Here is a 72089-nt window from a genome sequence, read left to right as displayed (position 1 = left end):
AAATAATAGTGAAGTTCATGCACGGGACTCTACAGAAAATATACTCAGTTTTCCCTATTTCATATCCCATTTAATATCCTTGGTTATTCGGTCTCCAGAGTCCACAGCAAACCAGATGATGAGAGCAGCTGAGAAGGAGAGACGGCTGTCGTTTTATGTCAGCAGCTGTGAAAAGTGGCAGGACACCCGTGTTCGATCCCTGGGTCAGGAAGATCCTCTGAAGAAGGAAATGGCACCCCACTCCAGGACTCTTGCCTGGAGAATCCCAGGGACAGAGGAGCTCAGTAGGCTACAGTCCATGGGGGTCGCAAAGAGCTGGACATGACTGAGCGACTATTACTCACACACTCACTCATAAGAAGTGGCAGCTGAACTGACAGGAAAAATGAAAAACGAAAAAGAGAAAACTTCTAAAAGCCAGGCAGATATAAGACCTCAAATCCCAGAGGTGCAGAACTTTGTTTCAGGACAAGCACCTCTAAGTGCCCTCTGTAGTCATCTGTTTCAACGACAGTGAGATAATTGACTTAATTATCCTCAAACCTTGGTGCTGGAAAGACTTCTTGGGACTTAGGCCAACTCTCCCAATTTACAGATGAAGAGATGAAGGCCTAGGGAAGCTCCAGGGGCCCAGGTCAGCAATTGTAGCTGGTTAGTAGTGGAGCTGTAGTTGGAACCAGTTTTATTCTGACTCCAATACACTTTTTTCTTGACAAAATGGTTGAAGCCTCATTGGTTAAAGATGAGGATCGACTGAGATAAAGTATAGAAAGTTCACACAAAAACAGAAAGAAATTGAAACCTTTTTTGTTAGCTATTATTATGAATTTTTAAATCTGATCTAAACAATGGTTGAGCATTTTTAATACAAATCTTTTAAATATTGTTTCTTCTTCTGAAAATTAATTTCCATGAAGCAACCCATTCTTGGGTGCTAAAATGTCACCTCTTCAGAAAGGTTCTCCCTTGATCACCCTGTTAAAAACAGTGCCTCTTTCTTTTACTTCTATCTCCTTACCTTGGTTTAATATGTCTTATAACCTATCACCGTATGAAGTTATGTATCAGTTCAGTTCAGCCGCTGAGCCGTGTCTGACTCTTTGCGACCCCATGGACTGCAGCACTCAGGCCTCCCTGTCCATCACCAACTTCCGGAGCTTGCTCAGACTCATGTCCATCGAGTCAGTGATGCCGTCCAACGATCTCATCCTCTGTCATCCCCTTCTCCTCCTGCCACCAGTGTTTTCCAGCTTCAGAGTCTTTTCCAATGAGTCAGTTCTTTGCATCAGGCAGCCAAAGTATTGGAGCTTCAGCTTCAGCATCAGTCCTTCCAATGAATATTCAGGACTGATCTCCTTTAAGATTGGTTGGATCTCCTTGCAGTCCAAGGGACTCTCAAGAGTCCTCTCCAACACCTCAGTTCAAAAGCATCGATTCTTTGGTGCTCAGCTTTTTTCCATGGCTTTGACTAGATGGACTTTTGTCGGCAAAGTGATGTCTCTGCTTTTTAATACGCTGTCTAGGTTGGTCATAGGTTTTCTTTCAAAGAGCAAGCATCTTTTAATTTCATGGCTGCAATCACCATCTATAGCAATTTGGGGAGCCCAAGAAAATAAAGTCTGTCACTGTTTCCATTGTTTCCCCATCTACTTGCCATGAAGTGATGGGACCAGATGCCATAATCTTCATTTCTTGAATATTGAGTTTCAAGCCAGCTTTTTCACTCTCCTCTTTCACTTTCATCAAGAGGCTCTTTACTTCTTTTTTGCTTTCTGCCATAGGGGTAGTATCATCTGCATATCTGACGTTATTGATATTTCTCCTGGCAATCTTGATTCCAGCTTGTGCTTCATCAAGCCCAGCGTTTTACATGATATACTCTGCATATAAGCTAAATAAGCAAAGTGACAATATACAGCCTTGATGTACTCCTTTCTCTCTCTCTCTCTCTCTCTCTCTATATATATATATATATATATACACCCATACACATATATGTGCATACACACACACACACACACATATATAAAGGCTTTCCTGGTGGCTCAGTGGTAAACAATCTGCCTACCAATGCAGGAAACACAGGTTCAGTCCCTAGGTTGGGAAGATCCCCTGGAGAAGGAAATGACAAACCACTCCAGTATTCTTGCTTGGGAAATCCCATGGACAGAGGAGACTGATGGGCTACAGTCCATGGGGCCACAAAGAGTCACACATGACTGAGCCACTGATCTGAACAACAAATTACACACACACATATAAATGTAACTTATTATAACAAGCCTAAATTATAACATATAACAAAATCCCTTTATAATGATGGTGTTTATATATAAGTACCAATATTCCCACCTCAAACTGAGTTCTATCAAGATTTTCTATCTGCAGTCAGGTTTTAAGAGGAAATATTTGGGCTGCGGTAGAGGTGAATTCATGTAATACAAGCATTCTTCTTTAAAAAAAAATTAATTTTTTTATTTTAATTGGAGGCTAATTAGTTTACAATATTGTGGTGGTTTTTGCCATACATTGACATGAATCAGCCATCAATGTACATGTGTCCCCCATCCTGAACCCCCCTCCCACTTTCCTCCCCATCCCATCCCTCAGGGTCAGCCCAGTGCACCGGCCCTGAGCTCCCTGTCTCATGCATCAAACCTGGACTGACGATCTATTTCACATATGGTAATATACATGTTTCAGTGCTATTCTCTCAAATCATCCCACCCTCGCCTTCTCCCACAGAGTACAAAAGTCTGTTCTTTACATCTGACACAAGCATTCTTATAATACAGTTTCAATGTCACTGTTACTGGACATGGCATATAGAAATTAGAACACTTTCCTGAATCTTCCCATTTACTTTCCTTTTAAAAAAATTTTTTTAATTTAAATTTATTTATTTTAATTGGAGGCTAATTACTTTACAATATTGTATTGGTTTTGCCATACATCAACATGAATCCGCCACAGGTGTACATGAGTTCCCCCTTCTAAATTCCCCTCCCACCTCCCTCCCAGCACCTTCCCTCTGGGTCATCCCAGTGCACCAGCCCCAAGCATCCTGTATCCTGCATCGAACCTCAACTGGCGATTCATTTCTTATATGATATTATACATGTTTCAGTGCCATTCTCCCAAATCATTCCACCCTCTCCCTCTCCCACAGAGTCCAAAAGACTGTTCTATATATCTGTGTCTCTTTTGCTGTCTCGGATACAGGGGTGGATAAAAGATCTAAGACCAGAAACTATGAAACTCCTAGAGGAGAACATAGGCAAAACACTCTCCGACATAAATCACAGCAGGATCCTCTATGACCCACCTCCCAGAATATTGGAAATAAAAGCAAAAATAAACAAATGGGACCTAATTAAATTAAAAGCTTCTGCACAACAAAGGAAACTATAAGCAAGGTGAAAAGTCAGCCTTCAGGATGGGAGAAAATAATGGCAAATGAAGCAACTGACAAACAACTAATTCCCATTTACTTTCTATGTTCTTTAAAAGGGCCTGGACTATTATCTCTGATGATCAAGCAAAAACTTAAGTGTAAACAAAATTTAGATAACAGCTTTACATCTTAGTTTTGATTTGATCTAACTTCCTTAAATGATCATTTTAATTCCATATTGTTAAAGCATGGTTTCTAAGTGAGGTTGAGAAGTAGATGAGATTGTAGGAAGGCTGATACTTGAAGATTTAGAGAAAATAGTATTTCCTCAGCACCACCACCACTACTACATCTCCTGAAACATGAAGAATTAAAATAGGGAGACTTCCCTCATGGTTCAGTGGTTAAGACTTCACCTTCCAATGCTGCAGGTGCACCAGTTTGATCCCCGGTCAGGGAACTGGATCCCACATGCCTCATGGGCCAAAAAACCCAAACAGAAAACAGTAAAAATATTGCAACAAAAGCAGTAATGACTTTAAAAATGGTCCACATCAAACAAAATCTTTTTTTTAAATCCCCTCAAATAAAATGCTGTGCAATTGACATTTAACATTTGTACCTACTTGTTCCTTTGACTACCTTTATTTTCACCCTTAGTGGATTCCTAGATGTTAAAACAGCCCTTACAAACAGATCAAAGGAAATTAGAATATGAGGGGACAGGTTCACTGTGCCAGTTCCCTCTTATGATGATATGTGTGTTATGTACAAATTAGAAACCTCCTGCCTGACCTCTAGTGTTAGGATGTCTCAAGGCTGAGTCCTTGGCCCCCTTCTCTCTTCCCCAGGCAACGTCACCCACTTCCACAGCTTTAAATGCCGTGAATATGATGGCTGAAGTTGGTATTTCCAGCTCTGCCCTCCTCCTTGATCGCCTGGCCTCTCTGTCCAACTACTTGCCGGACATTGTCACCCAGGTGCCTAGTGGCATCTCAAATTCACCACGAACAAAACCCAACTCTTATGTTCTTCTCTCCATACCTTACCCTTAAAAGATCTTCATCTAAATTCCATCACCGGTTCTCAGACCCCAAACCTAGGCATGCCTGATTCGTCCGTCTCATCTTCATCAGAGAAGGATCCACCATAACGCTTGTGAAGTTTCATCTGCCATGCCTTCCCCACGCACAAGACCCTTGCAAGGCACCCCATTTTGTGTTCGGGTTTTCATTTTTCTTACAGAGGGCCCTCAACTTGCATATATTTCAGGTCTGCCTCTGCACCCTACCTCCTGCCCTATTTCGTAAGAAAAGTATTGCAAGCCACCACCTTTTCTGACCTCGAGTACAACAATGACTTCCTGATGTTCCCAGCTTCCTCACTTCCCTCTACATAGCAGCCAGAATGATCTTTTGAAACTGTTTTCCAGTCGTACCCCTTACTTAACCCACTGGCTTCTCATTCCACTTAAAATAAGTCATACCACTGAACCATCACAATGCCTGTGGTCATCTAGTCCTTGCTTAGCTCCCAGTCCTTTCTCTGTACAGCTGACTCCCCTCTAGCTGTACCCTTCTTTCCTTTCTGGAATATACCACAGTCTTTTTTGCCTCAAGGCTTTTGTACTAGCCCTTTCCCTGGCTTAAGGGAATTTTCCCCATTTCTTCACTTGTTGCCTCATCATTCAAGTCTCCCTGGTGGCTCAGATGGTAAAGCGTCTGCCTGCAGTGTGGGAGACCTGGGTTCAATCCCTGGGTTGGGAAGAACCCCTGGAGAAGGAAATGGCAACCCACTCCAGTACTCTTGCCTGGAAAATTCCATGGACTGAGAGGTTCCTCAGAGCCTGGTAGGCTACAGTCCATGGGGTCGCAAAGAGTCGGACACGACTGAGCAACTTCACTTTCACTTTCACTTTTCATTCAAGTCTCAGCTCAAATGTCACCTCCCCTCAGAAGACTGTGTCCTTTGGGTGGAGATTCAGCTCCACCCCAGTCATTCTTGATCCCATTATCCCCTTCTTTTCACTTGTCACAATAAGAAACTATCTACTCAGTTTTCTTTATTGTCTGACTTCTTTCAAAAATTACGTACTCTGTGAAGGTTCATTTACTCACCACTGAATCCCCACAGCCTAGCAGTATCTACTGCAGAGAAGGTTCCCATAAAGTATTTGCTAAATAAATGCACAAGTGAAATGTGTGTTAAATAAATACTAATGTAGTAAAATATGCTACGAAGAGGTACTACACATAGAGTCAGTAGGATTGAGGAATACGAACTTTTTATAAAGTTTTTTTTCATGTCTTCCTTATTAACTGTGGACTGTTAAAAATCTACCTTTCCAGTGGATGCAAGTTTGAGATGTGAATTGATGTCACAATTAATATTGCACTCTGTATAGCATCATAATATGTGAACTAAAATATATATGTCATTGTGTCCAAACTGTAAGGTATTTGCCATAAGTAGCAAGTAAATGGAGAGGAAAGTATACAGACTAAATCTCATCTGAATCTCCCCATTCCTCTCGCCCCCAGACATTGGTTCAGGAGTGCTCAGGTTTGAGAGTTATGAATGCCATCCATATATTCTGAACAGAACTACATATATTGTGAAAAAAGTAGGAAAAAAAATCAGTATTTGAAATCTGCATCAATTTCCTTCATCTGTCTAAGGAAAAGCATTTTTAAAAAATATCCATTTTATCAGAGATATAATTCATATACCATAAAGTTCACTCTTTCAAAGTGCACAGTTGAGTGTTTAGTATATTTACAAGAGGTTCACATTCATCATCACAATCACATTCCAGAACATTTCACTCCCCCAAGAAACTCTAGACCTATTACTAGTCACTCCACATTCCCTCCCCTTCTCTCTTACTCAGCCCCCTCACCTCCCGGCTCCTGGCAACCACTAGTCCATGTTCAGTCTCTCTGAATTTGCTGATTCTGGAAATTTCATAACCACGTAACCAAAAAATATATGACTTTTAACATTAGGTTTCTTTCACTGATAATGTCTTAAAGGTTCATCCATGTTATACACTGTGTCAGTATTTCTTTTTTTTTTTTATTGCCAAATAATATCTCCATTGTGTAGACAAGCAACATTTTATCTATTCCTCAGTTGATGGACATTTGGATTGTTAATTCTTTTGGGCTATTACGGATAATGTTGCTATGACCATTCATGTACAAGTTTTGTGTAGATACACATTTCCGTTTCTCTCAAGGATATACTTCAGCAGAATTGCTGAGTCATATAGTAGTTCTGTTTAACTTCTAAAGAATTGTCAAACTGTTTTCCAAATTGACGGCTCCATTTTACATTCCCATCAGCAGTGTATGAGGGTTCCAATTTCTATACCAATCTTTCCACCAGAACTTGCTATTGTCTTTTTTATTATAGTCATCCTTGTGGGTATGAAATGGTACCTCATTATATATTTCCCTAATAATTAAGGATGTTGATCATCTTTTAATGTACTTAAAGCTATCTGTATTCATATATCTTCTTTGGTGGAGTGTCTGTTTAAATATTCTGCTCATTTATTAGTTTGGGGGGTTTTTTTGGCTATAGAGTTTTATAGTTCTTTATACATTCTGATGTAAGTCTCTTAACAGCTATATGATTTGCAAATATTTCTCCCATTCTATGGATTAATTTTCTTGATGGTTTCCTTGCAAGCACAAAAGTTGTATCTGTTTTTTTTTTCTTTGTCTTTTGTGATTTTGGTGTCACATCTAAGACACCAATGCTTAATTCAAGGCCATGAAGATTTGATCTCATGTTTTCTTCCAAGAAAGTTACAGTTTTAGCTCCCACATTTAGATCTGCGCTTCATTTTGAGGTCTACACGCTGTGCAAGCTGGCAGTCCTGCTTCATTCTTTTCCACGTGGATATCATGCAAAAGATAATATCAAGTTGTACCAGCAATCTTTGTTAAAAAAAGAGTGTTCTTTCACATTGAATGGTCTTGGTACCTGTATATATCAGCATTCTCCAGAGAACCATTAGCATACATGATAGAGAGATTTCTCTTAAGGAATTAGCTACCATGATTGTCAGGCCTGGCATGTCTGAAATCGTAGGGCAGGCCAACAAGTGGAAATTCAGATAAAAGTTGATTTTGTAATCTAGAGCCTGAACTTTGGAGAGCAAGCTAGCAAGCTTTCCTACGTTGCCATCTTGAAGCAGAATTGCTTCTTCTTCTGTGAACCTGTCTTTGCTATCAAGGCCTTCCACTGGTTGAATGAAACCCACTCACCTACCGAGGGTAATCTGCTTTACTTAGATCAACTATTGTAAATGTTACTCACATCCACAATACCTTCCCAGCAACATCTAGACTAGGGTTTGACCAAACAACCGGGCTTCGTAGCCTAGTCAAGTTGAAACATAAGATTAACCATCACAGCACCCTTGTCAAAAATCAACTGACCACAAATGTATCATTTATTTCTAGATTCTCCACTCAATTTCATTGATCTATATGTGCCTATTCCTTATGCCAGTACTGCTGTGTTTTGATTATTGTAGCTTTATAGTAAGCTTTACAATCAAGGTGTTTGTCCTCCAACTTTTGTTTTGTTCAAGATGTTTTGGCTATTTTGTAGTCTCTTGCAACTCATATGAATTTTAGGACCAGCTTGCCCATTTATGAAAAAAAAAAAAGAAGTTGAAATTTTAATAGTTACTGCCTTGAATCTAATTTGAGGAATACTGCCATCTTAATATTAAGTCTTCAATTCATGTACATGGAATATCTTTCCATTTATTTAGCTCTTTATAAATTTCTTTTAGCTATGTTTTAGAATGTTCAGTGTACAAGTCTTTTTTGTTAAATGTGTTCCTGAGTATATTATTTTTGATGTTGTTATAAATGGGATTTCCTTAATTTCATTGTTTTGATTGGTCATTGCTAGTTTATAGCAATGTAATTGATTTTTGTATATTGAGCTTGGTTCTGCAAGCTCGCTGAGTTCTAATAGCATTTTTGTGGATTCATCTGGATTTTTTTCCATACAAGATCATGTCATTTATGAATCTCCAGTACAATATAAAATAGAAATGATAAGAATGGACATTCTTATCTTATTCTTGATGTCAGGGAGAAAGCATTGATTTTTTCCATCCAGTAAGCATGATATTAGCTGTGGGTTTTTCATCAATGGCTATTATCAGTTTAATGATGTTTCTTTCTTTTCCTAGTTCGTTGAGTGTTTTTTATTATGAAAAGGTGTGGGATTCTGTCAATGCATCATTGAGATGACACTGTCATCTTTGTACTTTATTCTGTTACTATGATATATATTACATTGATTGATTTCCTTAAGTTATACCAACCTGGCATTCCTGGGTGAAACTCACTTGGTAATAGTATATAATCCTATTTATATGTTGCTGGATTCACTTTCACTTTTTTCGCATCAATATTTATATTGGTAAGTGGTTCTCCTGAGCTATCAGTCTTTAGTTTTGATATCAGGTTAACATTAGCCTCACAGAAAAAGTAAGTGTTCACTACACTCCTGTTTCTTGAGTTTAAGAAGGATTGGAGCTAAGTCTTCTTTGAATGGTAGAATTTACGGTGAGTCCTGGAATTCTGTGAAAAGTTTTTTTAATTATTAATTCAATCTCTTTTCTATTCCGATTTTCTATTTCTTCTTGAATTTACTTTCAAAGTTGAGATTTTCTAAGAATTTCCCCATTTGATTTAGGTTATTTAATTTGTTAGCATATGATTCCTCAGAGTTGCTGCTAAGTCACTTCAGTCGTGTCCAACTCTATGCAACCCCATAGACAGCAGCCCACCAGGTTCTGCCGTCCCTGGGATTTTCCAGGCAAGAGTACTGGAGTGGGTTGCCATTGCCTTCTCCAATGCATGAAAGTGGAAAGTGAAAGTGAAGTCACTCAGTCGTGTCCGACTCTTAGCGACCCCATGGACTGCAGCCTATCAGGCTCCTCCATCCATGGGATTTTCCAGGCAAGAGTACTGGAGTGGGTTGCCATTGCCTTCTCCGATTCCTCATAGTATTCCCTTATAATTCTTTTTATTTATGAAAGTTTAATAGTGATTCCCTCTTGTCTTATTTTATTTTGGGGGGCTATGCCACAGGGCTTGAGGGATCTTAGTTCCTTGACCAGGGGCTGAACCTGGGCCACTGCAGTGAAAGCACCAAGTCCTAACCACTGTACCACAAGGGAATTCCCTCCTCTTTTATTTCTAATTTTAGTAATTTGAATCTTCTTTTCTTGGTCAACCAAGCCCAAAGTTTGTCAGTTTTTTGACTTTTCAAAGAATAAAAATTTTTTTTCTATATTGTTTTTCTATTTCATTTATTTCCTTTCTTTTTATTTTTCTTCTTACTTTGGGTTTAGTTTGCCCTTTTCCTATTTTCAGGAAAATGAGATTATTGATTTGAGATCTCTCTTCTGTTTTAATAAAGATCCTTACAACTCTGAATTTTCCTATGAAAATTGTTTTCCCAGTATCCCCTAGGTTTTGGTTTCTTATGTTTTCATTTTCCTCCATCTCAGCACTTTCTAATTTCTCTTGTGACCTCGTCTTCAAGCCACTTGTTATTTAGGAGTGGGATGATTAATTTGTACTTATTTGTGAATTTCCTTTGTTCTTGATCTCTAATATCATTTTACCGTGGATGGAGAACATACTTCAAAGGACTCCGATCCTTTTACACCCACTGTAGCTTGTTTTATGGTCTAACATATGATCAATCCTGGAGAATGCTCCCCACGCACTTGAGAAGAATGTATATTCTGCTGTCATTGGATGGAGTGCTACAGATAGATGTCTGTTAGGTCTTCTATTTATTGTTGCTTTTCTGCCTAGTGGTCCTATTCGTTATTCAAAGTTGAAACTGAAGTCTCCAACTATTTTATTGAATTTCCCTCTTCAGTTCATTAAAGCTTTACTTCATGTATTTTGGCGCTCTATGGATAGGCACATATGTTTATAATTGTTAAGTCTTCTGGACTGATTGACACTTTTATCATAAAATGTCCTTCTTTGCCTCTGATAACAATTTCATTTTAAAATCTATTTTCTCTAACATTAATATAGCCATTTCAACCCTCTTTTGGATACTGTTTGCATGTATATCTTTTTCTATTCTTTTACTTTTAACCTATTTGTGTCCTAAGGAACAATATTAAACCAAGGAACAACAGTAAACTTAAAAACTAAACTGTTGTGCTAACTATATTTTGTCTCAGGTATTGAGACATTGCAGCAAATGATGGCTTTAAAATCCATTTAGCACATTTAAATGAAAATAATATCCAAATAATAAAAGATAGTCTTCCATTTCCCCCATCTCTTAACCAGTCCTTGATTTAACCCATAACGGTTTATTCCACAGGATTAAATCTGGAGTCTTACTTACCTTCTAAAGGTTCACCAATCCATTTATTGTCAAACCAGCAGGGAAAGGAAATTCCTAAGCAAGGAACACTGCTCAGAAAGTACTGTACCATGTCTCCCAATCCCTGAGAATCAAGTCTGGAAAGCTGGAAGCAACGGAGAGCACTATAAGGTAACTGATTTTCATTTGAGTTATGTATATGACTGAGCAACTGAATCTGCATTGGTAATGATTTGTAACATTTATTAAGCATTTGCTCTGTGCCAGGCACTATGACAAGTATTTTAAAACATGGTGAAAGCTGCTTCTGTTATCTCCATTTTATGGAAGAGGAAACTGGGGCTAAGAAAAGTTAATTAACTTGGGCAAGATCAAGCAACATGTAAGTTGTGAAGTCTCTTTCTGGCTGGCTCTGGAGCCTGTAAGCCTAGCCTCCAAATTCTACTGCCTCCCTAAAATGAATCAACCACCTGCAGACATACAGTGAATTTCATATATAAAGCTATGAGAGTCCAAAGTTCCCCTGCATGTATTCAATTCAGCAATTTGCTGAGGGCGTATTGTGTTCAGTGCCCTTGGGAATCAGGTTTCACTCACCCCTGGCTGGCATGCTCTGACTGAAACCGACTGCTTCAGAGAGGGGCTTGAACATTTTGATAAAAAGTAGCAGAAGAAATGTGAACTGTTCAGCATTTTTTATTTTGAGTAAATAGCTCTTCAACAGCTCTCAACTTTTTCTGCTCAGTCTCATCTAGGCAATTGATAATATCAGTAATGGAAAAGAGTTAGAAATCTTCTTTATCAGCCAAGTGTCTACTAACTATTCTTTAATTCATCCACGTACTATTTTAATTTGTATAACTGAAAGACTAATAGAAACTACACAGATATATTTTATATACACAGAAATGTGATTATACATTTATATCATATGTAGCTTTAAAAGTAATTGTTTAAGGCCTGTTTATTATTCAATACCCAAATCCATCTAACTACTAATAGCTGCAACTGCCAAGTAAATATGATGCAGATGCCACACTATGTACATTTACAAAAGTTATCCTAGCTTTTACAACACTCCTATGAAGAAGTATTATTCCCAGTTGACAGGTGAGGAAGCATAGCCAACATTTTTTTTCAGTATGTTATGTTAGCTATTAATAAAATAAACATCTATAAATAATATCATCACCTTAAACCTGTGTACAGTTACAGATGATTATACTTCCATTTAGATCATCCAAACTGACTCTCATAATGAGTCGTGATACAGAATGCCCACGTGCTTACAACTACCAGGATAAGTAACTGAGGTTCTTTTGGAGTCCTGCAGCAGCTTTAAAAAAATTACAAATTGTTCATTTGAGAGAATCTTATTTTATTTACATTCAGCACCTAATGAACCAGAAATGACAGACAAGACCAAATTCTACCACAGCTGACAGGAGCTTTCACAGAGGTTTTATAAGCCTCATTTCTCCAGCCTCCTCCCATTTCTAGGACAGGCCCATCCACGTGGAAGCCCAGAAAACCAAGGGCAGCAACCAGAGAGGATTCTGAGACTCTCTTTTGCTCCTGTAGCTTTATAAACAGACTGATGGCCAGTCAGCACGATGCCTTCTCACAAACTTCAAATTTCCTAAACTACCTAGATGTCAAGTCCCAGGTGACAGAAACTTACAGCTTTCCATTTTTCCCACCTCACCGTCTTTTACAGGGAGTTGTAAATGCCCTAAGCAACTATGCCTCCAGAATTTAATAGAGGTCTGGAGAATTCCAGACTGTACAGTCCATGGGGCTGCAAAGAGTCAGACACGACTGAGCGACTTTCACTTTCACTTTCAATAAGCTAAGACAAAGGCATCAAGAGTTGGCTGTTTTCCCAGTTAATCAGCCCAAAGCCAATGCCAACCAATTGGGAGTAAGACTCAAAAAGTTTTCTGCTCCTCCATTTCATTCCCAATTATAATTTAATGTCAGAACTTTGTGATTAGTAATATCATACCTTATCAACAATTATTATTTCTTTTTATAGATGAGACATTGAGCTTTAAAGACATTAAGTGCTCATTGAACTTCACACGACTAGTAACAGCCTAAAGACCCAAACCCGTTCAACTCAAGTTCAAGGTGCTTTACCTTAAGCCATCTAATCTCCTTGGGAAATAAACCTCTATTCTTGTGGACTGCCTTTATACAATATCTGAGTTATTTTCTTATGGGGAGATAATACGCAAAAAACAAACTGCATTATCTCCATGGGAAACTGGTTTCCAGTGCAGTAAATTCCTAGAAAGCCGAGCATTACAAACTCTTCTAAGGTGGCAAGCAGTCCTGCTGCTAAGAGGACAGTAGGCCCTGCAATCTATCCACCTAGTAGGTTTAACGCCAAAACTGGTCTCAACTGTTAGGATGTCGGCTACCTACCCTAAGGTTATAGGCATTTCTCCCATTTGGGAATCTCCTTATCCATTGCCCTTAAAAATCTCCTCCTTCTCTTTTGATTAGATATTTACAATGCTAAAAGAAAGATGGGCTGTCAGTCCATATTCTAGCTGTTGATGTCACCAATACTAACTTGTGTTGTTTCTAGCCTGAAATAATTTTACGCTTTTTTGCCTCACCAAGCTTCCTCTTTTGACAAATCTGTAGACTTAGGTTGTGGTTTAGTTGCTCAGTCATGTCCAACTCTTTGCAACCCCATGGACTGTAGCCCACCAGGCTCCTCTGTCCATGGGATTCTCCAGGCAAGAATACTGGAGTGGGTTGCCATTTCCTTCTCCAGGGGATCTTCCCGACCCAGGGATCGAACCCACGTCTCCTGCATCTCCTGCACGGGCAGGTGGATTCTTTATCGCTGAGCCACTAAGGGAGCCCTAGGCTTAGGTTGGAATTTCTATTATTTGAGAGTTAATAAATATATGTACTCTACAGAGTCATTGCCTATAAACACACATGCTACAGCAGGTGTTAGACCAGGCCATACTCTGAGCAAGCCTGTAGGCAATTCACTTACTTCATAGGTAAGCTAGTCATTAAAAGTGATTGTTGTAGGGTTGTTCCCCAAACCCTAATAAACCTTGGGTGAGGTTATTAAGCTTCCTCAGAATCCAGACATGTCCACTGCAAAAAATAAAAATCAAAACCTACCCCAAATTAATGTACACAATGGTTTGTCTTTGAAGAAATGAGGTGTTATAAGAATGACAAACTGTCACATCTAAGAAACATCAATTCTACAAAGCTAGGTTGGCAATCTTCTTATAGACAACAACATCACAGTCAGAGATAAAACTTTCTAAGGGAGTTTTCTCCATGAATCAATCAGAATTCTTTAAAAATATTTTGGCTAGCAATCATAGTTTCATGTGGATCCTTGGCAGCTCAGCTGATAAAAGAATCTGACTGCAAAGTGAGACACCTGGGTTGGGAAGATCCCCTGGAAGAGGGCATGGCAACCCCTCCAGTATTCTTGTCTGGAAGGCTACAGTCCATGAGGTTACAAAGAGTCAGGCACAACTGAGCACCTAAGCACAGCACCCAAGCCTTGGCCCACAGATTCTGGACACAGTGGTCCTGACTCTAAATGTACAGCTGAGGTTTATCATTCACTCAAAAGCAAATGTTTCAAGACTTTCAAAGACTAGAACCTAAACAGAATAGTCAACAGGACATTAAATCCCCTAAATAAAAACTAGGAGCAGCCAGAAGTGTAGTCATCTCTATGTACTCGATGTGGAACCTTCTCTCTCCAAATGTGTCTTCTTGAGGCAGAAATGAATTGTTATTTTCTTCACTGTCACCTTTAGCCCAATGCATTGGACATAGTAGGAGCTCAACAGAAGTGCCCTTTGATTGGAACACTCCTACTCCCTCAGCCTTTGGCAGGTCCAGTGAAGGCAGGTTGGGGGTATTATCCATTCATTGAGTGAAATGAAAGTGTTAGTTGCTCAGTCCTGTCCCACTCTTTGCGGCCCCATGGACTATAATCCACCAGACTCCTCTGTCCATGTAATTCTCCAGGCAAGAATACTGGAGTGGGTTGCCATTTCCTTCTCCAGGGGATCTTCCCAACCCAGGGATCAAACCCGGGTCTCCCTCACTGCAGTCAGATACTTTACGGTCTGAGCCACCAGGGAAGCCTTCAAGGAGAGAGGGTAGCCATTCCCTTCTCCAGGGGATCTTCCTGACCCAGGAATAGAACCTGCATCTCCTGCATCGCAGGCGGATTCTGAGTCACCTAGGAAGCCCAGTATCTATGGATTAGTGAACTTCAAACTGAAACCAGGTCTCTGAGCTCTTAAGGACTGGTGTGACCCAAACACTTATTGAAAGATCACTACAAGCCAGTCTTTCTTTAGGAAAGGGGATGTGGTCTTAATTTACCCCAGCCACTGAAAGAATGACATCACCGACTCAATGGACAAGAGTTTAAGCTCCGGGAGTTGGTGATGGACAGGGAAACCTGGTGTGCTGCAGTCCATGCGGTCGCAAAGAGTAGGACACGACTCAGCGACTGACCTGAACTGATTGAAAGAAATGTGACCCCCAAACAAGGAGGGGGGGAGAAAAGGGGAGGAAAGAGTGCTACGTGGCAATCTCAGGACAACGGGCTAGGGGAGGAGGGTAGGCCTGGCGGCAGGGCCCGGGGCTGAGTAACCCCTCTTCCGGACAAGCCCAGGGCATGCGTCACCGGTGAGCGTGGCGGGAGGAAGGGGCGGCCTGAGTCACAGCCCCGGGGAAGACCAGAAGGTCTGACTGACAGAGGGATCTGTGGAGCTAGGGGTGGAATGGAAGTAGGAGGTGGATTTTGAAACTCATTCCCTCCCTCTGGGGGCGCGGGGGGCGCCGGACGGAGTGGGGGGTCTAACCTAGGGTCCCAGAGGCTGGGGGCGCTGCTGGGGTCGCAGGGAGGGGCTGGCGGACAGCAAGGGGAGGAGACCCGCCCGCCTGCGGCGCCGAAATCTCCCGCGCTCTGGAGCTGGCCCCTCCTCCCCAGCCGGGTCTCACGCCCCTTCGCAGCCCGGCAGGCTGGCCCACCGGCTCCTCCCGCTTTCCCCGCGACACAGCCGCGACCACAGCTGGGCCGCCAAGGCCCCGCCCCCGCCCCCGCCCCCGCCCCCGCCCCGCCGCGCGCCCAGCCAGGCGGCCGGCCGCGCGCCGCCAGTGACGGCGCTACAGGGTGCGTGGCCAATCGGCACTGCCCCCGAGGAGGCGGCCTCGGCTCCGCCCCCCCACCGGCGTCCAGGACCAATGGGGCGCTGGCGCCGGCGGCCGCGGCGGGGGTGAGGGGTCACGAGGCCCCGCCCCGTCCTCCCCTTTCCCCTTTGCCCCGCCCTTTCCAGCCCGCTCCGCCCCCCGCCCCCCTCCTCAGTCCCGCGCCGAGGCTGGTGCCGGTCCCCGCGCTGGGCCCGCCCCCGCCCCTCCCGCCGGCCCGCCAGCGCGCCTCACGGCTCCTGTCTCCCCTCCCTCCTTCTCTCTCTCACGCCTAGCGCAATGGCGGCGGCCGCGGCGGAGCAGCAACAGTTCTACCTGCTCCTGGGAAACCTGCTCAGCCCCGACAATGTGGTCCGGAAACAGGCAGAGGTAACCGAGCGCGCCGCCCCCGACTCTCGGCGCCCTGGGTCGGCGCGCCGACCCTGCCCCCCGACGCCGCCCGCCCGGGCCTCGGTTGGTCCGCCTCGGCGGCGGCGGCGCAGGCCAGGCCGGGCCGGGCCGGGCCGGGCCGGTCGGGCGGCGGCCGCGCAGCCCACGTGTGAGGCGGCCCGCGGCTCCCTGCGGTGCCCCCAGGCCCTTCCGGCCCTTGCAGCCGCGGCGCCCGGCGCCAGTTAGCTCCCCGCCGCCGGTCGCACACACGTGCGGCCGCTGCTGACACGCTGCCCCCGCCCAGATGGGGAAGCCGGGCGGCGGGGAGGGATGTGGGGTGTGGGGCGGGCCCCTCGTCTCCCCTCGCCCCTTTCCCGCTTTTCTCCGGCTGGGAGCCTCCCCCGCCCTTCCAGCTGCGGTCTCCACCCTGCCCAAGCCCTTTGGTCCCCCCCAAACCCTGGCTGCTCCCTGAACCATCACCCCTGCTTTTCTTCTCCTGTCCCTCAACTCTTCATACCACCGTCCGTCCCTCCCTTCCCCGACCCCTCCTACTGAATAGTATGCCTCGTCGTCTTCCACCTATTTCCATTTCGTCCTCTTTCTCAGTCTAGTTCCTAATATCAGAAGCCGGATTTCCATTTCTCTCCCGCGCCCCGCCCCCCGTCCCCCGGCCCCCGCACAAGTTTTTGCGAAGTTGCCTTTAGGATTTCTTTCTAAGCAGCTTGCACCTTAGTTTGCTCATCCTTCAGATAAGTTTTCTTTGGTCTCTAGAGACTAATGGGATATCCTCGGACTTCCGTTGTCTATCTGGGCTAGTGCCACATGTTTAAGGCTTTTTTTAAATTTCACCCAATCTAATCTGAATTTCTCTTTTTTTTAACCATCTTATTGGCTCCTGACCTCCAAAATGTGGAGCTGTGGATAAAGTTTCAAGAGACAGTATTTGAAATGTATCTGCAAGTTCATTTATCAGGTAGCGGTAAGGCACACTTGGTTCTGTAGAAGACTGTTGTTCGAATGTGTTGAGATGCGATTTGAGACACGTCAAGGGAAGGGCAGAAACTTTCCAGTTTCTGTGAAGTGCATTATCAGATCCTATCCTCAGACTTGATTACATACGGAATTCTTTGTCACCACGTGATTGAAGATTTTTGTAAGATTCAGTGAAGCAAAAGAAAAAGATTCAATGAGGGATGTTCAGCCAGATAGTCTTATAGAGCAAACATTTCTTTTTACATAGCTAATGAAATCCTTTTCAGGACTCACAAGATTTTATAGTTTTTTTAAAATCACAGCATCATTCTTACTTTAAATAGAGGATCTGCTGGTTACACTTAGTGGTTTTATGATCCGTGAGGTAAATACTCTGAAAGTTCAGTGCTGTGTGAAAAGCACTTTAAAGTGTGATTAACTTTGTCCTAATGCTGCCGATTCATTTATTATACACGTAATACATACTCAGGGTAAAAAATTCAAATTGCAAATAGTTTTTTATCCCATTCCCCAAAAGTAACCAGTTTTAAGTGGTGTATGCATCTTCCTTGCAAAATATTAACATGTATATATGTATACATTTATTTTTACACTAGTGGGTTTATAATATGCATCCTGTTGCCCAACTTGGAATTTTTTACTCAGTATATTTCACATTGCCCTATTAGAGGGTTTTGTTTTGTTTTTTAAAGCAGCTATGGATGCCTTTACTCAACCAACCTCCTATGATGAACGTTGAAGTTTCTAGTGTCCTGCTGCTAAAAGCAGTGCTGTACATAGGAGTACGTGTATTCTATCTTTTCAGACTTGCCAAGTTTATTTGTATAATACTTAAGAGTTGTCTTTTCCTTAGAAGTGATGTGCATTTGTTAGTTGCATCACTTTGCACTGATACCAGTGGGATGTGATGAGCCTATAAAAACGTTTTAATGCTGTCTGCTAACTCTAGAGGTAATTTTTCACCAAAATAAGTTCTTAATCCCAACCCATAATAGAAATTTCCATGTGTTGCAAAGCAGAACAGCATTGTAATTAGTAAGCTAGTTTAATTCTCCCTCTTCCCTCCAGTTGCTTAAGTCTCTATTGTCAAGCCTAGTGGGGAATCTCTCTTCTATTGAACTAAATACCAATGTCTGGTTCAGCTTGAATTCCAATTGGTGCCTGTTGTAAATCTTTTATCTCTCCCATCACTTTGGGGATAGTTAGCAGCATTCAGCACATTTTCTCATCAAGAACAATTGAAAATAAGTACTGTTACGCTCTTAGTCTCTTTATTCTTAGTGAAAACATTCAGATACTATATTTTTCCTTTCATTGTCTGTCCTGGAACTGTGTTAACATGTAAAGTAAGTACTATAATATGCAATTTTCTTAATTTGACAGAAAAGGTAAATGAGAGGAAGCTCGCTGGCACCATATAATATAGCACTAAACTCGTCTATAGATAGAGCTTCTTTCCTAAGCAAAATATTTGAAACAGAAATGGCTGCATGAAATGATACCTTAATACTACCTTCTTCTCTTTTTTGCCTTACAAAGTAAACCTTTTATAACTAATCAAACTAAATAAAATTGAATATTACAGTTGTATCCTGGAAGCCATTGGGCTTCCCCAGTGGTTCAGCAGGTAAACAATCCACCTGCAGTGCAGGAGACACTGGATGCAGTGCAGTTTGATCCCTGGATGGGGAAGATCCCCTGGATTAAGAAATGGCAACCCACTCCAGTATTCTAGCCTGAAAAATTCCTTGGACAGAGGAGCCTGGCAAGCTATAATCCATGGGGTCGCAAAGAGTCGGACATTACTGAAGCGACTGAGCGCACACACCACAGCAAATACAGAATTTTTTCTTAACTAAAGAATTGGCAAGGGCTCAGTAAGTATTTGTGTAATTTACTCAGTCAAAATAAAAATACTTAGTTGACGCATAAATACCAAACTGTTGACTAAGGTGACTTATTTCGACTCCAAATATGAAGTCAAGTACATTTAAAAACTTATTGTTATATATTATTGAAATCATTGAATGGCTTCAGAACTTTTAAAAGATAAAGCTTTTTACATTGTATAAAGCATTTGGTAGGCTTTATTTCTATTAAATCTTAAAGGATTTTTCTCTTTAGCTTTACAAAAAAATGTTTCTGGTATTTGAAGAAATGATTTGAATGCCCCTAAGTCCCAAAATTCAGTAATTAACAGAATAGGTTGAATGTCCATGGCATTCATGACTGGACATTTTTCTATGACATAAGCTTGAGTATTTCACTAATTATATATGCATGGATTTTATATTCTCAGTTGTTTCCAATGACTTATATTCTTCGTTGATTCTAGTACGACACTTGGTTGATGAGATTTGAAGGAGGGCAACATACTAAAAATTTTACCTGAACCAGAGTGTTCATTAGATAAAAGTTGTTTGTCCTCTCTTTACATTTCCATATACAAGGTAAGTGAAAGTGTTAGTTGCTCAGTTGTGTCTGACTCTTTAGGACCCCATGGACTGTAGCCCACCAGTCTCATCTGTTCATGGGATTTCCCAGGCAAGAATACTGGAGTGGGTTGCCATTTCCTTCTCCAGGGGATCTTCCTGACCCAAGTGTTGAACCCAGGTCTCCCACATTGCAGGTAGATTCTTTACCATCTGAGTCCACCAGGGAAGCCCATATACAACGTAGGCTTGCCATAAATACGTATGGAATGAGTAAGATGAGTGCATATTAGCATTTCTCCTTTGGGAGGGTTAGGGTCTGCTTTACATTGTGTGATTGTTTTTGATGGTATCAAATGGAATTGAACTTTTATTATGGTGACACTGCTCACATTTCATTGAACCTGTCTGGGCTAGTGCTAGGAATATTCTTAGAAAAATTCCTTGTATTTGCTGTACTCTAACCTGCTCTGTGCTGGGAATACAACCAAAAAGTGATACCATTTCTGTCTTTGTGGAACTCCATCTACTTAGGCTAAGAAAAAGTTATTCTTTTGACTTCACGGCTGTGTTCTTGCTGCCAAACTATCCTGACAATGTTGTGGTATAAATGTAATAATATTAGATCTGGATTGCCACACTGAAACATATCAAATGGGGAGAACTGTCTTGCAAGAGTCAGGGGTCACACTAAACTCTCATCTAGTTGACTTAATTTGTTATGGAATAGAGTTTAATAAGTTTTCTGAGCATGGTATCTTAGTGAAGAATATTTTTTTCCCCAGAACTTGATTTAGACCACTGAAAAGTTAAATGTTTATAGCATCTACAGGGCAACAGGGGCTAAGCTAGTACAAGGAACAAAAAGACATTTTTATTGTACTGTGAGAGTTTGTTTAAATGAAAATACCTTTACATGAATTACCTCATTTCTGGATAAATTCAGACCCTCTTCTCTGCTCAGCTGTGAATGCTTTTGGTCACAGTTTTCAGCAGTGTTATGTTCCTACATGTTTATGTACTAGAGAGGAACTTGAGGTTATCAGAAGATTTTGTATTGTCTTTTCCTCAAAATGTGTTCTTTCCCCAAATTCAGATATTGAGAAGTTTGAAAACTAAATAACACTGGTTGTTTAGGACAGTCGGGCTCCAGAGGTGAAACCCAGAGAGAGCGTTCCGTGTCAGGGAGATTTGGGGTATGGTTAGCCTCAGAAGACCAGAGTTCTTTCCACTATTTACTGTCTGTGATATTAAGCCAGTTGTTTAACTTCTGAGCCTTTATTTCCTTGTCTGTCAATATCCCAGGGCACCACAGAGCACTAGACAAATGGGAGATGTGGATTCAGAGAAGCCCAGTTTTCCTTTGCTTGTCTTCATCACTTCTGACTAGAAGGAAACTAGGTAAATTATAGGGCACAGTAGCTGTCAGAGTGCAGGCCAGCTCTTTGAATTTAGCCTGCTGAGAAATTAATGTGTTATCTACATGTTATGCCCTTAAACTGGATAGATGAGAATATTTACTAAGAGACTTCTCAGGGAAAACAATTCCAAGTGTACTTAAGAGAATGATTTCTTTCCCACATTATTTGCGTGCACATGAATCTATTTGTTGTTCAGTCGCTAAGTCATGTCCAACTCTATGCAACCCCGTGAATTGCAGCCCGCCAGGCTTCTCTGTCCATGGGGATTTCCCAGGCAAGAATACTGGAGTGGGTTGTCATTTCCTTCTCTAAGGGATTTTTCCAACCCAGGGACTGAACCCGCATCTCCCACATTAGCAGGTGGATTCTTTACCACTGAGCCACCAGGGAGGTCCACATGAATCTATACCTCTCTTCAGTTCACTTTTGTAGGCATCATATACTTAGGTCTTATATTTTGATCCACTCTAACAATCTACCTTTCAATTGGTGTCAGGTTTTGTTTTATTTTTAACTGTTTTAACAGTTTGCTCTCATTATTTATGTGATTAATGGAAAAGGGAAGAAGTGTCCTGAGTTACAAAACCTAGATGTCTAGATCTATTAAAGTGATATTAAAGAAATGATACTAAGTTTTCTGGCCATCTTTCTCCTGACCTTTTATTTATGTATGTAAAATGATGTCAGTATAATCCTTGCCTGAAAGAAAATGTAGCACAGAGAAGTTGAATACTTGCCCTTTCTCTGACTTGCTTCATCTGAGCTTGTTTCTCTGGTGGTTATAAGTGGTAATTTGAACCAGTTCTGCATCATCTGATCAAAACAATGTTGACAAAATAAGCAGTTTTCCATGATGGAGGAGGATATGGAGTGAGCACTTAACTTGGCAGCCTGGTAGCCCGTCACATTGATCAAGATTTTGGTTCTCTTAGGCCTTGAGTTTTTGTTTTGTTTTTTCCTTTTAATTAATTTATTTATTTTAATGGGAGGCTAATTACTTTATAGTATTGGAGTGGTTTTTGCCATACATTGACATGAATCAGCCATGGGTGTACATGTGTCCCCCATCTGAACACCCCCCACCCCCCCACCCCCCACCCCGCCCCAGGCCTTGAGTTTTATTAATCAGAGGAGCCTAAGATCCTGTACGTCAGAAAAGTCTATTTAAGAAGGGTGGAAAGGATCTTAATTAAGTCATTTATTTGATATTTTCCCTTTTCTGGCCTGCCCGAAGTATGTTCTGTCACAGGAGAAAACTTCCACCAGACCTAGATTGGTGGACTCATCACGCATGAATCTTTGCTGCTCTTCTTGTCATTTCCTTTCACTGGTATACTCATGAAGTTTTCTAACATGATATTCGAATCTTTGATGTTTTTTATGTAGGAAACCTATGAGAATATCCCAGGCCAGTCGAAGATCACATTCCTTTTACAAGCCATCAGAAATACAGCAGCTGCTGAGGAGGTACTTCTTTAATACCTGAGAAATGTGCCTTTTTTTTTACAAACAAGTTGGGTATTAGATGGTGGTCAGAGTGAGTAATGCGAACTGTTTACTGTGTAGACGTTACCAGAACTCTGAACTTAATTCATTGTGAAAAGCTACTTGGAATGATAATTTTTTAAATACTCTCTTTCAAGGGTGAGAATTTCTTTTTTTCCATGTAAGATGGTGTATCTCAAATGTTTTCAAATTAATGGTTCTTAAATAATTACAGATTGGACTTCCCTGGTGGCTCAGACGGTAAAGCATCTATCTACAATGCGGGAGACCCGGGTTCGATCCCTGGGTCGGGAAGATCCGCTGGAGAAGGAAATGGCAATCCACTCCAGTACTATTGCCTGGAAAATCCCATGGACAGAGGAGCCTGGTAGGCTACAGTCCGTGGGTTCGCAAAGAGTCGGACATGACTGAGAAATAATTACATAGAAATTATTAAATTCAAGTGATTTTTTTAATAGCTATAAAAATTTTTCTTCCTAGGAACAGTTCATTCCAAAGGAGGAAATTGAGTTCAGTGTTCTAATGTGTTGCCAAATGAAAAAATACTTTTTGTCTTTGAAGTTTTTATGCTTAAGCTATCTCTGGATGGTGAAGAATTTGTGCTACAGATGCGTAAGAACAAGGACACACTGTGTTAGAATCATTTAAAAATCATGATTTTTAGCAAATTACCTAGCTTCTGTACTAAATTCAAATTTATAGTTTGTGACTCCTCTTCTATTTGTTTAACAGACAAGTTTATCTTCTCAAAAGTAATATCCTTGTGTATAATGAATGTTCATTGAATAGCCTCCCTCATGGAAAAGGCATCAAAATACCCAAGTCTAGAAAACTTACTCCAAGTAAAAAACATTGCGTTAGAATTTTGTAAAGTGATACTTTATTGCTAGCAGTCACATTAGATGTAAAATACTTCTTCTAACACATGATGGAAATGAAGTCACACTCATCTTCTTACAGTGTTACACCTGCCTTCTAGTAGGTCCGTTTAAGCTGGCAATTTAGTGCTTTCCAGTAACACTTAGGAAACACTATAAATGTGCCTCAGTTTTTTTAAAACAGGTGATAAAAGGCACTTCTTCACCTTTGTAACATACTGTTTTTTCTTTAATTCAAAATAAATGTCAAATGTGAGGAACAAACATAGAAGTAACTTAAATCCCTAAAATAGTTGGCTCTTTTAATTCTTGAAGATCGATGCAGGTTAGCTGTTTTCAAGCCAAGAATAATATGAAAATTATTGAATTTTATCTTTAAAAACCTATTTTGAACCCTCTTTAGATCTTATTTTGATTTATGAACTAGCCTCAGAACCTTTATAAGTCAGTGTATGTGTGAAAAGAATTGCACTAATTTTAGCCATTGTTTAACTTCTCTGAGGGGCTTCCCGGTAGCTCGGACGGTAAAGAATCCACCTGCAGTGCAGGAGACGCGGGTTCAATTTCTGCGTTGGGAAGATCCCTTGGTGAAGGGAATGGCTACCCACTCCAGTATTTTTGCCTGGACAATCCCCATGGACAGAGGAGCCTGGCGGGCTACAGTCCATGGGGTCGGAAAGAGTTGGGCATGACTAAGCAATTAAGCACTGCGTAGCAACCTCTCTGAATCCTTTGTAGAGCATAAATTAAATTTTTCTCTCTGCCAGAAGTGATTCAAGTAAGATTCAGATGATGGAAAAAGTGGCAGATTTTATTTTTATTACTTTTTGTTGTCACAGTATCAAAATAGTTACAGTGATCCATGAGTACCTGCAGTCCAGAAAAAAAGAACATGAAAAATCCAGTTTAATATTTTCACTGGTTTATTGACTTATTATGATAAAATTTTTAAATGGCATTTGTTTCAGCTTTCTTTTAATAATATGAAGGACTATTATGTAGGAAATGCCAAATTTAAATACATTTTACAGATTTGAAAATGGGTTAGTAATACACATGCTGAGATTAGTTAGTACTTTTTAGGTGTGGGGAGCGTGTAATATTTATTTGCATGAAAAATATAAAGACAAATGGATTTGATGGCATTTTATGTAAGAGGCTAATGAAAGGGTAATAATATAGTAAGATAGGCCAGGCTGGGAGCATAAGATTAAATAGGAAAGGTACTTTATATACTGGAATGAGAGCCAGATAGAGACATAAGAAAAGACTTATTATAGGGTTTCTGACTTATATAAGATTTGCTTTTCTCCAAAGAGAATATTAAAAATAGAAATTAAAGACAGGTTCATCATTACCAAGATTCAAAGTATAATATGCTCAGGACTTTTCCTCAGCTATAAACAAATAGCTTTTGTGTGGCATTTTCTATACAAAAGACTAATGTGATTAGAAAGATTTTTATATTTTTTATGTATTTTACCTTTTTTTAAAAACAAAATGCTTTTGAAATGAACTGTAAAAATAGAATAGTGAAATATATCAATGGCAGAGTGAATGTAGTTTGTTGGAAATTTTTTCTCCAGTAAGACACCAGGTCATTAACAATGTTATCTATTTATAGGCTAGACAAATGGCTGCCGTTCTCCTAAGACGTCTTTTGTCCTCTGCATTTGATGAAGTCTATCCAACTCTTCCCACTGATGTTCAGACTGCCATCAAGAGTGAGCTGCTGATGATTATTCAAATGGAAACACAGTCTAGCATGAGGAAAAAAATTTGTGACATTGCTGCTGAACTGGCCAGGAATTTAATAGGTGTGTATGCAAATACAGTTATCATTATGTTCCAGAAGAAAGTGAGTACATTTTTTTGTTTGTTTCAATGGAATCTTAGAGGACGAGTCACAAGTACTTGACTATCATTTGTTCTGTTCAAAATGAGAGTGATTGTGGATTTTTAATTTAAAACCAAACATTACAGATATAATTCTTACCTCTTGATCTTCAAAACCATTTCTCTCTAGAGAAATAATTTTCTAGTTTACTTTACAATTGTCAGTTTTATCTTCCCCTTAATTTGTGGTTTTGAAAGCATCCTCTAACTTAACAAACCTGGCAATAGAAGTGGAGATCATGGGCTCCAGGTGATTTTGTGCTGTTATATTTGTGTTTATAATGTAAGCACATGTGCTTATTATATGACTATAGTTTGTTATTCAGTACCACAAAATATTTTTAGAAATTAAGTTAAAACATTTGAAAATGCATTTTATCAGCAGCCAGAACTTTTTCTGGTCACACTTAAAACATTAGTAGTATAATTGGATATGCTGTTACTTTTTTTTTTGACAGAATCATCATAAGCTCTGTTCACTTAGGTGGTATTTTTTAAAGGTTGAAAAGAATAATTCACTAAGATAAGGCTAACTTGGAGAACATTTTTAGTCGTGCTTAGTAAATTATGACATGACTTTTTAAATCTCCTTTCCTGGTGGCTCAGTGGTACAGAATCCGCCTGCAATGCAGGAGATGCAGATTTGATCCCTGGGTCAGATCAGAAAGATCCCCTAGAGAAGGAAATGGTAACCCACTCCGGTATTCTTACTTGGGAAATTCCATGGGCATGGCAGTCTGGCGGGCTACAGTACATAAGGTCACAGAGGAGTCAGAGACGCCCAAGCGACTAAACCACCGCCACCAGTAACGCAGATGTTCAACGTACTGACACAACCAGTTCTTAAAAATTAATAGGAAATGTGTTAAGTTTTTAAGTAAGTTCTAAACCCACAGAAACTTGAATTTTTAAGTAACGTGGGAAGTTCTGTTTTCAAGTTTTTTGCAGATGACATTTTTATTTTGAGTTAGGAGTTACATCACTCCTAACTCAAAATCCCTTAATAATGGAAAAAGTGCTCTCTCCATAAATTTTTTTGTCATCCCACTTTTCCTTTCAGAGAAGTGCAGCAAATATGGGGGCAATATTTTAAAAAGAAAAAATGCATAACTTGTCTGTATTCTCTGTAACTCCTAAGTTCTTTGTGACAGTAAAACCAACAAGTCTAAACTGGTTCAGTAGATTTTTGTGGTTCATTTTTATCGCAAGGTATCACAAAAATCTGTGTTTTGAAATCTGTTTAAAATGTCAGCACATTGATAACATCCTGTAGCACTTAAAACTGCAAAGCGTGAGCAGTGCTCTGGGATTCCCATTCTGCAGTTTGTACGTAATAAGTGTTTTGGTTTTAAGACTTGTTATCAGATATTAACTTTGTCTACTTTTTAGCCTAATCTTTAATAGCAATAATATGTGTGAAAGATTCAACTAGTCACATAGTCAAAGTGTGCTTTCTTTTCTCCAAATCACCCTCCTGAGAAATAACCACCAGTAATACCTGTGCTTCTGTAACCCAGATTTACACTATTGTTTTTTACTAGATTATTATGCCATTTTATGGTTGAAGGAGTTGATTTCATTAAAATGTTTGTAAAAACAGAGCAAGTGACACTTTCTATAGCCACATATTTTGAATGAGGCTTATGAAATGAATTCACCATCAATATTTTGAAGTTTAATTTACACACCTTATGCCTGGATTTCTTTACTTTTAGATGAGGATGGCAACAACCAATGGCCTGAAGGTTTGAAGTTCCTTTTTGACTCCGTCAGCTCTCAAAACATGGGACTGCGGGAAGCTGCCCTTCATATTTTCTGGTATATACATTGGTCTGATATGTTTGGGAAAATTTAATGTTACAAGTGCCCGAAGTGCATTTTAGTTGATTGTTTTACTCTAGTTTAACTTTTTAGCCTTAAATAATGCCTCTAGATAACCTTTGTACTTTCGTTGGAAGCAAAATTGGAAAGAACAAAGCTTTCCATTTGATATTATGGATCTTTTTGTTATACAAGGAGTCTCTGCAATTTTTATTCCTTTCCTTTGTCCTTCATGATTCTGAAAAAATTTCTGGGACAGTTTCTTCTTCAAGAGATTAACAGTACCAACTGTAACTTTTAGAAAGCCATTCTCATATTAGCATCTGAAAGAAAACGAAAATGGTGGTGAACCCCCACTGTCTTGGTCTGTGGCCAAGCTTTATAAAAATGTATTATTTTAATTACCTCATTTATAAGCAGATGATCTAAGTTTAGAATTAAATGATTGTCTGCATTTAAAAAGTTTGGCCTCCTGTACAGTTCTACTGCATTTAAAATAATAATATATAATTGAATTTGTAACTTACCAAGATCATATACTTTTTTTTTTTTTTAAACGAGATCTACCTTGAACCTCTAAAGAAGGATAGATAGTACACCAATTTCTACTTCAGTTGTCAAATGTATCTTGTTTCTATCAAAGGTCCAAACTGGAGAATTAAATAAAAGTATTCAGTTTATTTATTTACCAAATTTAAAATAGAGCACAATGTGGACTGCCTGGATACCAAGGCTGGAACCAGCTTGTGAGCGTGGTTAGTGTCATTACCCCTGAACCCCAGTGCTTGCTCTTGTCCCATCCTGCACTCCAGATCAGCTTCCTGCTGAGACAGAGCAGTAAGGGTAAAGCAGAGACCTGGGCAGGTGTGTGCCTGAGTCCCCAGTTCTCCAGTCTGATCTCCTCTGCTCCATTTGTTTCTGTTCACCCGAGCCCAGAGTAGAATTGCTTAGAGGTCGGGTAGTTGATGTTCAGCCTTAGGGATTAATGTAAATAAACATAGGGATTAATGTAAATAAACACAGAATTAGATGTTCTAGCTGACACGTTACTAAGATGTTACTAAGATGTTCTAGCTGACACCTTACTAAGATATAGTTTTCAGAGGATGTTTTCTATCATTTTTTCAGGAACTTCCCAGGAATTTTTGGGAATCAGCAGCAGCACTATTTAGACGTCATCAAACGGATGTTAGTTCAGTGCATGCAAGATCAGGAACATCCGTCGGTGAGTAGATTTCCATTCCATTAATATTAACACATAATTTAATATAGCATCTAACTTGTGAAAGAATCTGTATGTGTTTGGAGATTGTCTTGGCTTTTATACTTGAAAATATAAATACTAGTTTTACTGATAAAGAAAATTTCATCTTGTGGAAGGAAACTTGAATTTGCACATCTATCAAAAATGGTCTCATATTTGGCATTTGTCCTGTCTTCATTTTAGATCCGAACATTATCTGCTAGAGCTACCGCTGCATTTATACTTGCCAATGAGCATAATGTTGCTCTGTTCAAGCATTTTGCAGACTTGTTACCCGGTTTCTTACAGGTAAGAAAATAGTTTAGATGATAATTATATCCTTAACTAGTTTTCTGTTGCTTAGATTCTCATCAGAGTTCTGTATTGCATTCATTTATTCATTAAATATTTATTGCCTGCTGTGTACCAACTAAGGATACAGCAGTGAACAAAACATGCACATTTCTTAATTTTTTTTGCCTTTGATATACCTTGGGTCTCTTCATTTCAAATTTTTTCTTTAAGGCAAATAATAATAAGTAACATATGCTTATTATTGAGTATATAATCACAGTAGGTTATTTCTATTAGAACAACCAAATAACCTATGAAATGCTCATTTTACAGAAGGAGAAGCTAAGGAGGAGATAAGAAACTTGCCCAAGGTCACAGTGTTGAGGGGTGCATGCTGGAGTTGTGCATAGTTGAAACCCAGATTGGACCAGAGTCTTTACTGTTAAATACAGGGCTTGTGACAGTTTGTATCACAAAGTAATTTTATAGTTAAACATTACTGGAATCCAAGGATAAATTATTATTTTAAGGACATCTGCCCCAGTGAGAAAGTAAAATAAACTTGGGGAAGTTAGAGTAATTGGTTTCAACCTTGTCAGACATCAAACCTCCTTTTATAACAAGTATTTTATAATTTTCCATATTCGCTCTTAAAATGAAATGCATTTATGTGCGTACAGCTCATGTATGCACGTAAGTTTTTAAAATATCAATGTATGGTTGTAAGTGGATACAAAGGAAAAAGAGAAAGTAATCTCTAGTAAAATGACATGCTTTTCCATATATAAATGCTAGGGCCTGACCCAACAAAGACATAGGAGACTAGGTGATTTCTACACGGTCTATACGAATGCAGTAGCTAAAAATGTGCACTGATAGAGATCGTTGGCCGTTTGAACACCATGATTTCTGTTACTGTTGGTGTTTTGAACTGGTGATTTCCAGAAAAGGTACAGTTCAAGATGAAACAAAATACGTGTTCCTTCTTTGTTTGTACGGTATCTGCATTTTAGGGAAGAAATATATCATAGTACATTAAAACCAGGCAAAAGGGAATTTGTGACTTAGGGTCTAGGTTGAGACCATTATAAATGAGTTTTTTTATATATGTGTTTGACATAATCATGTAAAGATGCACGATAAGGTCAAATGAATTCCTCGTAAGCGTTTGTGTCACAGGTGTGGGACATCTAGTAGCCCAGCCTTTCCATGTCCTCAATCTTGTGACAACCAAAAAAACAGCTCCTGAGAGAGATAGTGCCCTGTTGAGGGCCAGATTAGAGAGGGTTTAGGGAAACTGAAATGGCAACCCACTCCAGTATTCTTGCCTGGAGAATCCCAGGGACGGCAGAGCCTGGTGGACTGCCGTCTCTGGGGTCGCACAGAGTCGGACATGACTGAAGCGACTTAGCAGTAGCAGCAGCAGGGAATCTGAAACTAAAAAGTTCATATGTGATGGAGTTGCTGCCAGGACTTAGTAGAAACTGTTTTTCCCGTGATACTAAGCTGAAAATATAGTTTAGTCAATGACAAAACATTAGCTGATGAAACATTCTATTATTTTATATTACCGACACATCTTGACTTACTATTTAATTTCATATTTTTCTTGTCTGAATTTAGAGTAAGTTAAAATGTTAGCCAGAACTTCTAGGAGTTATGGCTGTGATATAGGCAAAGGTAGATACAGAATGCTACATTAAAATTCCACAGTGACTGAACTTACCATTAAAGAGAAATACAGTAATATTGAACACTTTAAATATATCATGGGATCTAGTATTTACTATCTGTATGAATATTGGAAGGACAGAGAAAAGGAGATTCCTTCTGGTTATGAAAACACTTCCTTGCCAGTCTTAAGTTTTGTTGTGGTTATTGGAGATTGACTGGTCTTAATTTTGACTTCGGTTTAAATCTTTATATTATACGTTTCTAGTTAACATTAGAATAGAGGAAAATGTGTACGTAGTTGTAGGCAGAACATCTGCGTAATGTTGATTGCAAAGTTATTTATTGAAAAACAGTACGCTAGTGTTTCTCTGTTGTCCTTGCCTCTTGATATTCTGGCTAATGAGGCATCATAAAGTGACTGTTGAACACAGACTTTTTTTTTTTTTTTTAATCTATTTCATGTTTTCTAGGCTGTAAATGACTCCTGCTACCAGAATGATGATTCAGTCCTAAAATCCCTTGTTGAGATTGCAGACACGGTTCCAAAGTATTTACGTCCTCATCTGGAAGCCACTTTACAGCTGAGCCTAAAGGTAAATTAAATACTGCAGTGAATGTTCTGTTTCTTGTTTTTAATGAATCAACTACTAAATGTGTACAAATATATCTTCTTTGTAGTTGTGTGGAGACACTGGCCTCAATAACATGCAGCGCCAGCTTGCCCTGGAAGTAATCGTGACCCTTTCTGAGACTGCAGCTGCTATGTTAAGAAAACATACCAATATTGTTGCACAGACAAGTAAGTCAAAAGTCTAAATAGTTTTTTTTTAAGGTGGCAAAATTGTCAGATAGGTTTGCTGAGAGTTGTGCAAGGCCACAGATCTATTGGAAGAGTGAATGTCCTTTCAAACTCAGGTGAATCCATGAAAATGCAGCAATACATTCTTAACTGCATAGGCCCGACACGATGGCCATGCTCCAGCACCCTGAAACCTCAGTGTAGCAAACATGGTTTGTCATACTTGGAAGTAAACCAAAAGATGTGTAAGACCTCTGGGGAAAATTGGGTGACACATTAAAAGACTAATAAGAGAACCCAGTGTCAATACCCTTCAAATTAACCTAAATATTCAGTATAATTTCAGCCAAAAATTAGAATTGGTCATGATAAGATAGAGTCTAATGTAGGGCCTGGAGTAGCCAACAGTTTTGATGACTAAAGTGCAGGTCTTGCCTGTCAGCTGTGAAGATTTAGTTTGTTGATGGTGCAGCTATAGACAGATGAATCAAATGGGACAGAGTGGCCAGGAGCAGATCCACTCACGTGGAAACAAACTGAACTTTGATAGTTCAGTAGTTTGCATGACTGGTTGTTTCTATTGGAAAAACATATTCGAACCTCAATTTTCAGTTGATTAGACATGAAATAATACAGATACATTTTACACGTAAAGCTTAATAGTAGAAAGTGATATTTTTTTTAAGACAGTCAAAACCATAAGTGCAAAACATTGCTCAATTTGTACTAAAACAGTTTTTTGACCAACCAAATACACCATAAGTGAGATCAAAAGATAAGCCAGACTGGAAGAAAGTAGTTGAGTGCACACATCAACAGTTCTGGTGTGCGGAAAACAGTGGTTGGAAACAGGAAGTTCACAAAAGCTATAGCTGTTAAACACTGCTCAGTCTCAATAAACACAAGTGTAATTAATTGTGGAACACCAGTTGTCAGAGTGTGACAGTGTCCAGTGTTGGTTGATGAAGGGTGTGGAGCAGAGAGGACTCACAGGAGACTTCACACCTGTGACATAAGATTGGCCTCCTTTTGAGCTTCCCATAGGAATTAAGTTTATGGTGCCACTATGGAGAGCATTTGAGTGGGTTCTAGTAATAAAGATACTTGTAACAGTTTCAAGTACAGAAACAGAGAGGAAAGATTGATTTGTCAAGGGTTGTATAGCCTGGTTGTACATACTGGGTTTAATATATGTTCTCTTCCTTTTCCCAATGCCCTGAACTTGCTCTTGTCAAGGAGATAACGTGTATCTTATCAAAGCACCTTTTGTCGTGTCCACCGACAGGTTGATGTGTTTATGTAATGGAATGCTGTGAAGTAATTCAAGTGAAATCCATGTGTCTTGAGAAAAAAGCAAGTTGCCAAAGGGTATATGTACCATTTATCATATAGAAAATAAAACCTTTGAATACTACCATATGTTATACATAGATAGAGAAAACTGTAGTTCAAGTGTAAAAAAGAAAAAAAGTTTGGTAATGAGAAACATTGATTTTATTATGGTCTTACTTCTGATGAGGGAGGAAGAAAACATAACAGGACTTGGAAATTTTGACTTTTCTCCTTAATGTTTACTTCTTAAAAAAGAATAAAAGCTAAAGCCAGGGAGATGAAAAAGCTGAAAATAGAACAAGCCACATGTGGGGAGCACAGGCAGATAAGTTTTTTGCTTTACTCTTAGTATGTCCTTTGTGTTTTACCTCTTAAAATTCTTGTTGGTGACATTGACAAAATCACAGCGTCGTGGTCTTTGGGTATGCTGCTGCTGCTCCTAAGTCACTTCAGTTCAGTTCAGTTCAGTCACTCAGTCGTGTCTGACTCTTTGCGACCCCATGAACTGCAGCATGCCAGGCCTCCCTGTCCATCACCAACCCCCGGAGTTCACTCAGACTCACATCCATCGAGTCAGTGATGCCATCCAGCCATCTCATCCTCGGTCGTCCCCTTCTCCTCCTGCCCCCATTCCCTCCCAGCATCAGAGTCCTTTCCAATGAGTCAGCTCTTCGCATCATGTCCAACTTTTTGCGACCCCATAGATGGCAGCCCACCAGGCTCCCTCATCCCTGGGATTCTCCAGGCCAGAACACTGGAATGGGTTGCCATTTCCTTCTCCAATGCATGAAAGTGAAAAGTGAAAGTGAAGTTGCTCAGTCGGGTCCGACTCTTCGCAACCCCATGGACTGCAGCCTACCAGGCTCCTCTGCCCATGGGATTTTCCAGGCAAGAGTACTGGAGTGGGGTGCCATTGCCTTCTCTGCTTTGGGTATGAAGTAGTTCTTTTCTTTTAGTTCCGCAGATGTTAGCCATGATGGTTGACCTTGAAGAGGATGAGGACTGGGCAAATGCGGATGAACTGGAAGATGATGACTTTGATAGGTAATCACACACCCCGAACGCTGTACGAAGCTTCCTGGGTCGGGCAGAGCGAGGCCAGGTGGCGGTGAGAGCTTAGGGTTACAGGGTCTGTCTCAACCCCACGTGGTGGTCTACAAACTGAGGTTAAGCTTTTAAATTTGAAACATGGGACATTTCTCCATTTTGTGTTTTCCTGTATCAAATTTTGTAGATATTTATTTTTAGTGAAGGTAGCTATCTTTTCTACCCTGTCTTACTCTAAACTGTTCATCATGTTAAGAATTTTTTAAGAGTATCTTCTGAAATAGATATGAAGGAGCTCTATTGTGGTAAATACCTTTGTATATGTGTAGACCTTAACTTATAATAGTTGTTTCAGCAAATTCCTTGTGTTTTCCTCATACAATGCAATTTAACTGTCGAATGGAAAAGGGGCAGTGATGGTGAGATGTAGACACTGGATGACAGTAACACTGAAATTACTATTTGACTTGTTTTGACTCAGTAGGCGCCCGTGAGTACAGATTCCTATGGAGAAGTCCCCAAAATGTATACTCACTGTGAAATAGTGAAAATGGCCCCTTAAACACGGATGAAACATAGCACTTCAGAGCTGCCATTTTAATTGATCCTTTCAGTGGCCTAAAGGTTTAGTATCATATTTGAAGTGCAGAAATGGAGAGGAAAGATTGAGTGATTTGTCCAGGGTTTATGGCCAGTTAGTAGACTGGACTTAAAACCAGTTCTCTCACTCTTCCCAGGACATCAAACTGCCTAACCTCCTTTTCTTAAAAAGAACTGAAACTATTTCCCTGAAAGATTGGTAGTCAGCGTAAGCTACTTTTACAGATATAATTAAAGACATTTGATGGTGTATTTTTGAAGTTTGATCCTGTCATTAAAAATGACTGACTTTTGGCCTGAATACCCTATAGAAGTTTATGAAGATAATCCTTGACTGCTGCTGCTGCTGCTAAGTCGCGTCAGTCGTGTCCGACTCTGCGACCCCATAGACGGCAGCCCACCAGGCTTCCCCGTCCCTGGGATTCTCCAGGCAAGAACACTGGAGTGGGCTGCCATTTCCTTCTCCAATCCTTGACTGGAAACACCTAAATAGGGCTGAAGAGGAGACGGGGCTCCGATCGAGTTTCCTTGTCCTGGTTCATTTACTGTGATGTGTTGCTACCTGGCTTTTAATTTGCCCTGTAAAAGGCACTAAGGTGTATGTGGTGTTAAGAAGCTATTTTTATCTGAACTAGATGAGTAAGATTTTATCTCTGAGTAAGTAGGACATAAATACATTTTCAAGGTCAAGCTAAGTCTTAAGAGCCTGTTTTCAAGGTCATAGTGTCATCTTTCTGATCTTGCCTTCACAAAGCAGCTAGAGGTCATGTACGTGGCAACTGCTGATCTTGAGGTTCTAAAACAATAAATGTGCAAAGGTGTTAATGCCCAAATTCCTTCAGTTTTCAGTGAAAAAACTGTAATTGAGTTTCACTTACACATAATATTTTGTGGGGCAGATTGCACCCCTTTAAAAGATGAATAAGCTCCCAGTTGAGAGAAAATCACGTACAGGCTCAGCACCCTTTTCTGTTTTCTGTGTTCTGATAAGTTTGAAGACTGTATTTCCAGGAAATGTGATTCAGAGGCTCTCCTAAACACTGCTGATCCCTCTGAGTCTTCAGAGTGTCAGAAGCTAAGTTTTAACCAGTGAGTGGGGACAGAGGGAAGTCGTGAAAGATCAGATTCAGACATAAGACTTTTAAACTATTGATGAGGCATGATAAAAATTTTATCCACCTCCGCCTCCTGCCACTTTTTAAATTCTAGGGTTTTTTAACCCCAAACTTCACTACATACATTAGAAAAGACTGCTCGAGCTATTCTTCTTCAGTCTCAGTTTAGAAACGTGTCCATGTAGCATCCTGTTCTTACGTGCTTCCATATGTCCGTTACATTGTTCTCTGTGTAGCAATGCGGTTGCTGGTGAGAGTGCTCTAGACCGGATGGCTTGTGGACTCGGGGGAAAGCTCGTGCTGCCGATGATCAAAGAACACATTATGCAGATGCTTCAGAACCGTAAGCTGTTGCCTCTTTGAAATGCTGGGACAGTGGAGCTTGGCTTAGACTGCGTCTAAAAGTCAGTCTTTGCCTTTTTATATTCTCTGTTTAACCTACTTCTCATATTGATAAAATACTACTTAGTCATCTTTAGAAGCACTCAGTCTTAATGGTAAAGAATGTTTTTTCCTCGATACTGCAGCTATTGCCCTACTCTCCCTCCTCAGAATTATTATCTTCAGTATATTGGAAAAAGTTTTTAATTCTAGGAAAAACTGAGTTTTACTCCCTAGTCAGAAATACCTAAGTTCAAATTTAATGCACCAGTATTTGCAATGTTTATGAAATATTAGTATATTTGGTTTAGTTTTCCTTCATCTAATATCTTTTGTTTTAAAAAAATAAAAAGCCTTATACAAATGAGAGGAGAGCCATGTCAATATTTGTTTTTATAATTTAACAAATACTTGGTCACTAACCTTGAACCAGATTTTTCAATAAGAAAAATTGTCATTTTTGTGTTTTATATTACCAAGTTACTGTGCTTGACATATTTTAAAAAGTTCAAATCCGAAATGTATAAACTGAAAGGCCCTTAACTGAGATTCGGAGTTGCTCACTGTTAACAGTTCTGAGACTTGAGTGTCTGTCCTCATTATGCACATAGGCAGCTGTGTTTAGTGTGAATAAAGCACCCAGACCCCATGCTTCCGGTAGCTTCTGCCCCGCAGCGTATCCTGTCACCACATGATAACCTCCCATTCATTTAACAGCCACACAGCATTGCACAGTTCCCCATTAAACCGTGTAGTGTTGTTGGTAACAAATAATGCCACTGCATACACTCTTACAGAAGTCCTGGCTTACCTGTATTAACATGTATGTTTGTAGCATACGTTGCAGGAGACAGACGTGAGGGTCCAGGCTTTGATTCTGGGTCTTACTAACAGCTTCATACCAGCCCTTATGTTTTTTATTATGTAGGTCCTCCTTATGCTGTAAAGCTCTTACGTATTCTAAAAGGGCATTGTCCAAAACCATTGTTTCTTTAGGATGATGGTGATTTTATGTCTGGGTCTTGAACAATAGGTTCCCCTTTTATTACTCCTAAATTTTGAAGGATTTTTCCCCAAACAGAGACAGCATCACAGGCTGGTCAGCCTATAAGAGCTAGTAGATAGAGTCTAGCTTTTCCATTTTGAAGATGAAGAACGTAAAGGCCAGAGATGTGAAAGTTTGCACAGAGTCACCCAGTTGCCAGTGTCTCACACTGCTTAGTGCCAGTCTTCACATACTGTGGACCTGCTAGCTGGCTGCAGAAGGCTTCGCGTGTATTACAGTGAACTCGCATGTATTCACAGTAAGGCAGTGAACTCTCAGTAAGGCTTTGCTGTTGTTAAATGTGTGGCTTGGAGCAAGTCTGGACCTTTGATTTCCTTGTTTGTGGAGAAAAATAGGGTCTTCCCGTGGAATTAGGGGCCAAAAGTATATTTAGTGTTAATACTACATGTGAGAAGGAAATGGCAACCCACTCCAGTATTCTTGCTTTGAAAATCCCATGGACAGAGGAGACTGGTGGGCTGCAGTCCACGGGGTCACCAAGAGTCGGGCATGACTGAGCAACTAATACTTCACTACGCGTGAAAAGAGTGTAGAAAATGACAAACAATACTTTTTCTCTAGTAACTTAACATCTCAGTCAGTTCAGTTCAGTCACTCAGTCGTTTCCAACTCTTTGCAACCCCATGAGCCACAGCACGCCAGGCCTCCCTGTCCATCACCAACTCCGGGAATTCACCCAAAGTCATGTCCATTGAGTTGGTGATGCCATCCAACCGTCTCATCCTCTGTTGTCCCCTTCTCCTCCAGCCCTCAATCTTTCCCAGCATTAGGGTCTTCTCTAGTGAGTCAGCTCTTCGCATCAGGCGGCCAAAGTATTGGAGTTTCAGCTTCAACATCAGTCCTTCCAATGAACACCCAGGACTGAGTTCCTTTAGGATGGACTGGTTGGATCTCCTTGCAGTCCAAGGGACTCTCAAGAATCTTCTCCAACACCACAGTTCAAAAGCATCAACATCTACCCCACTGTAATTTAATTTTTTTTTTTTTTTTTCTTTATGGCTGTGCTGGGTCTTCACTACTGTGTGGGCCTTTCTCTGGTTTCAGAGAGTGGGGTCTGCTCTCTGGTTGTCAAGCACAGACTCTAGGATGCTTGGGCTCAACAGTTGTGGCTCCCAGGCTCCAGGGCACAAGCTAAATAGTTGTGGCACAGGCTTAGTTGCTCTGCAACATGTGGTATCTTCCCGGATCGGGGATTGAACCCATGTCTCCCCATTGGCAGACAGAGCCATGGAGCCACGAGGGAAGCCCTTGTTTTTTTTTCTAGCATTGATAAACAGCATTTTTTTTTTTATCTTAAAATTCAAAGCAGAAAGACCATTTCACATCCCAATACCATCCCATCACATTTGCTGAATATACTTCCAGGAACTCCGCCCATTGAGAATATATGAGACATAACTTTTTTAAATGTCCAAACCAAAGATAGACATCTTTCTATTTCAGTATTTGTTGCATTAAAGTTTTTATTCTTTAGTATTTATTTTTGTTCGAGTTACTGGCATAACAATATATTGGTCTCAGATGTATAGCATAGTGATTTAGTATTTATATACATTGCAAAATGACCACCACAGTATAAGTCTAGATTAGTATCTGATGTTGGTTTCTTAAGATTCTTATTCCTCAGTTAAGAATAAATTCTGGCTTAATAGTATATTGATAACTGAAATACATTTAAAGCATGTATCTATTTCTGCTTTATTGACTATGCCAAAACCTTTGACTGTGTCGATCACAATAAACTGGGAAATTCTGAAAGAGATGGGAATACCAGACCGCTTGACCTGCCTCTTGAGAAACTTGTATGCAGGTCAGGAAGCAACAGTTAGAACTGGACATGGAACCACAGACGGGTTCCAAATAGGAAAAGGAGTGCGTCAAGGCTGAATATTGTCACCCTGCTTATTTAACTTCTATGCAGAGTACATCATGAGAAACACTGGGCTGGAAGAAGCACAAGCCAGAATCAAGATTGCTAGGAGAAAATCAGTAACCTCAGATATGCAGATAACACCACCCTTAAGCCAGAAAGTGAAGAACAAAAGAGCCTCTTGATGAAAGTGAAAGAGGAGAGTGAAAAAGTTGGCTTAAAGCTCAACATTCAGAAAACTAAGATCATGGCATCTGGTCCCATCACTTCATGGGAAATAGATGGAGAGACAGTAGACACAGTGTCAGACTGTATTTTTCTGCACTCCAAAATCACTGCAGATGGTGATTGCAGCCATGAAGTTAAAAGATACTTGCTCCTTGGAAGGAAAGTTATGACCAACCTAGATAGCATATTCAAAAGCAGAGACATTACTTTGTCAACAAAGGTCTATCTAGTCAAGGCTATGGTTTTTCCTGTGGTCATGTATGGATGTGAGAGTTGGACTGTGAAGAAAGCTGAGCGCAGGAGAATTGATGCTTTTGAACTGTAGTGTTGGAGAAGACTCTTGAGAGTCCCTTGGACTGCAAGGAGATCCAACCAGTCCATCTTGGGAGATCAGTCCTGGGTGTTCGTTGGAGGGACTGATGTTGAAGCTGAAAGTCCAATACTTTAGCCACCTGATGCGAAGGGCTGACTCATTGGAAAAGACTCTGATGCTGGGAAGGATTGAGGGCAAGAGGATGTCCTTCTCGGGACAGCAGAGGATGAGATCGTTGGGTGGCATCACCAACTCGATGGACATGGGTTTGGGTGGACTCCGGGAGTTGGTGATGGACAGGGAGGCCTGGCGTGCTGCGATTCATGGGGTCGCAAAGAGTTGGACATGACTAAGTGAACTGAACTGATAAAATAATGTTATCATAAATAATAAAGTTTTAATGTTAAGCAAATAATTTAGCAGTTTTTTCAGAAAAATTAGTTACAACAGACATCTTTACATGAGTTTTGGGGTCCCCAAAGGGAAGAATTAAGTCTTACTCTAATTTAGGATTTTCTTTTATAACTTAGTTAGCTCTTACACCAGCAGTTCTCAAACTTTATAATCTCAGGACCCCTTCACAGTGAGGATCTCAGTGCTGTTGATTTTTTTTTTTCTATGAACATTTCCTACCCTTTATAATATGGTGAGACCTTTTTTTATTGAGCATAGTTAATTTACAATGTTGTGTTTAGTTCCAAGTGCACAGCAAAGTGAATCAGTTATACATATTTATCTATCTATCTATCTATATATGTATGTATCTCCACTTTACGATTCTTTCCCTGTATAGGTCACTGTAGAGTAGAGTAGAGTTCCCTGTGCTATAGAGCAGATCCTTATAACTATTTTATGTATAGTAGTGTGTATATGTCAATCCCCCATCTCCCAATTTATCCTTCCCCCTCCCCCTGGTAACCATTGGTTTGTTTTCTACAACCATGACCCAGAGTACATTTGTTAAACTGTTACATGTTAACAGAAATGACATATTTCGTGAAAAAAGACTCTCTTTTCCAAGACAAACAGGGAAATATTAGTGAGAATGTCTTTTTTTTATTTGGGGCATTTTTGTAAATATCTTAGGTAAAACTGAATTTGTATGTCTGCTTCTGGGTTGATTTTCTTGATATTTCACATTTGCTGTAATCCTGAGAATACTGTCTGTACCCTCAAAACGAAAGTGAAAAAATGTTATTAGGAGAATGATTTTGACCTTGTGAACCCCATGAATGAGTCTTAGGAAATCCCAGGGTGTTTGAACCCCACTTTGAGAACCATTGCTCAGGTTTTTATATTTAGGTGTATAATCCTTTGTTCCACAAGGAATTTAAAGCAGCCTTAAAGTGAACAATAATATAGTAAAAACAAATATTTAGAAATGAGAGTCAGGAAAATCATATAAATAGGATATAAAGTCCAGTAAAATAAACATTAGTTAATATTCCCTTAACAAAAAAGCAGATAGCCATTATGAATGTTAAAATACAGATAAGGTTCATTTGTACTCATTTACCGTATTATTAAGTAAAAATTTTTCTAAAGCAGCATCTTTTCTCCTTGGCGGTTTTTCTTTTTAGAGAAATATGCCTGTGGAGATCATTAAGTCTCTGTTCAGTGAACGGCAGTATGTGACACAGAAGATCTGCATTTTCATTGCCCATAGTCAGTCTGGGGGGACGTGTCTTATTTTGGGCGGTTGGTGTAAATACTGACAGGCCCTTTGCCGCCACGCTGTCCTTTCAATTTTGGGAGTGAAATGCTTGTGTGACGTAACTGCTATGACAGTGAAGTAATCCAGTCCGACACTTTTTCTGTTTGCCTGCCTAATAGTCATGTATAACCACACTTTGTTACTGTCATACTCCTGACGACTGGAAGGCCCCATCCGTGGTGTCTAATTGCTGTTTCTCCGCATGTAACTGTTCTGCAGCTGACTGGAAGTACCGGCACGCGGGGCTCATGGCCTTGTCTGCCATTGGGGAAGGATGCCACCAGCAGATGGAGGGGATTCTCAACGAGATAGTAAATTTTGTTCTGCTTTTCCTTCAGGATCCTGTAAGTACCAGTAAATATTTGATTCGTTAATATATTGCCGTGGTTTCACCGAGGACCCTGTTGCCTTTACTAACACCCGGGCTCCTCTTCCAGCATCCCAGGGTGAGGTATGCGGCCTGTAATGCCGTGGGACAGATGGCTACTGACTTTGCACCTGGTTTCCAGAAGAAATTCCATGAGAAGGTAAGTAATGAGTCTGCAGACACTGGAAAACTCCGAGAAGAGGGGTGGCGTTTGAACAGCCTGTGTGATTTCATGTCACAGGTGATTGCAGCGTTGCTGCAGACCATGGAAGACCAGGGCAATCAGCGTGTCCAGGCCCACGCCGCCGCCGCTCTCATCAACTTCACGGAGGACTGTCCCAAGTCACTGCTTATTCCGTACTTAGACAGTTTGGTGAAGCATCTGCATTCCATCATGGTCCTTAAACTTCAAGAGGTAAGTTTCACGGTCTTTTAAGCTCTCTGTTTGGCTTGTAATAGTGGAAATCGGAGGGAAAGGTGATTCTGAAAGACTTCTCAGGAAACATTAGCAGTTTCTGCCACTTTGAATTTTAAAAGATGAAAGAGAAGAAAGCAAAAAGTGCTGACCACTCTCTTAACCTGAATGACAGACATAGAGAAGATATGAAAAAAGAATCTTTTTTGTATTAAACATGTTGAATTCTTAAAATAAGGCCTGGCCATCCAAATAGAAGATGGTTTATAGTTTACAGCTAAAGTAAGAGGTGACCTAAAAACAAGTGAATAATGTCAGTGCAGCAGCATGAGAAAGACAGGATGCAGGTAAGACAGGCAAAAACAGAGACCTGGTTTGTTCTCAAGTAGAATGAGATGAAATTCTGCTATAAGACAGAAAGGACACACAAAATAAAAGCCTTGTAACTCGAATATTCAGCAAACGCAAAGTTACTGTCAAATTGCTATAAAATTTTTTATAAACAGTGTCTGTACTTTGGCTCCTGATGAACTGGTAACAGTAGGTAAACCACACTTCACCTAGCCCTGGTCTAAAGGAGAGCAGAGAGGAAGACAGGAAGTTATAAGGTCCCAGAAGGCAGAGAAGGGGTCTGAAGCAGAGGATGGGCACTCAGTGTACTATGATAGCAAACTGAGAGCATGATACAGGAATGTGAGTGTACGTGAAGACAGGGAGGTAGTCGAGGGCAGATCAGTTAGGTTAGTTAAATCAGGAATAGATGGATCAGATAGGACATGAGAGTAGATTTGGCTGAAGGGTGGCTCTATATAACCCAGTTCCCCCCACGGGACCCGTGTGTGAGATGCAGACTGAAGGAACGGGCTGCTGAGATGGGATGGGGGAAGAGGGTCGTGTGTGTGAGAAGAGCTGTGCGGAGGCAGAGTAGCCAGGGAAGAAGGACGTTCCTGTGGGATCACAGGCCGGTCATGACGTTAACCGCAGAGCAGATGGGAGATGCCAGAGGAAGGAGTGAGCTCACCTTGCAGAGCAGTGTGTGGACTCAAGTACAAGTAGAAAGAGCTCTGCCAAGAGTGGCTGTGGTTGATGAGGGGGTGAAGGGCCAGAGCGGTTGCCGGCTCAAGTATTTCTATGAACCGACAAGGAATTACAGAATAACATTGCCAGGTGCTGACATGGCCTGACCGCAAGTGCCCAGGAAGGATTTTCCTCGGCAGCTCAGAGAACACCGTGGATCGTTGGTGCAGGGGGAAGGCTGATCTCACCTGTTGCACCAGGGTGGAGAAAGGGGGCACCTCTCAGGGGTGTCCTCAGTGGTATTTTTCTGGAGAGAAATAGAAAATAAAGGAATGGGCCATAAAGGGAACTTTCTCCATGACCTAGTCGGACAGCACAAGATATAAAATTAAGTAGTGGAAATAAACGAGGAACGATGAGTAAAATTAAGCTTGCTGGATACAAACATTTGAGGGAGTTTACATTTATGCTCGAGAATTAGCTGTGCTTTGAGATAAAGTGGACACAAGTGAGGAGCACTGTGCTGACGGGAGCACCTCACAGATAGTTCAGGGGGCTCTTCAGTGTGCGCTGTAGTCTCCACTCTGGCTGCCGTGGGGCGGGCTCAGCCTGCAGTCTCAGCGCAGCCCTCGGGAACTGGCCAGGAGTGTTTGCCCCATCTTCTCTGTGGGGCTGATGTTCTGTTGTCTTCCTTCCAGTTGATCCAGAAAGGCACCAAGTTAGTTTTGGAACAAGTTGTGACGTCTATTGCATCAGTTGCAGATACTGCAGAAGAAAAATTTGTCCCCTATTATGACTTATTCATGCCGTCACTAAAGCACATTGTCGAGAACGCAGTTCAAAAGGAACTCAGGCTTCTCAGAGGAAAAACTATTGAGTGCATCAGCCTCATTGGTTTGGCTGTTGGGAAGGAAAAGGTAAGTGATTTATCAACAATGTGTTGAGTTTGTTGTGTGTCATCTGGCTTTGGGGGCATCAAGGGTACCAGAGGGTTTTTTCTTTCTGATAAAAGGTTTTCTGAAGACTTACTGTTTTTCATCATCTTATTCTTGTATTTAATTTTATATATAACTTGTCGCCTTAACTTTTTCATTGCTAATAAGATTTCTTCTTAACTCAGTTATGCTTTTGAAACCTTCGCTTACATGTGCGGTCTTATCTCTGGAGGCTTGTGGGATTCCAGACCCATATGTTCAGTTTCACCCATATTTAAACATACGCTCGGGGGACCCAAGTCCAGTGATTGAGACTCCGTCTTCCAGTGCATGGGGCACAGGTTCCCTCCCTGGTCAGGAAGCTAAGACCCACACGCCTCAGGGTGCAGCTGAAAAAAAATTCTTTTTTTTTTTTTTTACTAAAAAAAACGTGCTTGGGAACATTCCAGTTGCATTCCTGTTAATCCCAAAAGCTTTGAGTGTCCCAAGAGAAATATGCATTTAGTTCTTCAGAAAATAATTATAAACTAAATATGCATCTAGATCTTCAGAAAAGAATTAAAAAGGACCATTGACCAATGTGTGTTTCTTCCTAGCCAGTATCTCAGCTGTCAAAGCTAACCCAAAAAAAGTTTCTGCTATCAGCCCCTCCCATTCTGATTCTCAGAGCTTTTAACATAGAACCTTTCTCTCTGGTCTCCTCCACAAGTAGCATTTTTATCTTACAAACAGTTTTCTGGGAGACACTGAGAACCTAATCAGTAAAACATTTTTATGTTCCATACTCTGTATTTTGGCTTTCAAACTATCTTTGTACAACACTGCCTGTTTATACAGTGGAGATTGCCAAAGCTAAACAGAGAAGTGAAGATCATACAGTTTTTGCATCCTCAGTCACTCACTCGTGTCCAACTTTGCAATCCCACGGACCATAGCCCACCAGGCTCCTCTGTCCATAGTAGGATTTTCCCAGAAAGGCTATTGGAGTGGGTTGCCATTTCCTCTTCCAGGGGATCTTCCTGACTCAGGGATTGAACCAGAGTCTCCTGCATTGCAGGTGGATTCTTTACCACTGAGCCAACAGGGAAGCTAGGGAACAATCCAGAATTGTTTTTCTGAATTTGAGTTACCTTTTTACTGCTGGAAATGCATAAGCCATGGACCAAAACTGGATGCCACCAGAACTATCTTTATACTGTAATTCATTTTGACTTTCACTGGAAAACATTTTTCTAGAAATTCTAGAGCACTAAATCCGTTGAAGTATATGTGAAAACTTCTCTATATAGTACTTTTTATCTGAGGGGTTAAAACTCATGTGGGAAATGTTAATAGATTTGGGGAGAAAGATTTATTGTTATGTGAGAAACAAAATTAGGTGGCAGTAATATCTCTGTGATGAGATATACGTGAATAATATGTGTCTTCCCCAAACGTTTCCTTCCAGTTCATGCAGGATGCCTCCGACGTGATGCAACTGTTACTGAAGACGCAGACAGACTTCAGTGACATGGAAGATGACGACCCTCAGGTAAAGCAGTGCTCACGGTCCCCTCCATCCTGGTTGATAGCACAGGGCTAAATACTGAGAAGAAAAATTGAGCAGTAGGTCTCTTGAAATAATACCAACCCCTGGTTTCAGGGACATTCTTCGGTGGCTTTCCACACTGTGCACACCGTGTGTGCATGCACGCGTTTACTTTTGCACACGGTGTTTTTCCTCAGTCGATTTTCAGGCTGCTACTCTTGTGACTAAAGGTTTTTGGTGCTGCTGATCTCCATTATCCTAGGTGCTCGTGCCTCCTCACTTCCCTTGAGCAGTGTCATCCACAGTCGCGGCTTTGGTGTTCCTCCATAGGGTTGTGACTTCAGTCACTGAACGCAGGGTTTATTTATCCAGCCACTTCCAAGACTGTTTGGATGTCTCCTGGCCCGTTCAGTGCCACGTGACTTCCTTCCCCTTTCGAAAGCAAAAGGAATGTCGCAACCAACAATTTTAGAATGTGTTGTGCTCTTTTCTCTGCCTAGGAACAAACATCCTGTAGCTTAGAAAGAGCCATTCCCACTCAGCCTTTCTAACTCCTGCCCAGATTTCCTGGCCAGTACAAGTCTCAGTGGTGGGTGCTAAGGACCCAGTCGTAGTGATGTTGCAAATGCCTACCCTATTCTTGGTGCTGTCCCCAGTGCCTGCTGCACAGTGAGCATTCAAGAAATGGTTGTTGGATTAAATTTTAACTTTACACAGCCATGCTGTTATTGTTTTCCATACTTAAATTTTTTTTTTCCCAAACACTTTTTTTGGTTTTGTTTTTAAAATTAGGAGTAGGGGAGTGTGTTTGCACATGCAGCCACATGAGGTAAACAAGTATATAAATAGATACCGGAGGGTAAAAATCCCTTTGTGGGAAATAGAGATGAAATAAAACCAGATTCTCTGTAGGTACTTTGTAGTGATTAAAGTCTCCGTAAATTGAGTAGTGAAAGAGATATCTTAAATGTGGACGACCCCCTACACAGAAAACTTACACAAAGAGGAGAAAGGGGTGATTAATATTGACTGAGTGGAGTGTTAGGCTGTAGACAAAGTCAGGTGAAGTCCTGCCTTGGGGAAAATTAGCGGCCAGGGGTTGATAAGTCTAAGTGGATTTTTGTTACATGATTCATGTGCTGTTATGTTCTGCTTCTTGCAAACAGGAAAAAATAAGACATAGCACTGGTCTGTCTTTTGCCTCACCTGTTGTCTGTATCCTCATGTAGAAGTTCTCAGTGACTTTTTATCGTTTCCGAACATTTTAAGTATGTGATCTTTAGCACACTTGTTGCTTGAAGGGCCAAAATAAAACATCATTTCTATGAGAGGGGAAAGGGGCTTTACACATTTGTGAAACATCAATTTAAATTTAATTTTTAATTGTTTCCCCCCTAGATCTCTTACATGATCTCCGCATGGGCCAGGATGTGCAAAATCCTTGGAAAAGAATTTCAGCAGTACCTACCAGTGGTGATGGGGCCTTTAATGAAGACAGCTTCAATTAAGCCTGAAGTAGCCCTTCTAGATAGTAGGTGTCTTCATGAGGAAGTGGCACTTGTAGGATTTCTCTTTGTTGTCATTTTTAACAAAGTTAAAATGAATTTTCTTTGATTCTTTGTTAATAGCTCAAGACATGGAGAACATGAGCGATGATGATGGTTGGGAATTTGTGAACCTTGGAGATCAGCAAAGTTTTGGTATTAAAACTGCAGGGCTGGAAGAAAAGTCAACTGCTTGTCAGATGCTGGTAATTATGTTTTCTGAACTTTATTTTACAACTTCTCATGAATGCATGTGTGTGTGTAAATATATTTCATAGGAGTGCTTTTTATAGATACTGAAGAAGTTAGTTTGAAGAGCCAGGAATGTATTCTTTAAGAAATAAGATATATAAACCTTTAGACTCAACATTTCCACTTACGGATTTCGATCCTCAAGAAATCATGTGGATGAAACCTTTCATTACCAGTGCTGTTTTTAATAACAAGAACAAAGTGAGTAGCCCAGATACAGTGAATAGCCCAAATACCTGTTGTTAGAAGATGATCAGGAAGCACTGTGCCTTGGACTATTACAAAACTGTTAGAAAGCTAACTGTGGGAAGGATTTCTGCCCATTTTGTGCTTAGTGTATGACAGGGGCTAAGGAATGTTTTTGAATGAACAAAAATGTGTTCATAGTATTAAAAATAAAATTGGTATGATTTCATTGTATTAAAAAAGACCTGGTAGGAGAACCAGGATATTTACAGTGATTATCTTAACCTGTATGAGCATGTGTTATAGACAGGGAGGGGTAGGTTTTGTTTTGTTTTTAACTGGTTAAGAGATTATGGTAACACAACTTTGTGAGTCAACTAAACTTGAGTAAAAAAGTTAAGAGATTCAGTTCAGTTCAGTCACTCAGTCGTGTCCAACTCTTTGCGACCCCATGAATCGCAACACGCCAGGCCTCCCTGTCCATCACCAACTCCTGGAGTTCACTCAGACTCACGTCCATCGAGTCAGTGATGCCATCCAGCCATCTCATCCTTTGTTGTCCCCTTTTCCTCCTGCCCCCAATCCCTCCCAGCATCAGTCTTTTCCAATGAGTCAACTCTTCGCATGAGGTAGCCAAAGAACTGGAGTTTCAGCTTTAGCATCATTCCTTCCAAAGAAATCCCAGGACTGATCTCCTTCAGAATGGACTGGTTGGATCTCCTTGCAGTCCAAGGGACTCTCAAGAGTCTTCTCCAACACCACAGTTTAAAAGCATCAATTCTTTGGTGCTTCAGCTTTCTTCACAGTCCAACTCTCACATCCATACATGACCACTGGAAAAAACATTTTATGATATAAATCTAGTAGTTAAGTAAGCCTAAATAAAAACTAATGGCTTCAATTTTATTTTTCTATTAACAAGGCATGGTTTTCTAGTTCATTTAAGCGTATCTCTTGAACTTACTTTTATCAGTACCTGGTGTGCTTATCTACTCTATTGTGTTAGACTCTGTGACCACACGGACTGTAGCTTACCAGGCTCCTCTGTCTGTGGAATTCTCCAGGCAAGAATCCTGGAGTGGGCTGCCAGTAGCTCCTCCAGGGGTTCTTCCTGACCCGGAGATTGAGCTGCATCTCGTGCATCTCCTGTATTGCAGGCGTATTGTTTACCACTGAGCCATCATATTTGCCTATAATTTATAAATATTTTGGAATTTTTATAGTATCTTTCAACTTGAGAAAAAATATAAATGTAACGTCTTTTACATTTACATAAACCCAATTATGAAATCTTTTAATGTGGTAAAAGAGAAAATAATTACTTAGGATGGTTTTTTGTTTGATTGTTGTAATGATTTTTTTTTTTAATTCAAAACAGAAACTCATAGCTGCAGATTTAAAGAAGAGATGTGCCGTGATTACACTTTCATGGTTTTTAAAATAACTTTTTATATTGCCTTAATTAAGTGGTATCTTTTGTTTGAAGTATTTTCAGAGTACGGAAGCTTTTGCTAAATTCTTCCCCACACTAAATAAGAATATGAAGCATTCCGCCTTTTGAATGACAATATATTTTACAGTTGTTTCATGGCCCTTTCCCATTTTACAGTTCCCATGAGTTAGATGACTAATTTCCGTGTCCTGCATACATACAGCTTTAAAAGTAGTTAGCTCTATAGTTGGGGTAGAGCAGTCTGTGGTCCTTAAAGGTTTGCAGTTTGTAGTAAAAAAACAAATGTATAACGTGGATCTTGATTTCTCTTCCAATACTTTTATTTCAGGTTTGTTATGCTAAGGAGTTAAAAGAAGGCTTTGTGGAGTATACTGAACAGGTTGTCAAACTCATGGTACCTCTTCTGAAATTTTATTTCCACGATGATATCCTGTAATTTTTGAACAGAAAAGATTTCTAGATATACTTAAGTTGTAGAAGTATTAGACTTTGTGCTAGCTAAAGTAAGTGGACATCACCAGTATTCTGTTTGCACTGAAGGTGGTTTCAGATTCTTAGCTTGTGCCTTTGTTTCACTTGTGCCAAAAACCTGAAAAGGAAAATGTCAGCTATCCACTAGTTTGACGGTTCCTCTGTGAAGCACTGAAGATTTTTAAGGACTGGGATTTTATTAGCAAATATCTGTAATAGTGTATTGCCACTTTCCCCAAATATCTTTTGGTGATGTTAAGAAAGTAAGATTCTTTTCAATAGGTTAGAGACCAGCTTAACTTTCTAGCTTATTTCAAATGTGGATAATACCTCTGGGGAGAAATGTCTCAATAAATCTGCATGTAACAATTGTCCTCTTCGATATAATGCTAGTTGTAATAAGTATAGGTATCTTTTTACACCTTTTTGCGCGTGCACGCACACACACACACACACACACTTTAAGATGGGTTAAAAAAATGACAGCACAGTGGAGTGAGCCACAAACAGATCTGCAGCCCCAGAGCCCCTCGGTTGCGGTTCCTCCCGCAGCACCCCACGGTGGCACCCTTCACAGAAGGTGGCTTTTCCCCAGCAGACGTCCCGTGATGCCTGAGGACAGGATAGAATCATTTCTAAGAGGAATTCTCAAGACATTTATTTTAGACATAATATTAGATGGGGGAGGCAACTCTGCAGAGATCCTTGGCAGTTTTCTTAGTAAAGTCATTACTTCAGTTGCCTTTGTAAGAAATGGACTACCTGAAGTTTGGGGATAGGTATATCCTGAGATGCTGTGAGAGTCCTGGCTCTTTCCTCTGTTATTTTTGTGTTGAGGGGTTATATTTGAACCTTTATTCCTGTTATATTTTAGGTGATTGGAAAGACAGGAAGTATGTCTTGGGGCAGGGAGACTTGTGTTTTTATACACAGGTTATATTGAACGCAAACTCTTGGAGAGCACTCTTAGATAAACAGAAGTTGCCTAGCACTCCTGTTAATAACTCACGGAGCATTTCAGCATGTAAGTGAGCAAAACAATAGAACAATCTTGAGGATAGTAATCACACTAAATGTCGTCTAAGGTTCATTTGAGTATGTTTTCCTTAACAATAAAACGCGTTCGAGTGGCAGCAGCAGAATCCATGCCTCTTCTCCTGGAGTGTGCGAGAGTTCGTGGTCCTGAGTACCTCACACAGATGTGGCATTTTATGTGTGATGCGCTAATCAAGGCCATTGGCACAGAACCAGATTCAGATGTCCTCTCAGAAATAATGCATTCTTTTGCAAAGGTAAGTATTTTTCTCTCCAAAATTAGTGCAAACAGTTTGTGTGTTCATATATTTGTCTTAATAGATGGGGGGATTTTTTTTTTAATGCTGTAACATAATTTGTAACCAAAAATACTTAATATTTTGGTGTTATCACTTTTTTCCTTATTTTTTAAGAGTAGCTGCTCTTGTATTCTGGTCTTGATTAGTTTCCATCATCATTTACCTAGTAATCCAACTACCAGTTGACACTTGGGTGTCATCCAAGTCAAGCCTAGTCCCTGTCCTCTTCTCTCTCCCCTAAATCTCTCTATTTTTTGCTATATTTCTTCTTTTTGCTTGAGCCTCACGTAATCTGCTCCAGAAGCCATTCCTTCTTTTTCCCTCACTGTTCAGTCACCTTCCCTCAAGCATCAACTTGATCTTGAGTCACTCCCCATTTTCCAAGGCTCACAACACCATAGCTTACTCCACAACTGGGTTTAAAAATTCTTTGTCCCCATTTGCACTTCTCAAGTTCAGATTTTCTGTTACTTTCCCAAAGAATGCATGCTTCCATGCCTTTGCTCATCTCATTCCCTCCGTTTGTGGACAAGCATAGCCTTCTCTAGCACCATCTCTGTACAGAGTATGCATGTGATAACTGAGCTTCTTAGGAGCTGGTTGGTCTTTTCCATCTTTGAATTTGCAACACCCAGCATAATTCCTGTCACTTAAGACATGCTCAGGACATGTTGAAAAATATTTTTAAAATTATTTTCTTGATGTGGTAGCAAATATAATCCAAGTGTATCTACTGTTTAATCTCAGGGTAGGAGTTATGTTCATTTTTCTCAATGCCTCCATCTGATTCTTAATGGAGTTTAACTTTGACTCCAAAAACACTTAAATCTTATGAGTCGCTTTCTTTCCTCAAACTCATTTTTAGTGCATTGAAGTCATGGGAGATGGATGCCTTAATAATGAACACTTTGAAGAGTTGGGTGGTATACTGAAAGCTAAACTTGAAGAACATTTTAAAAACCAAGAATTGCGGCAAGGTAAGTTTTCCACGCCTTTATTTCTGGATGTAATTCTTGACCATTTTTGGCTACCATTTAAAAAGACATTTATTTGGGTGTGTTTTAGTTAAAAGACAAGATGAAGACTATGATGAGCAGGTGGAAGAATCACTACAAGATGAGGTTAGTTACTCCGTTTAGAACTTAACATATGTGACCATTTGCATTAATGCTTAATTTTCTGATTCCTCTGACTTCTCCTAAAAGGTACTTCTTAGTAATCGTCAGCAGAAGAATCTGATGTGTGTTTCGTTTATTAGTTTAAAGATTAAGTGGATTGAAGTTGGCCGGTTTGTGTTTTGGGTGCTGTGTGTGCACTTCTTTCCAGTGACCTTACATATAAAAGCCCTTTGGAGTTCCCTCGGATCTTCTACACCCTCTCACAACACTCATCTGTGCCTGCTGGTGCTTTCCCCATCTTGAAGATGAGTGAACTCAAACTCAGATGTTAAGTGATTGCCTAGAGCCACACTGTTGACACTTGTGCCTAAGGCCAGGTCTTTCTGTAACACCAACTCTCTTTCCCCTGGACCACAGAATTGTGCAAATTCTCCTATAAACAATAGGCGTGTGGTTGACATAATTCTTCACGTTGTTACTCAGAACTCCTACCATCAGACCACTTGATGCCATCAGCATATGTCAGCTCTGTATGTAGGGTCTGCCGTGTGTGGCATGTGGCCATCTGATAGACCCGTGCTGGCTCGTGGGACTCATCCCTGTCCTCGGCAGGTGCTCACCCTGACACGCACATGGTTCCCAGGGATGAGGTGTTGAAAGTAACTGACCCCACATCTCCCCACCATCCCGCTCCAAAACTAGAGATGTCCTAGAAAACAAACAAAACAGTAAAATCGCTCATTTCAGAACTTTGAAATTTGGGATAGTCTTTCAACCATCTATTTTAAATATATTCCAAGGAAAGTATTTGCAGTAAGTGCAGCACTTCAATACTCCTTTTGTCTTTCTATTGCCAGACAAGACATCACTGGAGTAACCTCAGTTTCTGGACTCTTGCTCTTCTCTTAAGAAAGTGACAAGAAATTTAATTTTCTGTGTTTCTTAGATTTTTTATAGTAAATGTTAAGAACAGTGAGAACACTTCTTAAATTCATATGTACTTGTTTTAACACATAGTATGCCCACTTGGTTTTTTTTAGGATGATAATGATGTTTATATTTTGACCAAAGTGTCAGACATTTTACACTCAATATTCAGTAGCTACAAGGAGAAAGTGTTACCATGGTTTGAACAGCTGCTTCCGTTAATTGTCAACCTAATTGTGAGTATTACCTCTTTTTGACAATTATTTTAGATAGTTGACCTGAAAATCTATTACAGCATTTGAAAATTTTTAACACTTTCAGGTTAAAATGGATCCTAGAAATCATAGTTTTTACCGTACCTCTTTAATTTACTGAGTTTTTTGCATTGCCTTGGATATTTTCTCAATGTATGCTTGGAAGTTTACTAATTAGGTTTTCTGTAGTCCAATTAATTTATAATGCAGTCTAAAAATATACAACTGACTTTTTATTATTTCAGATTATCTATACCCTGCTAAATTAATAAATGGAAACAAAACGGTTACAGGTTTTTGTTTTAAAGTAGACCCTAGAAAATTCAGATTTGATCTTTATTATGTACCACCAGCAATCATAGGTTCTGGATGATAGCATTACATATTCAGTTTTTTAAAAATGTATTATAAATTAAAAGCAGTCATTGGATATTTATCCTTTTTCGGCTTTTAATTTTGTGTTCTATGGTACTTAGTAGTACAGTATGTTTTTAAAAATGATTTACGCCCGTGACATCCTGTTGAATCAGAACTATGAAGTTTGCAGCTTTTGCTGTTGCTGTGCTTTTTACATATAGCATTGCCGTTGTCTTTTTGTAAAGTGAATGTTTGTGCATAGATGCTGCTGTCATTCTTCCTCACACTTGGTAGTTTCAGGTGGTGGAAAATCTAGAGAGTAGTTTGAGGGTTGTTATTCACAAGAACTGATTGTTGCAGTGTTTATTTTTCGTTACCTGTATCAGGAATATCCCTGTGACATGACAGCCAATAGTGAATGTTTGTTTCTTTACAGTCTTCACTCCAGTATCCAAAGCTTAAAAGAATGTCTCTTTTGTAGTGTCCGCATAGACCGTGGCCAGACAGACAGTGGGGACTTTGCATCTTTGATGATGTCATAGAACACTGTAGTCCAGCCTCATTTAAATATGCAGAATATTTCTTAAGGCCAATGCTCCAATATGTATGTGACAGCAGCCCGGAAGTCAGGCAGGCAGCTGCATATGGCCTGGGAGTCATGGCACAGTATGGTGGCGATAACTACCGTCCTTTCTGCACAGGTACTTCTGTTTATCCGGTTACACGCGTTTCACCCTAGACATCCCTGTTAGCCCTGCCTTGCTCTCTGCCCCGACCCTGAAAACAGTATACACTGCTTCCTTCTCATTTCCTTTTGCAAACACCTTATTACAGCACTTAGACATTTACCATCCTCATTTGCATAGCGATGGGAATGAAGTCTGAGTGGGACCAGTACCTCCTCGCCTCACTCCTAGGGTGCAGTTCATCTGGGGCTTGGAGGACGTGCTTTTAAGGCATGTCTTGGTCTCTGTGAGTTCGACATAGGAGTAGAGCTTGGAGGCTTTTAAAAGCTGTAGTACACTGAGGTGATCAGGAGTGCAAGTCTGGAGGCTGCTGACCTCTTAAGGCCTATGAATTAATGTAGTGCGGCTGGTCCTAAGCACACTGAGCAAACTCCCTCTCTCCCTGTCATGGTTCTGAAGTCATGAAAACAAAGTGCTCCTTACATTTGAACATTTTCTCACTGTGATTTGTAGCTGGACCAAAAATAATACATTTTTTTGATCATTTGCATGAAAATGAGCCTTGAACTGACTTCTTTGCAAATGCTTGTTTTAGAAGCACTTCCACTGCTGGTAAGAGTTATTCAGTCTGCTGATGCTAAGACCAAAGAAAACATCAATGCTACTGAGAACTGCATCTCGGCGGTGGGGAAGATGATGAAGTTCAAGCCTGACTGTGTGAACGTTGAGGAAGTCCTCCCACACTGGCTCTCTTGGCTTCCACTGCATGAGGATAAAGAAGAAGCTGTTCAGACTTTCAGTTATCTTTGCGACCTGATTGAGAGGTAGGCAGCGGGACAGGGCAACCTTATTTCCTTCCCCTTCACGCAGCTTGGTACTTCCTGTGCATGCCTTTCAGGCGTTCAGGTCCTAATAATGCTGTTTATAAATCAGGTTAAGAAGCCTTATCACAGTTAGGAGTACCTTTTAATCACATCTAATTTTGAGTTATTTGTGGGATTCAGTTCAACAGATGAGGCATTATAGAATAAGATGTTCAAAGAAAATTCTGTTCTGTCTTCCACCCCATTCATTCATTCTTTCATCCATTCAGTTATTAGCTTTACTGAGGCATCATTGCCATATCATTTATTAATAGAAATGAGATGAAAGAACATGGGTTAGAACTGTTATTTGACCCTCTGAAATACTAGTGTTTTTCTTTGAATTAAAAAACCAGTGGTCTAAGGGAAATATACCAGATGGGCACTCAGGGTCTGGCCCTTGACCTCTGGCGTTATTAGTGTTATTTTGTGTCTATGAGTATTGCTAAGAATTAGAACAGCCAGGAGGTTACAAAAGCTATCACATCAAAGTTGTGTCCATTGGTAGTCTGGGCTCGTGTCACTATTAACTACTGCTTTTAGTTCATAAATAAATCCAGGGGCTACAACCACTTGTCTCATGGAGTTTGTAGAAATGAGCCAGTGGGTGTATTCCTTCACGCCTAAGTTCTCATTGGTCATGCAAACACTGGAAGTCTCTCACTGAGGACATCATTAAGGAATGCTTCAGAGCCATCGTGGAGACGCGCTAACCTGCTCTTGCCTCTGAAGTGGTCCATTCTCCATCATGCTGCTTAATCTTCTCTCTTGGAAATGACTGCTCTGGAATTTTCCTAATGAAAAAGATGAAACTAGTCAGATTCACTGTTAGGCTTCTTTCCATTAAACTCGACTGGAACTTATTTCCCAGTTTACTTTTGAAGTGCCTGTACGTCTTTTTGAACTTCAAATTTATTTTAGAAACCATTCTGTAGTATCTAAATAAAATTTATGTTAAGGAACTGTTCTTATATGTATGGTTTACTTGGGAAGAAGCTGCAAAGCTAATCAGGTTTCCTCCTACTGGATTTAAAAGGCAGTTGATTTTAGTGCATAATCATTGTATAAGGAGGGATCTAATAACAGAATTTGGTATTGAGGAAAGGGTATGGGAGAGTATATGAGTGCTTGAGTGATTTTCTATTACAATTTTCATTTATAATTGTTTTCTTCTCTTATTTCAGTAATCACCCAATTGTTCTTGGCCCAAACAATACCAATCTGCCCAAAATATTCAGTATAATCGCAGATGGAGAAATGCACGAGGCAATTAAACATGACGATCCTTGTGCCAAACGTCTGGCCAATGTAGTTCGCCAAGTACAGGTAAGCTGCTTTAGCTAAACTGGGAGAGAAGAACTAAAATGGTTTAGGGGGGTTTTTTGTTTAGTTTTGTTTTTCTGTATTTTTTCTATTAGAGGAAGAGAATAGAAATTCAACAAGCTAAGGAAATTTCACTTTTATATTATCTTGTCATCAAGCCTCAAATATATTTTACTTAATATAATCTACCCATATATTCTCATTATCTATTAAAACTGAAACCTTTGTCTTAAATCTGAGATTAGCACATACTCATTATGTTAGTTTTCTATATATATGTGAAAACAGAAAGACGAGATGTTAATCGTAGTAACTGTCAGCTACCAACGCTGTATAATCGTTTTCCTCCCTAAGTGGATGTGTATAGATAACTTGAACAAGGCATCAAAAGTGTAGCTTTATCAATGTAAAAATGAGAAAGCTTACTGTGAGTGAAACAAACTTCATAGGAATGAAAGGATGTCTTGCTTCTGCAGTGATGCTCATCACGCTCATCTATTGGAAAGAAAGTATTTTGGCATCCCAGTCTGCCTAATGGTGGTCATGAGAGTACTGCCCAGTGATCGTTTTGCCAAATCTAAATATGTAACGTTGTTCTTTCCTAGACTTCCGGAGGACTGTGGACTGAATGCATAGCGCAGCTCAGTCCCGAGCAGCAGGCAGCCATACAGGAGCTCCTGAACTCTGCCTGAAGGGCCTTACTACCACCACCAGAAAACTAACTCCAAATAAACGTTTACCCTTTTGTTTAGGTTTCTTTGTTTTGTTTTTGAGCAAAAGAGAACGGTAGAGTTGTGTGTAGGCCATTCTTCTGCAAAGCCACAACAGCAGAACGAGAAGCCCTGGGTTTCAGGATGGTGTGTAAGTGGATGTCCCCCACCCGACTACTGAGGAAGTCCCGTGAGCCCTGCAGTAACACTGAAGAGTATTTTTCTATTGGTGTAACCCACCCATGTGAAGGCGAAAGGGAAATAAAATTAATTTTCCTCACTAGATGTAAGGAAACTTAAGACAAAACAGCTTTAACTAAGATCCGTTCCTCAGCATAGATGTGTGTGAAAACAAGTTGCTATACACCTAGTGTTCATTCTGTTAATTGGAGTGTGAGTCTTTTTGTGGGGTAGAAAGAAGCCTTCTACCCAGCAAGCTCATAGATCCAAACATTGAAGAAAAGCTGAAGACAAAAACAACAAGCATGAAAATGTTACTTTACGTCACTTTTGGTCCTTTTCCCTGAAAGGCTTATGCAGTGACTCAGTTTGGAGATGTAACTTTACGTCACTTCCGGTCCTTTTCCCTGAAAGGCTTGTGCAGTGACTCAGTTTGGAGAGCTTTTCGGCTTCCAGCCCTTGAATGTGAAGTATCGTTGGCATGTCTGGCAGTGGTCTCGTTCACTCCTCAATAAACAGCGTTGAAATACGAAAGGAGTTTGTGTAAAAATTCAGTACTGTCTGGCTTTGATTCATTTAATGTTTTTAATATAAGAGTAATATTTTTTAAACTGCTAACAATGGCTCTGAATTTTGTTTCCCCCTGATATTTTCCTCGTGCAATTCAAAGTTAGAAGCATCTAGTTTTTACCATCTTCCACTTTAATTTAAGCTAAGTTATGATACACCTACGCCATTCACAATTGATGTGCAAACTTCAGTCGTTTAAAGCTAGCATTGTTCTTGTTAGAAAAAAAGAATTTGGCTTAGTATTTTTATTGCAAATTGTAATTGCTATGGAGCCACACACAACTTTTAAACTTTTAATTTTATGATAAGTATTATGGCTAAAATTATTTACTGATAAATTCAGTAAAATGTGTGAATGTTTTTTTCTTTATGTATTAACCTCATAGCAGTAAATGACTTGCTGTTGTTTCTTTAAGGAATTTTTCTAAGAGGTCTTACTAGATTTCTGTTGAAACTCAAGTGTTAACAATTTTATAGTTTGTACTGAATTTAACCGTGATACAAAAATGAATTTTATGCCTAGATCAGAATTTAAAATTAAAGGTTTTTTTCTTTAAATGATTTGCATTACTTTATTAAAAGTAAATCTGAAATGAAGTAGAAAGTAAAATAAATTATATAAAGATGGATTGGTTGGGAGCAAATACCCTTCATGTGTATTTTGTTTCCAGCCCAGAAGCTTTGGTATCTGGCAGGACAAACACCATGTTGAATGACTTCTCAAGATGATTGCTTTCAGTGGTACCTGTTTGACTCTCTTAATATGGTGGGAGGGGATATTTGAAGCTGCCTAATAGCCTGTCTTCCTGTTGGAGTTAAATGTGGTAGGACAACCCCTCAGTCCTTTCTTAAACAGAATGCTGTTTGGAAAGCTAATTTGTGTAGCGATAGCAATCAACTGGAGCAATTTAGATTTGCCTTTTTTTTTTTTTTTTTTGACAGTACTATACTTAAAACATGTTAAAAATGTGGTGTGTGCTCACCTAAGTTGAGATGGAATATGGTCAGAAGATGGCTACATTTTTTTTGGAGAGTCTAGTGTTTGTGGAGGGCTATACTGAGCACTTACTTCAACGTTTTTGGAAAAAGTCAGAAGACATACTCGTCACAGGGGTCTAAGGTCCCTGAAAGATGTAGTTGGGTACAGATCAGTCAATTGCAGGTTGACTGCATCCTTCTGCATAGAAATAGAATAAATAATTGGAGTTGAACCAAATTAATCAGAGATGTTTGGTTTTAAAGACAGTGTGACATGATCCTGAAATCCAGGGCTTGTAACTGTGACACACAATTCTTTGAAATTACCTGGGGAAACCTTCTTAACACCGCTACAAGATTTTGCCTCTACAAGGTGAAAATTCATGTTTTTTTTTCCTTTTTGTACCAAGTTTAGTGGCCTTGCATGACAGCCAAGAATGGTATATTTACGAATCTGAGCTATTTCTAGAGGAAAAAAAATGTGTGTGGCCCTTACATTTTCTGGGTCTTTTGTAACACAGAGGGTTAAGCTACGTGCATAAGTGTCAGAAATTTTTAGCATAACTCATTTGGAATATTTTCTTAATGCTGTAAATCTGAAGAAAAGCAAAATTGTCTTAAAGCTAATATGTTTCTGTAATGAGAGTCAACTTGATCGTAACTCTGTAGTTGTCATTTGCCTAACAAAACCATCAGTAAATACATAAGCAAATAAACATCCGTGGTGCACCTGGTCTCCTGATAAGGGGCAGTGCATACTTGCAGTGCCTTAAGCGTTGTATCCTCGTGATCTCATGTTGAGTGACGGCCTATCTGGAGAGTTAAAGAGCTAAGCTAAACGGTTCACTTAGTAATTAGTGCACCTTCATTCTGCCTACAAGTATTGCATCAAACCATCTGGCTCTCGGCTTGTTCAGTAGAAACCTCTCTGTTCTTCCTAACCCCCTACCTCAAAGAAGTCATAGCCAAAATCTTTCATTTCCTCAGCCCTGAAGGTACGAAGCTTTAGAAGGAAGTGACTTACCTGCAAGGAGTGGGGTTGGATTTTTACTTCCAACACTTGAACTTCTGACCAGATAGGGTGTTAGAACCATCCTGGACTGACTGACTCCCCCCTCCCCCCTCCCCTCCAATTTTCCCTCACACAATCTGTAATCCTGACAGTCGGCTGCTGGACAATATTTGGTCATGTTTTTTCTGTGTATGTTGTGTGTGTGAGTGGATGAATACAAACTCTGAAGATAAACTGTAGCTCAGTTACCCATTTCTAAGAAATCCCAAAGCAGTGTGATCTTAGTTTTTGTGTAAAATACCACAAAAATTATTTACAAAAAAAAATTCCAGTTAGAGTAGCAGAATATTGTTGTGAAATGTTTAGACAATACTTAACGGGTGTGCCAGTAGACTACAGAAACAAGATGGGCCATCGTGCCTGACAGCTGATTAAAACCTTTGGGTTCCATAATCTCAGGGTACACGGTACATGTGCTGAGACTCCAGACAGGCTAATAACTTCAGTATGTTGCCTTCTCTTTAAAACGGGAATAAAATAGTACCCACCTTATAGAAAATTGAATTGAGTTTAGAAGTCAGGCTTGGTATTAGCTGTCATTATTTACATTTTCATTTTTTCAAAATCAAGTATTTTTTTGCAAATTCCTTGAAGAGCCTCAGCATTGTGAGGCAGTTGTGAAAAGGATCAACATCTTTGCAGAGTCAGCAGAGTGGTACCAGGAGTGTGTCTGGCCGATGGAAATGGGATTTTACTTGCTCAGCACCAAGTGGCTGGTGTTTGGAGATGTGTGTGTGTGGCACAACCCCTAAAGCCACCCATTACCGCGTCTGCACCGCGACCTCAAAACGAAGAGCTTGCCCTTGATTAGGGAACACACTTGAAGCCTTAGGTGGTTCTGTCCACCAGACCAGGGACTCTTGCCCTTCCGGTGACTGCCGCCCCTGCAGGAGGAGGTCTCCGTGGTGGCCATCCAGAGGTGGGCAGCCTGACCCCACTGTCACCAGTCGACCCTTGGGAAGCTCTTCCACTTTCCTGTGCCTCAGTGCTCACCTGGAAGCTGTCCATCTGGGCATTTCAACAAACGGCACCAGACACTGAAGTCTGACCTCTGCTGGTCACTGAAAAGCCTTCCCTGAGCGGAAGCGGTCTCTCCAGGTCTCTCCTCCACAGGCTGTGTGGCAGATGGCCCATGTGGGATCCCTCTTTTAGGGCAACCAATGGCTGCTGCTTTCCACTATCTTGCACACACTCCTGGATTTCCTCTAACCCCTCTCCCCTTGGGGGCTTCCCCGGTGGCTCAGACGGTAAAGAATCTGCCCGCAGTGTGGGAGGCCCGGGTTCAATCCCTGGTTTGGAAAGATCCCCCGGAGAAGGAAATGGCAAACCCATTCCAGGATTCTTGCCTGGAGGATTCCATGGACGGAGGAGCCTGGCGGGCAAGAGTCCATGGGCTGGCAGACAGACAGAACTAAACAGCTAACGCTTGAACTACTTTCACTGCTCTCCCCTTGGAGGAAAATTATAAACAGCCATTGAAATGAAGTAGATCCCCCTTTGATCAGGAAATAGTGAAAGAATGTTTATAGGGTTACGACCCTGTTGCATCTTCTTACTAAAAAACACACATTGAAAGTTCATTATTAAAAGGCCAGAAAAGATAGTTCTACTTTGGGAAAAACAGCCCATCAGTGTTGTCATGTTTGTGAACTGGGTCTTATGGGGAATGGTTACCACTACAATGAATGATCAGTAAGCCGTAAGGCAGATAAGCTCTTATGGCTGCTGTCTCAAGACGAATCACCAATTCGGAGACATTATAATGCATTGAAATAACCGTGTCTTAAAAGAGCAGTTAGTGAAGGTGCATAAGTGGAATGGAGGTTGTGCTTGAGGACACTTTTTAGTGTCAGAAAAGGGATTGCTACTCCTTCCAAAGTTAGAAACCTCAAGGGCCCGGTCAGCAGAAGCAGAGTGAGGGGCACCTCCCTGGCCCTCAGACCTGCCATTCACCCTTTGACAACTTGCTTTACCCACACAGCCTACCCACCTCCAACACAGCAGCCAGTTCCTGGAAGTCACTCCCGAAGGCCTGCAAAATGGCTCAGCCAGCCAGGCCCGAGCCCATCCCCACATCTGACTGGTCACCATCCCTTTCCGTCCCAACTCTTCCCACCTGATGAGCCCTAGACCCACAGGCTTCCTGCCTGAAAACCACTGTTTCCACCTGAAGGTAGGGCCTTTCCCTCTGCCCGCTCCTGCTTTCTTACACAGTATACAGAGAGCATTTGCATCCGGATGGCTCAAAGGTCAAGATGGGATGTTTGCAATGAACCAGGTCGAGGTAAGAAGCAAATGCTCTCCCCACGAAAGTGAAAGTGCTCAGTAACGCTTTCATATGGAAAGCATTTGCTTCTTACCTGGACGGTTTATTGCAAACATCCCATCTTGACTTTTGAGCTATCTGGATGTTGTTTAGTTGCTAAGTCTTGTCCACCTCTGGCAACCCCATGGACTGTAGCCTGCCGGGCTCCTCTGTCCATGGGATTTCCCAGGCAAGAATACCGGAGTGGGTGGCCATGCCCTCCTCCAGAGGATCTTCCCAACCCAGGGATCAAACCTGCATCTGCTGCTCGGCAGGCATATTCTTTACCTCTGAGCCACCAGGGAAGCCCATGCTGCCGCTGCTGCTAAGTCACTTCAGTCGTGTCTGACTCTGTGTGACCCCATAGACGGCAGCCCACCAGGCTCCCCCATCCCTGGGATTCTCCAGGCAAGAACACTGGAGCGGGTTGCCATTTACTTCTCCAATGCATGAAAGTGAAAAGTGAAAGTGAAGTCGCTTAGTCGTGTCCGACTCTTAGCGACCCCATGGACTGCAGCCCACCAGGCTCCTCCGTCCATGGGATTTTCCAGGCAAGAGTACTGGAGCGGGGTGCCATTGCCTTCTCCGAGGGAAGCCCATAGATTACCTTATTTCCAAATAGTTTCTTCTGGGTGCTCCAAAGGCTTCCTCTGATTGGTGTGTGGTGGAAGGTGGTGGTGAGGATTGGACGGAATCCTGTAACCACAGTGTAGCATGCCTGGGGAACTCCAGTAGTGGCTGTTACTTGACAGCTGCATCCAGGCCTCAGGGGCCAGTCCCCAGTCAGGCAGACATTCCAGATACCAACAGAAGTTGAGAGTCTGTTAGCAATCGGAGCTTCCTGCTTCTGAACACTTTGCTGGAAATATGGAAAAAAGCACTGACATATATTCTCATTTCAGGTGGTAGGAGCAAATGGATAAGTAAGGGACGCTCTCTGCCTTTAGTTCTCATACGTCACAAAAATATGTGGGTATTTTGAGAAAGGGGCCCAAATTCTCGAGAGTCTTAATTTCCTTTTTTAATCACTTAAATTGTACAAAAAGAGCCACCTGCACCTGGTTCAAAATTTAAGGTTTATAAAACATTATTCGGTGAAAAGTCTCTTCCCACACTTTCTCCTCGGCCACCTCCACCTAGTTCTACTCACAAGGAGAACTTGGTCCCTCCAGAACATTTTTGCTTGATGCAATTCATAACCACCTTCTGGAAGGAAATTAGCATCCCTGATGAAAATGCAGACATGTCTTTCTGTGGATATGAATCTCAGGTTAAGAACTACTCTGAGAAAGTGCCCACCCTCCTAGGTAGCCTAGCCTGAGTTCTTTAAAACATTTGGTTATCCTCTCCACCGCCCCCGCCATTAAGTCAATAGTGATTATCTACCCTATTTTCTTCTTCTTTTCTTTTGGCCTCTAAATACCTCTGCTATGAAAGAAATTTTTTAAATTGGCCAGCTCAAGGTCTGTGCCCTTGCAATACATGTATAATAAAGTTCCCACATAACTAAATTATCCAAAAATTATTTTTTTAAACATTCTCAGAAGGAAAAATTGTCAATTTTAATGTATCCTTCCAGGGTGATAAACATTCAAATGCATTTTTGGAATAAAATTACCATCATTTTGGTTAGGAATTAATTCTCAGTATTGAACTTTGTTAAAGATGGAGGTTAAATGTCTCTTGTAGTATGTGCAGTGCTGGTTACCATCAAAATTTTAAAACTAGCTCATTATATGGATTTAGAGCCTCATTTCATCTTAAACTAAGTGACATCTGGCCAAAATCCTTTTATACTAAATCAGCATAAAAAGTTCCACTCTCTTTAGGGAGCATATTTTCAAGAATGCATTTTCCTAAATTAATTGTCTCATCATTTATTTCATTTCATCTTTTTTAAATTTAATAACACTGTTCTGTTTTTAATGTGCATATTTTATGGTTGCATGCTATTTTAATAGCAAATTATATCAGTCTGTGTTTCATTCATAGGAGTAATTTAAAATTTTCCTTTAAAAAGTCACTGAGTGGATTTTTTAAATTATAATGTAAACAGAGGCACAATTGCTTTGAAGTATGGCAAGTACATGGACAGTATTCATGAGTGAAGTTCAGGAAACACTTTTTCTTGGATGAGGTTTGCAACACAATTGTATAGGTCCAAGAAGCTTTGTTCTGCTTGATTTGAAGAAATACAGTGTGGTAATTATTCTGTCACATTAGATGAACAAAAGCCAGCAAGAAGAATATGGCTCAGCCAGTGAGACACTTGGAGGTATGAATCAGAGGAGAACAGGAGAATTGCATAGGTTGGTTGGGGTTGGGGGGGCAGGTTACTTTTCATTTTGAAATAATTTTCAAAGACAAAAACTCCCAGGTATCTTTTATCCATGTTTTAAAATACTGTGACATTTTCTGACTCCCCTGAGAGTGACAAAGACTCTCCTTAACCCAAGTTCTAATCAGACTCCTTTCAGCTGTTTCCCTCACCTTGCTGTTGTTCAGTTGCTCAGTCGTGTCTGCCTCTTTGTGACCCCATGGACTTCAGCACACCAGGCTTCCCTATCCTTCACCATCTCCTGGAGCTTGCTCAAACTCATGTCTGTTGAGTCGGTGATGCTATCCAACCATCTCATCCTCTGTTGTCCCTTTCTCCTCCCACCTTCAATCTTTCCCAGCATCAGGGTCTTTCCCAATGAGTCAGTCCTTCAAATCAGGTGGCCAAAGTATTCAAGCTTCAGCTTCAGCTTCAGCATCAATCCTTCCAGTGAATATTCAGGACTGATTTCCTTTAGGATGGACTGGTTGGATCTCCTTGCAGTCCAAGGGACTCTCAAGAGTCTTTTCCAACACCACAGTTTAAAAGCATCAATTCTTTTGATAGAGAATATAAAGACCTTTGACTATAAAGACCTTTGTTGGCAAAGTAATGTCTCTGCTTTTAATATGCTGTCTAGGTTGGTCATAGCTTTTCTTCCAAGGAGCAAGCATCTAATTTCATGGCTGCAGTCACCATCTGCAGTGATTTTGGAGCCCAAGAAAATAAAGTCTCTCACTTTTTCCATTGTTTTCCTATTTATTTGCCATGAAATGATGGTACCAGATGTCATGATCTCAGTTTTTTGACTGTTGAGTTTTAAGCTAACTTTTTCACTCTCCTCTTTCACTTTCATCAAGAGGCTTAGTTCCTCTTCACTTTCTGCCATAAGGGTGGTGTCATCTGCATATCTGAGGTTATTGATATTTCTCCCGACAGTCTTGATTTCCAGCTTGTGCTTCATCCAGCCCAGCATTTCGCATGATGTACTCTGCATATAAGTTAAGTAAGCAGGGTGACAATATACAGCCTTGACGTACTCCTTTTCCAATTTGGAACCAGTCTATTGTTCCATGTCCAGTTCTAACTGTTGCTTCTTAACCTGCATACAGATTTCTCAGGAAGCAGGTAAGGTGGTTCCTTCACCTAGGGCTTGACTTTTCAGACTGCCGTGTTTGTCTCTGCTTTATCCAGTCTTAGCAAGAATCCTGCCAAGTCTGTTTAGCCACCCTCTAAACAGCCACATACAGTATTTGCCTTTCTCTGTCTGACTTAGTTCACTAAGCATAATACTCTGTAGCTCCACCCATCTGCAAATGGCAGAATTTCGTTCTCTTTTTTTACGGCTGTGCAATATTTCCATTTCTATGTGTGCTACATCTTTATTCATCCATCTGTTGATGTACACTTGGGTTGCTTCCATATCTTGTCTATTGTAAATAATGCTACTGTGAACACTGGGTACACCTATCTTTTCAAATTAGTGGTTTCATTTTCCTTGGATATAAATCCAGGAGTGGGATTGCTGGATCATATGGTAATTCTGTTGTTAATGTATTGAAGACCCTCCATGCTGTTCTGCACAGTGGCTGCACTGATTGACATCCCCACCAACGATGTGCGAGGGTTTCCTTTTCTCCAACATTTAAGCATGGACTTCACAGTCAGACCAGGCTGGATTTGAAAGGCGCTCAGTCACGTCTCACTCTTTGCGACCCCATGGACTATACAGTCCATGGAATTCTCTAGGCCAGAATGCTGAAGTGGGTAGCCTTTCCCCTCTCTCAGGGGATCTTCCCAACCCAGGGATCAAACCCAGGTCTCCCTCATTGCAGGCAGATTCTTTACCAGCTGAGCCACAAGGGAAGCCCAAGAATACTGGAGTGGATAGCCTATCCCTTCTCCAGCAGATTTTCCCGACCCGGGAATCAAACCAGGGTCTCCTGCATTGCAGGTGGATTCTTTACCAACTGAGCTATCAGGGAAGCCCCATTTGAATTGCAGGTATCCTCTTTATTAGTTGTGTGGTTTGGAAAATGCATTTGGCATCATAACCTCTCTACCTCAATTTGCTCATTGTGAAACAGGGAAATACCTGCTCTGCTGGGTCTCTGAGAACTCAGTGAGGTCAGGCATGCAGACGTTCTGATGAAGGTTGGGCGCCCCCCATCCCTCCCACAGACACATTATGCCTGTGGAACCTGAAGGGGACCTGTTCACAGCAGTTTACAAATAACTTAAAACACCTTTTCGAAATTTGACCTTTCACAATGTCTAGTAAATTCTTTTATTGGCGAGCAAAAATTGAGTTGACAGGTTGGTGATGGACAATAAAATAATCAAAATTGAATTTATTCTGACAAATGAATACTGTGGGTATCTTTTAAATTTTATTTGTTTATTTATCTGTCTTTTGGGTGTGTTGGGTCTTCACTACTCGGGCAAGCTTTTCTCTAGTTTCAGCGAGCAGGGCACAAGGGCTTAAAGGCGTGTGGGATCCTCCAGAACCAGGATCGAACCTGCGTCTACTGCACTAGCAGGCAGATTCTTTCCCACTGAGCCTCCAGGGAAGTCCCTGTGGATCTCTTAGAGTCTAAAAACATTTGGAAAAAAGGTTTTGCTGGGTACTCCTTGGTGGTCCAGTGGTTAAGACTCTGTGTTTTCACTGCAGAGGACGTAGATTCAGACCCTGGTTGGGGAACTATGATGTTGCAAGCTGCGTGGTTTGACCCCCCCAAAAAGAAACTCTTTGGGTTCTTTGTTTTTTCTCTTTTACCTTAAAATGTACACAAAATACATTTGAAAGATACATCATCCTTGAATTTTGCTCAATGGAAAGTAAACAGTCACCCCATGAAATGAATGTCTGGAAGATAAGATTACTGGTTTTTGTTTGTCTGTTCGTTCTTGTCTGTTTTTGGCTGTGCTGGGTCTTCATTGCGGTGCAGGCTTCTTGTTGCGGGGGCGTCTCTCGTCGTGGAGCACGTGCTCTAGGCGTGTGGGCGTCAGGAGTTGTGACTCGTGGGCTCTCAAGCTCAGGTTCAGTAGCTGTGGAGCACAGGCTTAGCTGCTCCAAGGCGTGTGGGATTTTCCCAGAGCAGGGATCGAACCCGTGTCCCCTGAATTGGCAGGCGGACTCTTCACCCTTCAGGGAGGCCCCAAGATGACTGTTTTTAAATAACTGATGCTGTCAATAGTTTGCACAGTGAGCAACGTATGTATGGTTTTTATGCTCTATTTGGGATAGGACTGGGGGTTATTTAAGATTTGTCTCCCTGGAGAAAAAAATGTGAGAACCTTGAGGGGGCAGCAGAGGAGCGTCACTGCTTTAAAGAGTTAGCGAACAATGACTTTTTGTGTTTCATCCTTTTGGAGAAAAAAAATGCTGGCCTGTATGGAAGCTGATTCTGAAGAATATACCGATTATATTAGAGACACTGCAACACGGAGGCCTTCTCTTCGGTCAGGTGGATAATGTGGCTGCCATCTCCTGCCACAGGCCAGGGAGGATTTTCATCCTTCCGTGTTCAGTTGTCAAAGCATAAATGGGCAAGAAATGCAGATTATTGTGAATTAGAGCCCTTGGGGCAGAAAAGATAGCAAATGATTCTCAAGTGGAAAGATTCTCTCCTGGCTTAATTACTAGTGTGTTTCTATGATCGTTTCTGACCCTCCTTCATTGTTGAGACAAATAATTCAATTAACAACATAAACTTGGTAAGGTTTAAGTCTTGAGTTATTATTTTGAAAATTTCCCATGGTGGAGGACTTAAAACTTTCTGTACTTTCAGTGCCTGATAAATGCCAACCAGTTATTTGATCTTCAATAAACATATGGTGGAGAATTAATTGCTATTCGATATCTAGGATTGTTTTTTACAGCAATATTTAGAACCCAGCTTCTAGGCATTCCCTTCAGAATTAGAGCCTAGTACAATATGGTGAAGCAAACGAGCTAGAAGAATTTGAAGAAACCACAAGCATTTTATGATCAAATGAATAACAACAGAATTAAGGGACTCATTGAAGATAAATATTTTAAAATGTGAAAAATAAAATCTATCACCCTAAAATACAGGTGAAGCTAGCTCTGTGTTCTTAACACATTTCTGAAAAGGAATACATACACAATATGGTGAATACTTTTTACATTGTTATACATTTGGCATATGTCTATGGATAAAACAATAGCCTTTGTATATGATAAAAACACAATTTTGACAGTACTGAATTTCTTAAGTATGTCTTTTGTTGTTAGTGGTCATAATATGAATACATTTAATTTTCCCACAGTTAACAGGCAACATGAACACTCAGTATATTAATTTTTGTGTATAATCAAGTTTGTGAATATTAAAATATGATTTGGTTAATGATTGTAACCATCTTTCCATGGGCTTAGTTGCCATCCCTAATTCCTATTTGATGAAATATTTATTCATATCTTTTGCCCATTTCACAATTAGATTGCTAGTCTGTGTTTTTTAGTTTTGTTTTTTACTGTCAAGTTCTGAGAATTCATTGTACATTACAGATATAAGGTCTTTGTCAGGTATGCAATTTGCTAATTTTTTTCCCATTTGGTAGCTTATCTTTTCAGAGTCTTTTGTAGCACAAAATAGGGCAGGGTCTGTATGCTCAAAATCACATGTTGATTAAATAATCCAAAGAAGACCTGGCTAAATGTAGAGATATATTGTACTCTTGGTTGGAAGACTCAGTATGGTAAAGATGTCCATTTTTCCCCAAACTGATGAATAGAATCAACACGTGCATGCAAGCATACATGCTAAGTTACTTCAGTTGCGTTCTGACTCTTTCCAACCCCATTGACTATAGCTCGCCAGGTTCCTATGTCCTTGGAGATTCTCCAGGCAAGAATACTGGAGTGGGTTGCCATGCTCAACTTCAGGGGATTGTCCCAAACCAGGGATCAAACCTAGGTCTCCCGCATTGCAGGCAGACTCTTTACCAGCTGAGCTACCAGGGAAGCCCCTACTACTGGTAGGTATACCTCTAACATTTTTTTTTTTTACACGACTACTTACTGTCCTCCTGAAAGGACAAACAAAAACAGAAAGACTCCCATTTAAACTACAATATGCACTACGTGTCCTTATTTAATTCTCCCACCTTGGTTCCTCAAAAGTCCTCTAATTCTGTCCTCCACCTGCGAAGAAAGCATAGAAAACCCAAGATTATTGAACCATGTTCTTTTAAATTGGTTTCCCAATCATGCTGACGGATGTACCCACGCCATCTCACCCAGACCCATTCAGAGTCAGTGACTTGCATTTTTAAGAGGGCTGAAATCAAAGTACAGTTAGTATTAATAACTGTGTTAGGAGCAATGTTAAGGGTCCACATGGGGACTGAACTCACGACCAAGGCCTCTTTCCAGCTGCTGCCAAGCCTCAGAAACAGCGGATGTCCAGACAAGTAGCTTTGCAGGAAGATTCTCTTTCCAGGGATGCTTACTGACCAAAACAACCTTTTGAAGCAAAGAAAACAAGCTCATATTGGTTTTCTGCCTTGAAACGGAGTCGTCTTCCTCCGCTTCCTCCAATTTAATAATGAGTTGTTAGTTTCAAAGGTTCATCACACAGCTGTTGCTGCTGCTGCTAAGTCACTTCAGTCGTGTCTGACTCTGTATGACCCCATAGATGGCAGCCCACCAGGCTCCTCTGTCCCTGGGATTCTCCAGGCAAGAATACTGGAGTGGGTTGCCAGTTCCTTCTCCAAGGCATGCATGCATGCTAAGTCACTTCAGTCGTGTCCGACTCTGTACTACCCCATGGACAGCAGCCCACCAGGCTCCTCTGTCCATGGAATTCTCCAGGCAAAAGCACTGGAGTGGGTTGCCAGGTTCTTCTCTGACACAGCTGTTAAGAATCAAGAAATAATCTGATTGTCTTCATTCAGCTTGCCAACAGCTGAAGCTCTTTTTAGTTGTTGTCTACAGTCAAGGGATAGGCTGGATCCCTCTCCTTACGTTTACTGAGCACACCCAGCAGAGCAGGTTGCACACCCAGAGTTCTTTGTCCCAGGAAGGTGCCAGCCAGTGTGACCGCTCTATAAAGAATGACTGGTCTTCCCTTGAAAGGTCTTCCCTAATGAAGACAGACCCCGTGCTCGGTAAGTCTGTAAGCCTCAAGGATAAGATAAAAATGAGACAGGGTGCCTGGACTGAGCCTGGCAAGGTCACAGTGACCTCTGATATTTGCACAGTGGATATGCAACTGAAAGTGGGGTCCAGCTGCTCACCACTCAAAAGCCAATAGGGTCCAGGTTGGTGGGATGGAAAGTGCTTTATTTTGGATACTGGCCTCTGGCAGGGAGGACAGATGCCTGTCCAAAGGCCGACTCCCACCCCTGACAATCATTGGGCAAGAGCTTTTATAGACAGAGAGAGGGGGTTACATGCAGAAACAGCCCAGTCCTCCCGGACAGTCATCTTGAGATTGGTCAGCAATGGCTGGTCTGACCAGCGTCATCTTGGTTGTTCTAGGTGCAGTTAATTGTCCAGATTCCATTTCTTTCTATTTATTTGAGGCCAAAGACAAGAACACCTCAATTTTACAACCAAAAAATCAGGGAAGACATTTACAGAGAAATTTAGGACCAAGCATCACCATCCAAGGTCAGTTATCCCATCAAGTTGTTGTGCTTTGAGAGGAGAAAAGCAACATTTGTAAATCCTCAAAAACAGAAAAGGCTGCCATTAAAAACCATTCACTTCAAGGATCATTAAAAATGGACAATTGAATTTGCATCTCAAAAGTAGACTCAGAGCAAAGATAAATTTTTCCCTATAACTAATAGGAAAAACTTGGTGCAAATTAAATTGTCTTAATAGAAAATACAATATGTAACAACAAGGTATAAAAAAGGAACTAAAAAGGTTTTAAAGCAATGATATTAATGATTTAACAATGATAGAAAGATGGAAACTAAGCGTCCCTCTAACAGAACTTCATACTATTTTTTAAAACCCATAAATAGCAAGAGTAATGTTTGATTCATTTCTTTATTCAACAACTGTTTACTGAGTGCCTACTAGGGATCAGGCTCCATTCTAGAAGCTGGCATTCAGAGAGGTCAATTCAGGGCAGTCCTGGCCCTCAAACTGCCCACAGGCTTACAAAGGCAGATGGACAAGCAAACAAGGTCGCACCATGTGCCAGGGGGTGCTCTTCAAGCTACACAAGACCAGGAAAGGGCACCTGCCCCCAGACTAAGAGAGAAAACGCTCCTCAGCAGAGGGAGGGCCTACTTCCAAATTTCTAAGGTAGAGAGGAGTTATTCAGGCAAAGAGGGAAATTCCAGGCAGAAGGAAGAAAACCCACATTCAGGGACACAGAACATGAAGCAGGTGTGGCTGCAGCTTAGGGCAAAGAAGGCTGTACCTGGATAGGTGGGCAACGTTTGGATAAGAAGGTTCTTGTATTCCACATGAAGAGTTTGGACCTAATTCTGAAGGCAGCGGGGAATGTTGGAGGATCTTAAGGCCAGGAGTGACAGGATCAGATACACAGTTTTGGAAAATGACTCTGGCTTCACGGAGAAGAACAGAACTATAGGCTAGGAGGGCAAGTAGAAAGACGAGGTAGCAATCCAGAAGGAAAACTCTGAGGACCTGGAGGCAGTGGTGCTAGAAGAGAGAAAATGAGACAGATATGAGTTACATCAAGGAAAGAGAACCAGCAGGTCATCGACTGGACTTGAAGTGGAGGGCAGGTGGTGGGTGGACTTGAAGTGGGGTCCCCATGGCTTCTGACTTGGATGGCTGGGCTTTTAGGGCATAAAGAAGGTGTCAAATGTATTTATCAGATGCCAAATGTATTAAAATTGGAAGCATTGAAAAGTTCATCAGACCGGAATTTCTCGGCCTTTTATGTGTACAAGAAGCTTGTTCAGACGCAGAGTCCGCTT

At 40.7% G+C, this 72089-nt stretch overlaps 1 protein-coding gene across 1 annotated transcript; it reads left to right on the top strand.

The window, feature by feature from the left end:
* On the top strand, positions 16211-57469 carry IPO5 (importin 5). The gene is made up of 26 exons (XM_018056424.1): positions 16211-16372; positions 22605-22685; positions 25227-25419; positions 27214-27316; positions 28448-28544; positions 28767-28871; positions 31001-31123; positions 31209-31329; positions 33618-33705; positions 35660-35766; positions 41215-41339; positions 41433-41522; positions 41604-41777; positions 43493-43711; positions 45177-45260; positions 46656-46788; positions 46886-47007; positions 49021-49117; positions 50283-50455; positions 51363-51474; positions 51563-51618; positions 52656-52778; positions 53635-53854; positions 54435-54663; positions 55887-56028; positions 56631-57469. The coding sequence occupies exons 1-26, from the start codon at positions 16283-16285 to the stop codon at positions 56715-56717; spliced, it is 3294 nt and encodes a 1097-aa protein (XP_017911913.1). The 5' UTR covers positions 16211-16282; the 3' UTR covers positions 56718-57469.

This window comes from Capra hircus, chromosome 12 (genome assembly GCF_001704415.2).
Source record: "Capra hircus breed San Clemente chromosome 12, ASM170441v1, whole genome shotgun sequence".
Taxonomy (NCBI): Eukaryota; Metazoa; Chordata; class Mammalia; order Artiodactyla; family Bovidae; genus Capra; species Capra hircus.
This window is presented reverse-complemented; position numbering and strand designations above follow the sequence as displayed.

Bases quoted from the DNA above. Each gene is read 5' to 3' on its own strand.
- IPO5 (XM_018056424.1), top strand. From the start codon at position 16,283: ATGGCGGCGGCCGCGGCGGAGCAGCAACAGTTCTACCTGCTCCTGGGA. The intron at 45,261-46,655 runs GTAAAGCAGTGC...TTTCCCCCCTAG, and splicing joins TGGAAGATGACGACCCTCAG to ATCTCTTACATGATCTCCGC. The intron at 54,664-55,886 runs GTAGGCAGCGGG...CTCTTATTTCAG, and splicing joins CTTTGCGACCTGATTGAGAG to TAATCACCCAATTGTTCTTG.